Source organism: Zootermopsis nevadensis, unplaced genomic scaffold (genome assembly GCF_977971745.1).
Source record: "Zootermopsis nevadensis isolate Lab colony 2312 unplaced genomic scaffold, Znev_1.0 Znev_ptg000058l, whole genome shotgun sequence".
NCBI lineage: Eukaryota > Metazoa > Arthropoda > Insecta > Blattodea > Termopsidae > Zootermopsis > Zootermopsis nevadensis.
In genome coordinates, this window is record NW_028259189.1 from 593,704 (window position 1) to 665,792 (window position 72,089).

General features: G+C 39.7%; 2 protein-coding genes, 1 long non-coding RNA gene and 1 pseudogene across 7 annotated transcripts; 2 read left to right on the forward strand and 2 right to left on the reverse strand.

Moving 5' to 3' along the window:
* Positions 1-583: 583 nt before the first annotated feature.
* On the reverse strand, positions 584-15,939 carry LOC110833806 (uncharacterized). Of its 3 annotated transcripts, none has more exons than XR_002544354.2 (5): positions 15,683-15,939; positions 10,871-10,984; positions 6,773-6,849; positions 4,582-4,715; positions 584-3,510 (listed from the first exon to the last, which is right to left on the reverse strand). It is a non-coding gene; the product is annotated as an uncharacterized LOC110833806 (long non-coding RNA). The 3 variants fall into 3 exon arrangements; XR_015532448.1 differs by having other exon boundaries at positions 584-3,507; positions 4,582-4,727; XR_015532447.1 differs by having other exon boundaries at positions 4,582-4,727.
* Positions 15,940-16,065: 126 nt separating this feature from the next.
* LOC147871350 (E3 ubiquitin-protein ligase UHRF1 pseudogene) lies at positions 16,066-23,415 on the forward strand (annotated as a pseudogene).
* Positions 23,416-26,526: 3,111 nt separating this feature from the next.
* Positions 26,527-43,590, reverse strand: LOC110840745 (kelch-like protein 10). Of its 3 annotated transcripts, XM_087339907.1 has the most exons (10): positions 43,384-43,590; positions 41,063-41,259; positions 38,599-38,847; positions 36,970-37,246; positions 34,191-34,427; positions 33,169-33,338; positions 32,689-32,858; positions 31,701-31,859; positions 29,916-30,123; positions 26,527-28,502 (listed from the first exon to the last, which is right to left on the reverse strand). In XM_087339907.1, the coding sequence occupies exons 2-10, from the start codon at positions 41,254-41,256 to the stop codon at positions 28,361-28,363; spliced, it is 1,806 nt and encodes a 601-aa protein (XP_087196033.1). In that variant the 5' UTR covers positions 41,257-41,259; positions 43,384-43,590; the 3' UTR covers positions 26,527-28,360. The 3 variants fall into 3 exon arrangements, with proteins under 3 accessions (XP_087196033.1, XP_087196034.1, XP_087196035.1); XM_087339908.1 differs by lacking the exon at positions 31,701-31,859; XM_087339909.1 differs by lacking the exons at positions 29,916-30,123; positions 31,701-31,859 and having other exon boundaries at positions 28,357-28,502.
* Positions 43,591-65,020: 21,430 nt separating this feature from the next.
* LOC147871351 (protein takeout-like) lies at positions 65,021-67,831 on the forward strand (the record flags this gene model as incomplete). The annotated part of the gene is made up of 3 exons (XM_087339906.1): positions 65,021-65,177; positions 66,457-66,609; positions 66,681-67,831. Coding segments are annotated over 3 exons (468 nt in total), but the record flags the coding sequence as incomplete, so codon positions are not given.
* Between the last annotated feature and the right edge of the window lie 4,258 nt (positions 67,832-72,089).

Below are 72,089 nucleotides of genomic sequence, written 5' to 3' on the forward strand. Positions count from 1 at the left end.
TACTCCATCGAAACAAATTCCAAGATAGAACATTCAATCAGGCTATGACTGTTTTGTTCCATTTCCTTTGTAATTTATTATTAATTATCATATCACTTGACACTATATAACCTGAGTAATTGAGTGTTGTTTAATAAACCCTAAAAATCAAATGACTACGTAATAGAAAGTGACCTTAAAAGAGAGTTTTTTGATTAGTGAAATTGGAACAGGGCAACAAATGGTGAAATCTTACATTCTCAAAGCAGTTAATATGAAATTGACTGTCATCAGAGATGTAGCACCTTGTAGTCTGCGATAAACTGACTGAGATTTTAGAGGTACTTACTGACTTGATAATCCAGGTGACAAGTAAACAAATACCCTAACACCACAAATAAAAAAGCAACCATAGACTGACCTTGACTGCTAAATGATGAACATGTGAGGGTGAGATCATTGTTTTGATCCCTACATGTTCCCAGGTCTTTTCAAGAATGTGTTAATCTCATTGTTTATCTGCATAGTTTCTTTTAAGGTTTGGATGGCTATGTTGGATAATTATTTGGTTGAAGTTTCTAGAGGCCAGTTTAACTCTAATAGATTTTCTGGAAAAGAACTGTATTCCATCTCATCAGTTTTACAATAACTTATATACTGTAATGGCTACATATTCCAAAATTTTAAAAAGAAGTAAAATCTATAGTGTTATGTTACTGAACAAAGCAATCAAATAGCAAAATATAATTTTTGTTCCAACTATATGTCTTCACAGTCAAGAAATGAACGATCCTGGAACATACTCTTATGCACTGCACACATGCATGAGGTGACATTTATTCAGAATCTCAGAGCAGAAAAATATTGTGATGATGACGACTACTACTTTGGCTCTATGTCAAGTAGTCTACACATAGATAAATTGGACAAAACAGTTGCTAAGACTCTAACTCTTCAAGTACGAGACACAAACTCAGTTCTGTCCCTAAATACTGTCTGTTCCCCAAACTCTTCACGACACAGCCCTCGGCTCGCAGCACCACACTGGACTGCTCAATGGCTCCTCAGCCATTCCAGACCACAAACTCAGCGCTCTTCACACACAGCCTCCGGCTCTCAAATTAATTTATTCACATTATCCTGACGGGTTGTCTACCGGCTGGAACTGGACCTCAAGGTTGTCGGCCAGGGCTTCTGCCTTCTCAGAGATTGAGAGAGCCAGTCCTCCCGGCACTAGCAAGGGGGGCGACGGAGTGGGGACTCGCATCACCCGCTTGGTCATCTTCCAAAGCGACTGGTCCTCGCAGTCCAAGGATTCCAGCGTGTCGGTCCACTGTTCGTTCATCTGCTCGTTGAGCCGATAGGTCACCGACCTCTGGAGTCGGTTGACCTGGGCCTTGAGAGCGGGGTCCCTCGTGACCTGCCACCGTCTCCTCAGCCGGTTCTTCAGGCGAATTTCATCCTGAGTACTAGTGGGCAGAAGCGGTCGCCTGTCAATGGGGGGTCAAAGCTTGGGAGTGGACACCGCTGTGGCACTGGTCAGCTCCTCGACGCACTTGTCGATTGCCTCCTCGTCGTTTACCACGGGATTCCCCGGGAGTCTGCTTTAGAGGCAAGCCTGGAATGCATCCCAGTCCATTCTCGCGAAGTCCGAGCGGTCAGGTAGGTTTTGAAAGGATGATCGGCATGTGGTGTCAATGAGGACGGGCAGGTGATCTGAGCTGAGCGTGGGGCAGACAGTCGGATGCACCGTTAGGACGAAGTCCTTGATGAGGACAATGTCAAGGACATCGGGGGTTCCATTGTGTGTATAGGGAGCCGTGGTTGGGGAGTTCGGCCCGTAGATCAAACAGAAGTTTCTGTTGGCATAATCCCGCAGGAATGAACCCCTCGCGGAGATCAACCTAGAATTCCAGTCTGTGTGCTTTGCGTTGAGGTAACTGGCTAATAGGAACGGGACACCCCCGCTCAGGCACTCGGTCAGGTCCGACTCAATCCAGGGCCGCGTGGGCGAGAGGTATGCCGCCATGAGCTTCACTTTCCTGGTTGCCAGCACCAGGTGAATTGCAGTTGTCTCCAGTTGCTGCAGACCTGAGACCGGCACAGGTTAATAATCAATGCCCCTGCGGACAATGATTGCCGTGCCTCCCTCCTGCGTCGGGCGGTCCGTCCGGTGGCAAACATAGTTCGCGAACCTCAAGGCCCGACCCGACGTGAGGTGAGTCTCGTTCAGGAGGCAAACGTCGACTCCGTGGTCACCGAGGAACTGTTCCAGCTCCAGCTTCCTGGCGCGAACACCGTCGGCGTTCCAGTAAGCCAGTCGCAAGGCCTTACCACTGTGTCTCCTAGGCCGTGCAGTCATACTCGGCTACGAAGAGGATAACGGTTTTGAGGACGGCTCGCGGATGGGCCTCCCCAGATGGAAGGGAAGGGGCGGCGGAGAGAAGACGGCGTGTCAACTCGACGCAGGCCTGTGTAGGGAGGTTCTCCAGGAGATCTGAGATGCCCTGGAGCAGAGACTGACCCTTGGGTGGGGTGGGGCCAGTCTTCTTGGGAGCAGGTGCGGTCTTCTTGGGAGTGGGTGTGGCCCTCTTGGGAGCGGGTGCGGTGGGATTCGCCACCGGCACTACAGGATGAGCGGGCTTGGTATTGCCGTCCTTAGGGACAGTCTGCCGCTCAGTCCGTGCAATAGCGCCGGACGGCGTTGGGGCGGGGTTCTTCGTGCCTCAGCCTTGACGACGCGGCCACCACGGACCACGTGGTTCCAGCCAGGGCCCAGGTTCTCCTGTTCCGGAGAAGGCTTAGCTGGCACCAATGAGGGCGCTGGCAGGCGCGTGGAGACACCGTCCTTTCGGCCGCGTTCCCCTCTCGCACGCTTTGCAGCGGCCGCCTTCGCTTCCTTCCACTTACTGCAACCTCTGTAGTTTGCAGTGTGGTTGCCCCCGCAGTGATTAAACCCTAAATAAACACTGATTAACAGTTATTGTAATAGTAATTTAAAAATACTAGTCAGATTAAAGAGGAGCAGTATTAAACTGAATGATAAATAAACAGTGTGTGACAGTATGGATCTGACTTGACTGTCTGAGGATGTGGTTCAGGTTCTAGAAGGTGGGGATTTACGTGACTATTTGAGTGATTATCAGCATCTGAAGAAGTACTCCACTCTGTGGGATTAGCTAATTACGTTTTACATGGCAATGCATATCAAATATTGAGTCTTGCAATCACAGTGTCATTCAGCACTGTGAAAGCAGCAGAATTTCAGTTCTATCACACACAGATAAAAAAAAACTGTTTTACCACGTTCATAGCTGTGAAACGATATTGCTCATTGTCGGTGCCATTCCAGGCTGCAAGAAGTTTTTGTCAGCCACAAGCAACACTTCTGCATACTTGGTGTCTTCTTCAACAGATTTCTTGTCATTAAAATCTGCTTGCATAGCATCTGAGGGTCAACTTCCAAATCAGATTCTCTTCTTTGGCTGTACTCAGATTTTTAAGGATCTGACCACACACTTTCCCAGTCTGCTGAAGAAGAAGAAAAAAATCAGGATGTTTATTTGTAATTTTTATTAAACCAATGACTATTCTTAAAATTTCACTCTCATTGTCACCATAATCATCATAAATCAACCCTTTAAATGCAATGTTCGTCTAAATAGTATTTAAGAATTCAGTCCATACCAGGAAGAAAAACAGCCTTGTAAGGCAGTACTCTGTTTATGTATATCCACCCCTTTCTTTAATTAGTCAACTGTAAAAATTTTTACCACTCACCATCTTTAATCTAAAACATTTAACAGTTCAAAATTGATGGCTATACAACTTTGAAGTATAAGTTATCTTAACAATTCAATATGCATTTCTAAATTGCGGAATGAACCTTCAAACAGCATTCAAGGTTAACTTGCAAATTCTTTTTTCAAGAATCGCAATTTTGATGGCTTCACTTCACAACACACTCAATTTTCTTATTTAAAATTTCAATATGAAGTAAATTTGAAGGGATCATTTTTGTTTTTTGTACAGAAACCTACTATCAGAGAAAGAGACCTCTATGTGTCAAAGTCCAGAGAACCACATAAAGTAAGCCTACTTACTTCCCCATTAAATGCTGAAATATCATACTCCGCATTTAAGAAATATTATGCAAATTTAAAGCAACTTTCTGTAGTATAAGGTAAAACTCAAAGCATTACCGATTCATCGATCTCATTGGAGCAAATTCGCGTTAACGAAACATACGTGATTGCAGAGATGACTGTATTTATAATTTTTATTCAAAATCAGTGATGTAAGAATTACGATTTAGTATAAGAAGCAGTACGAGAAACATTGTAAAACGTTATAAATAATAGTAAAATATTTTTTTTTCACTTTTTGACTTTCTGGTTTCAAAATAGGCGTTATTCTGAATCGACGCAAATCGAGGACTACCTGTATTTTGCAATTATGTTTAATAACTTATGAAGGCTTTGTGTCTAGAACAAAACCACATAAATCCATATTAATTTTAAATTTAAGTTAATGAAATTCTGCCATTCATTTCATCATTGCATAAAACCATATACTTATATCTAAGTTATAAACAACCCTTACTTTCGTGCCACAGAAAGTCCTGATTTGATGATGAGGTCTGTACAAAGGGAATTTACTTTTACTGTTACAACCTTTGCATTTCTGTCTGGAAGTTTTTCATCAAAGTCCTCTTCATCCTCTAAATCAGAATATTCCTGTAATTAAAACTACACATGAAATTAAACTCTTCAGCATCTATACATATCAAAGATTCTCAACACATTAATGGCCACAGTCCATTTCAAAGTAATTCAAATGATAAAAGTCTTTACATTGATATGATAAACAGTCAATAAAATGGAGTGTCTTGCCTCCTACCAGCTAGACAAAATAGTTAACAACATAAAAGAGGTAAAACCCCTAAAGAAAGAGATCAGCATTGAGATCCATTGGTAGGTTTTAATTCTAGACTGTGAAAAGCAAGAAGTTCTAATGTTTCTAATATTGGATACATTTTAGTAACAAAAAGTGTGAGCTTGCAATGGTTTTGATTTATAACGTCTACCAGGTAAATAACAGCCTTTCATAAATAATATTGTTTTCAATACAAAGTCTTCCTCAGAACTGACAGAACTGTGATTACTTAATTATTACAGTGTTACTGGCGATATTTCTGATTCTGCATTGGAGGAATAATTCAATTAAATTTCCTTGATGAATTTCTTGGACAATGTTTCGAAAGTACCGAGTCAAATCGTGTAGAAAACAAATTTTGATAAGAATGAATACATTCATACGGTTTGTTATATTTGATTTATTTGCCTCCATTGGCTGAGTTCATTTATTCCCTGTCTATTTATTTCTCATTTCTAGGTTGGGTTTGTACACTTTACACAAACTGTACCACGCCAAAGCTTTCAGAGCACATTTCAAAAATGTGTCTGCATTTAATAACTTTGAATGTAGAATACAAATATAGTTTTTCCTAAGTGTTCTACAGAAGAGAGAATTGATATTTTAACCTGTACCAACGTATACACATACGAAATCCATGGCGAACAACATGATTAACGTCAGTTCATCATCAGTTTGACCAACATACTTGTTAAGAAAATGACTGGTTCAAACTAAACATGCATTCCAGTGTTACTTTCATGTTTCAACATGATAATCTGAAGCCAGTTCATAATAAATGCATTTTCAAGTGTTCTTTATGCTTTCGCAGAAGCTAGAAACACTTTATGGGCCGTCCACACCAGAGTCTCTACAAAGAATGGGTAATTTGAAAAGTTGGACTGGGTTCCACAGCATGCGGATTTTCCTTCGATTCAGAAAACAACTTTTAATAAATATTTTCGTAATTTGCATCACTGTGCCTTAAGTAAACATGCAATACAATTCACTGTGTGAAATATGGCATGTACATATAAAATTGCTAATGATTTCGATTTTTAGAAGAGCGTCACATTTCCATAGCAAACACGCAGCTTCCTCAAATAAATGCTCACTTAAATATACAAGTACAAGAAACTGAGTTCACAAATCATAACTGTAGCAAATAGTGACGTCATGACTAACAAGGCGAGGGAAATGGCGAAAAGAGAATCCACTACAGAGTCTGAAGGCAGGCTTAAATCCTGCTGTAATATAGGTGTTTTAATGAACATTCTATGGAAAATGCCCATTACACATACCATAACATCCAAAATGTGCTAAAATGCTGTGTGTTCCCATGGCCTGACACCCAGGAAAAGAAGCATTAAGAATTCTGCCTTTAATAACATCATACAATTTAAAACTTACACTTAATTTTAAAATAAAATATAAATGTAATCAGGCTTGAATTAATGTCCTTGTGTATATTTTGCATGCAAAAGTACATGTAAATTGTAATTTATGTGCACTTATGGAGAAGTTGACAAGCAAAGCACTGCTTGTTCATGTAACAAATAACAAAAACTAACCCAGCAGGGCATGTGCTTCCACTCAGCACGCTTTGATGCCAATCGGGTTCAAATAAATAGGTTCCTCTAAGTAAAATTTTCTGAAATAAAATCCCTTAGAATATTTGGGTGTGCATTCCTGTTAATACCTCAAGTATGCATCAATGTCATTGAGCCTGCTTAGAACAACTTTCATCTCTGTATTGATGTTTCAAGATGATAAGCAGGACACATATGTGAAATTTTAGTAACAGTTTAATTGAAGAAAAAATCTACCCAAAACATTCTGGAATTTTTTTGTTAAAATACAAAATAGCTTTCATGCTTACCTCTGCATAAGAATCTGGTATTTTGTTTCACCTTACCACGGACCGACGGAATCACAAAAATAATCCATGCAATACTCCTGAAATGACAGAAAAAAATATATGACACAGTTTCATGAATTGCTAGAAATGCTGAGACATTACAGTTCGCACAGGTACCAGGAAAGGAATTGGACCATTACAAAACACATTAATAATTCTAATAAAAAATTATTATATAACATAATTACATGATACATTATATAATGAAGACTTCATACATCTTAAAATATGAAAAAGTTATATAAAGATATGAACATAAAGTGGCAACGAAAGAGAAAAGTCCTTAAATGTGAACAAAATTGTTTTGTACTTAATTATTTCAAAATTTCTCTTATTCAAGAGCTCACACTGTCCAGTCAGCATTTAAGCATCAACCTGTCTCAAGCAGGGAGGCTAAATTTTTTCTCTGCAGTTTCAACAAGAATGGTGAGACTGCTAAACAGCCACTCCTTGTGCACACTCTTACATGTGTGGCACAAATAAAAATCTTCTTGTACTCTAAGGTACCTGTTTTCACAATACACTGACATAACATTCCTCTTTAAAAAAAAAGTCTGTAATCCTTGAGTCTGGGATGAGAGTTTGGTGGATATCTTAAATATCAAATGGTAACCATATTTATAAAATATGATAAATAAGTTTTTCCTTCCTCTGCCAACAAATTTAAAAGTTTTTTAATTTTGAAATTTAAGCTTTCTTTAAATTTTCCCATATTCTGATTCACTAAAATAATTACACCAATGGTCCTAACTAAGAAAGATAGCTTATTCTTGTACCAATTAAAAGCATCAACCGTAAGAAATTGTGAAGTACAATTTTAGGGTAGTCGCCAATCGCATAACGTCCATACCAAATTCCATCCAAATGCATCAGATGTTCTCAACTTCAATCATAAGGGCAGACAGTCATGACCAGCCCTACATGTGCTTATTTCAGGCTTCAGTAGTTTGCTAGCAGTGGGTCAGTTTGGGAATAGGCAGTGGCAGCCCACAGCAGCATTAGAAATTTTGAAATTGACTTACAACACGTATTCATAGTTTGCTTTAACCAGTGTTCAAAGTTTGCTGGTCAAAGGTCAAAAGAGACACATTACAGCACAACTTACGATGATCAATTCCTCTTTAAATTCAGCAGTGCATAGCCCCGACCAAGAGTTCTGGAAGACTCCTCTTCCTCCACATCCTGCAGAGGAGGAACTGACACAGGTAACCTGTTTTGGGTGCGAAAACTTGCCAGTATAGATGCTCTGCCAGAACAACGACTCGCCGTTACTGCAGATGGGGGACCTGCAACCATTACAGCTGCAACTCCCGACTGTTACAAAGAGAATCAAGCTCATAAAATGATAAATTACAGTCTTCAGTCCTGACATCTACAAATTCATAAAAGGGCACAGATGGAAGCCCACATTTACAACACACAACTAGAGATACCCAAAGCTAAATACTGTACAACCAAAAACATTCACAATGTAAAAAAGACAAAAATTTTACCAGCCACACATAATAATTATTCAGGGCAATTACAAGAGACACGGACATAATAGGGCCAAAGAGTTAACATAGTTATCACTTAAATTCTATAACAAACCCACCAACCAAAAACAACAATTCACCGTATAGTCACAAATTAATGAGTACATTTACAGCATATACAGACGTAAAAGCAAACTCACCAACCAACAACTGACCACAGTCACTTCTATTTCCAAGTAAGCACAGCTGCCTCATGAAGCCAACAGGCATTCAGCTAGTCAATAAATTCCCTGGCCTTTATGAAACCCCAAAAGTTCATTACCATACGCACAACAACCTGCCATTGATACCTAGCTTGAGCGAAATTCCTTTCTCTTCATGACTGATTTTAATATTATTCTCCCAGCTATGCTCAAGTCTTCCTGACGGATCTCTCCTTCAGGTTTTCCGACTACAATTATGAATGCATTTATCATCTGTATCCTGTGTGCGCTAAATACCTTGTCCAATTCATCCTCCTTAACTTGATCATTCTAAAATATCTGGTGAAGTGTACTAACTACGCTCTTATTATGCAGTTTTCTGAAGCCTCCTACTACCTTAAAACATTTTCCTCTGCACACTGCTGTCAAACATTAACAATCTGTGCTCTTCTAGTAATATGGTGCATGATAAACCTTTCTTTACGCTATGAACTGGCCCAAAAATTTAGAAGCCAGGCACTTTTTTGCCCTCCAGGTTTCATATTTTAAAAACTTACAAAAAGTTTTCAATATGCTACTAATGAATGGAATAAACTGCCTTTTCAGAGGCACAAAGAGCACCTCAAAGTCAGTCTGACTAGTCATAGCTATGCATGAGAAACTCAAACACAAATAAACTGATTTTGATTAAATCTGATACTGAGACTTTTACAAAAATGTATCAATCATTTTTAAACTACAGTAACATTATATTAACATTATACATCGTGTCCCATTCAAAACAGTCTTAACTACTACGCATGAACTCCTACATGCACAAAATGATAAAACCAATGGCAATTATAAATTCATGCAGCCATATCACGTTGGTGCAGCCGATGCACTACTTGAAATTGGTAAAAAGTAAAGCAAAGTTTGTCCCGCTATGCGCCATGTAGGCGCTTGGGGTGAGAGGAGGTATAGCTCCTCTCTTCCTTGACCTCGGCACTAGATGGGGGTGAGTGGTCAGCATCACGCCCCGGCCGGCTTTACCCCCAGGAAAGGACCCCGGTACCCACTGTAGAGGAGGCTGGGTGGGACCCAGAGCCGGTCTGGACGCAGAGGCTACAGGAAAAATCCTCTGCCCCCGTTGGGGATCGAACCCCGGTCGACCAGTCCGTAGCTAGTCACTATACCGACTGAGCTATCCCGGCTCATACTTGAAATTGGTACAGCCATAATTTCAGCTGTTCTGTCATTCAATGAACATTTGTAACATGCAAACACTACCCGAGTCCTTAAACTCTTTTTACTAGCTGGCATATTGTTGTTTTATTCAGTACTTCCCTACAGCAAACAATACTGATGCAGAGTAATACTCAACAGTAAACATACAATCTGCTCTGAATAAGCCATGTTTGAACGTGCACACTTATTGCAAACTGGTGTAAGCAGTGACCTAGCAACCAAAATGATCTTGACTTGGACATAGACATTTTGGGAGAGTCTATTACATGAGGGTGAACCTGCTTCTGATTAACTAATAAACAGTATTCCACAACCAATGTGCCACGAGTTTTTAAAACAATTTGTATATTCACTTTATAGACAAAAAGGGGCAATGTGTTAAATGAAATTATTAAATCTTAAACAATTATTATTTCTTTCATCAACTCTTTTCTCTCATCAGAAAGCAGCCCACTCCCCTGCTCTACCAATCTGCACCATCAAATTCCACTGCCACCTCACATAACACTTCCAAAAATACCCTGTCACCACACATTCACCCAGGAGATGGCAGCTGCAGTGTTTGCCAAACTATAACTGGATAACTATCAACATTTGACGCAGCCTATTATACCCAAGAGCCAATGTCACATACTGAACTCCAGCTGTGAAAACTTAAAAATAAAAAGTAATGTTGTTCCACTGTATGCCATGTAGGTGCTTGCGGGGAGAAGAGGTACAGCTCCTACTCATTCTTGACTTCAGCACTAGATGGTGTGAGTGGTCAGTATCATGGCTTGGCCGTGCTTTACCCCCGGGAAAGGACACTGATACCCACTGGATAGGAGGCTGGGTCGGCCCCAGAACCAGTCTGGACACAGAGGCTAAAGGAAAAATTCCTCTGCCCGTCGGGGATGAAAACCCCGGTCGTCCAATCCGTAGCCAGTCACTATAATGACTGAGCTATGCCAGACTCATGATGTGAAAATTTAAGGACAAGAAATTCAAATAGTATCTCAAAGTGAAGCTTTGGGCTACTGGCTGCAGCCTAAGGCAATAACTAGAATATCTAATCCCAGAACACCGGTAAAAATAAGCACAAAGTATTTCTCAAGCAATAAAATCTACTGAACTGGACCTCAGAGAGTAAACACATTGCTGATGTACTTTCCCACCTGACTCTTATCAGCTGCAACTCCTGGTCACTGCTGAGCATGGAAAGCCTCCAATATTGCCCCATGACCTCCACGTCCTGCCATAATTTGAACTGAGTGGAGAAAGATTTGATTCTGAAACAATACCAGAGCTACAGATATGGAGGAGTGTAAAAAGCAGATGGGAACTCCCACTTTAACATCAGTCTCACTCTCATGTGTTATACCCAGTTATCATATACAAGGATCTTGCAAGCTACTCAAGGCAGGAAAGCCTCTTCAACCAGTATGGGAAAATGCTATTATACAGGAGGAGGCAGAGGAAACGCATGTTTTTAAAATAACAATAACTCAGTTGATTTTCAAGTTAAAAAAACTTTAATTACACAAAAGAAAGGTTTTAAAATGCAGTTTTTGTTGAACTTTTTGAATTACTTTTGAAAAATAACGTCCGTCAAGTGACGCCCTTCCTTCTGTACGCACTCTTGCAGCCTCCTCAAAATTCTGCAATGCTCTTCCCAACATTTCTTCCCCCACAGTAGCGATTTCCTGGCAAATGGAATCTTTCAGTTCCTGGATGTTGCGTGCTTTGTTTCTGTAGACCTTTGATTTGAGGTAACCCCACAAAAAATAGTCACATACAGACAGGTCAGGGGAGCGAGGCGGCCACGGATTCACCACGTTTTATATAATTTTCAACAACAAACACCCGGTGCTCGCTGGTCCACGGTGCCATGGCTAATGAAACTGCATCATCTAAGATGTCTACTAGCAAGGGGCGGAAATCCCCCACCCTCCTCCTTGCCGAGTACTAGCCATTCGAAAAACATGCGTTTCCTCTGCTGCACCCTTTACTATTACTAAGAACTAGGTTAAGTTTTGGTTAGCTGTTTTGTGTGCTGGTAGTCTTAAAATAACCACTGCAATTGTGTAGACTCCAAACTTTCAGTCACAGAATCAAAATAAACAGTCATGGTACATTTGTTAATACATTTAACAATGCTGGAAAAGGCTACATAGCCTAAAATAAGGAATTGCTGGAAAATAAAGACATGAAAGAAAGAGATCGGAACTAGCAAACATTCAACACAAGCAGGCAGAGCAAAGACAAAAGCATGACACAGATAAATCCAAGCATGTTTTCTGCTTAATTATTATTATTTATTTCACTGCAAATGGGTTTTTACCCGGTGGCAGTGGTCCTACAATAAGACACAAAACATAAGACAACAAAAAACAATAAGAAACAACAGAACAATGAGACAGAACAAAACAATAAGACACAAAAAACATAAGACAACAAAAACAATAAGAAACAACAGAACAATGAGACACAACAAAACAGTAAGACACAACAAAACAATGAGACACAACAAAACAACACACCACACTCAAAATAAAACAACTCATAATATTACAAAACCATATAACCTAAAGTACATAACTTAAAAATTAATACCAACTAGACATAAGACAGTAACAGTAATGAATCACACAGTTCATCAGGACCTTCTCTTCACTTCACTACACTTATGAAGCCTTCCCATCCTCACCCCAATTTACCCCCCTTCACTGCACCCACTCATGTATTCCCTTTACTTCACCTCATTTATCACTTTCCTAACCTTCTTCCTAAACGTACTTGGTTTACAGGAGAGAGTCCCTAAAACCTCAGCAGGTAGCTGGTTCCAGAGTTGGATGGTCCTATTTACAAAGGAATATTTCCCGATATCTGTTCTTTGCTTTCTGCTCCTAATTTTCCGAACATGATCGACCCTGCTCAGATAGTATGGCCTTTGCAATATGTCACCTAAGCCTTCCATGCCCGTTCTCCCGTGTACGCTTTGAAGAGAGCACATATACGTGCTATCTTTCTACGCTGTGCCAGGGTTTCCCAGTTTGAGTCGCTCCTATGATATGCAAATTTACATGCTTTCTTTTGCACCCTTTCTAACGCATTTATCTGCCCCTCCCTGTATGGATCCCAGCACGCCGCCCCATATTCCAGAATCGGACGCACTAGTGATGTGTAGGCTAGACTTTTAGTGTTACTATTCCCCTTTTTGAGAACACGCATTGTAAAATGAAGTGCCTTCCAGGCTTTCTTCACCGTATAATTTACTTGATCAGCCCAGCTTAAATCGCTGCTTAAGAGTATTCACAAGTATTTACAACTGTTCATTTCCGGAATTATTTGGTCCCGTAACAAATAGTTTAGTGGTTCCTTCACCCGACTTCTTGTGAAACTAACTGCTTTACTTTTACTTGGGTTAATTTTCATAACATTTTCAGCCGCCCATTCCCCCAGACTGTTTAGATCCATCTGCATCTTTTCTATATCTTTACTATTTATAATTTTCCTATATATTATACAGTCATCTGCAAAAAGTCTAATAGTGGATTCAATGTTCCTCCAAATATCATTTACGTACGCGAGGAATAGAAGTGGACCCAATACACTCCCTTGCGGTACACCTGACGTTACTCTGACTTCCTCTGATAATTGCCCTCCTACTCTAACTCTCTGCATTCGGCCTAAAAGGAATTCCCTTACCCATACGACTATCCTCAAGTCCACGCCCGATGCCGCGATTTTCATAAGCATAATGTATTAAAATGCAAAGCAACTACTAATGGAGGAAGCAGATTGCATTCATCAGACCTAAGATATAAGGGGAAGTTGGTGTTGGACTCTTTTCCAGTATGTACTTTGTTGTCACTTCCAGTTCAGCCACACACCGAAGAATAAAATTTAAATACTGTGTTGTCAGAAAAGATTTATGGTTTCTACCTTCCATGACGTGACAGCTTTGCAATCTGGAACTAAGCCCTGACACAGCTCAACGTTGCCAGCTTATCACACAGAAGTATCGTAAGCTGACAACACTGAACAGTGAAGGCTGTAGAAATATGCCTCGTGTCACAGTGTTTGAAGTTATCACTATCACAGCAAAGAACAGTATGACCAATTGGTAATATATAAACCAACTGAGAAAAACAGTGTTTGTGGGTACAAGGAGAATAGAATATATTTTATTTACATTCCACAGATCCTTCAGAACGTAGGACAAGGATATGGAACATGTCATAAACATCAATAGTTAGCATAAATGCAATGTCAATATAAATACATAGATGTTGCAGCTATTTACACAAATACTTAATATATTTAAACGTTTGATGCTAGATGGAAGAATACTGAATATGTGTGATTTGAGGTTTTCACAGCAGTGAGTATGAATATTTCTGTCTTCTGGGTTGTTGCGCTGTGTAGTCTGGTCGATGTTTACCAACGTTTCAGAGGTGATACCACCTTCATCATCAGGGCGATGAATGTGCCAATTGGGTGAAGGGGGCAAGGTTCATAGCAAACGGACAGTGAATGGAGTAGCCTGCCCCTAGCCAATGGGAGCAGGTGTCAAGTCAGGCGTGGGTGCGGACTGAATACTGAATAATTTGATCTGTGCACAGTAAGCACCTTTCCATTACCCAAGGATCATACATCAGTCAGATACGTGACTTGTCACAAACTCAAATCACAAGTTCAAGCATCATATACACACTCCTCACCCACCTGTTCATATGATGCCTGTGATGTTATCACAGAAGGGCAACAAATACATCAGTGTGACCGCTATTTCTGGCAATGTTGTCCAAGTCCTTCTCAATTTGGTAATTTAGGTCCCTTTCAGGACAACTGATAGGTCTACAAACTAAAACTGTATAACCTTAATCAGCAAAATCTTTATTTAATGCTCTAATATCACCTATAACAGAACCAAGTGTAGCATTGTATTTGAATTCAATGGTAACAGCATATTCATCCCCAAGGGTGGAGTGAAGCTGTTCACACAATCCTCTACCCTGTCCAAAGGAAAAAAGTTCTCAAATTTCTTATTACAAAGTCCAGGTTTTGGACTTCTGAACTTACCCTAATACTGGAAATGGAAATTACCTACTTACAGAAAAAGAACTCTAACCCCTCCAAAACAATGACTCATCCAATTAAACACTGCTGTCAAAGATTATCCCTTAATTAAAACGGGCACCGAAGTTCATAACAGTTACTACAAATGAGCTGCTAAGACGTTAGAAAAAGCCAGGAAAGTATGTAGCTTCTCTGGCTGTATTCTAGAACTGTTCCATTGTTGCTATACATTTTTGCTACAAAGGAAATACATCGCACAACTCTGTCACTATGAAAACGGGTTTGAAACACGATTCTTCCACCACAAAACACATTTTGTACTACGTCACTACATTTCCACGTTATGTATTCAGCCTACTTGTTGATTTTAAAATTTATATGATATACAGTTAGACCCTTATACCTACATCTGAACTACTGCCAGCACTTCCTCGTATTACTATGTAAATGAGATATGGAGTACATCATGTGCTGCAGGCGACAAATAAATAAGACGCACTTACACTTGTCTCACACGTATTCACCAAACCCTGGCAGGCATATAAATAACAGGGCCATACACCGATGCATCGCAAGACTTGGGTTGCAGCAAGGCTTGGCAGCACATCCTGTCAGTTCTGCACCTTCTTCAGATGAAGGAATTATATTTTCTGAATCGTTTTTAAATTCTCCGTCCATTGTATAAAACAAACAAAACGAAACACAGTAAACCGAAGACCAACAACAGTTCTGTTCAGTATTCGTACTATCTTGCTCTATAAAATGCAACCACCTACCACAATAAAAACAACGAATGTGCTCCACATGACAAATCACAGACCATAAATCACCTGTAACAGATAATCTCTATGACAATCTACAGCAGAAAACCTGATCCACAGACGTGCTGGAAAAGGGAAACTTACCTTAACTGTGCTACCATCTTCTAGTGGAGCGGAACTATTTCGGCTTTGGTAGCTTTGTTGAATCGGTAATAAGAATTACTACTACTGCGCCCCACTTTTTGGGATATTTACCTTGTATTTTTGGGTAGACTGAGCACATGAAATACGGTATGCTATTGAAAAACAAACAATATGTGCTCTCCAAACACAAACAGAGGTGTACTTTGGATTTATTACGACTGTCACGTTTTGCAGCATGTAGAAAGAATGCGAATATAACTCACATGCCAAGATTAGCGTAGAGTGTGCGCCGTAGGCCTTTAATAGCGATCGTCACGTAGGAACCAAAATTTCTCCGTTATGCACTAATGTAGGTTGGTATGTTGGTGCTGCTGATTCCATTATCATCGTTGTGGGTATGCTTTCTGTGATTTACTGAGGGCATGTGTAGTTTTACGCGCCAAGTCCTAGTAATTTTTGATTGTGCAATTTGTGTATGATTTATGTGAAAGTTGTCAAAAATGTATGTAAAAGTTCGTACTATAGATGGTAAAACAAATGTAACTATAACTGTATCAAAACTGACTAGTGTTCCAGAGTTCAAAGCTGTCGTTGAACGGAAATTGGGTATTAGGAGAGACAAGCAGAGACTCTTCTACCGTGGTAAACAGCTTGAAGATGGCTATAAGATATTTGATTATGATATCAGACTGAATGATGTAATTCAGCTGATGGTTAAGCCCGATGATGAAATTCTGGCATTACCATCAACGACTACCGTCGAAACTGCAGCTCTCATAACAGCAGATAAGCGTTCTGGAGGTGGATTTCAGAAAACTGAGAAACTGAATTGTTCCAGCAAATTTTACAAAGTGGGGGATTTTGTTGATGTAAGAAAAGTGGGCTCTGGTGCTTGGTTTGAGGGGAAGATTGTTGGTATTGTGAAACGTGATGACAATGTAAAATTAGGTTCACCATTTGATGACATGTGTAGTGGGAATTTGGAGAATGTTAAGGTTTGTGGAAAGATAACTGCAAGTGTGGAAGAAGTTGCTGGATGTTCTGTTGATACAGAATCATCCAGTATTGTGAAACAAAGCAGTTGTGAAGCTGGCAAGGCACAAGTAGTTGGTAATAAAACTAGTGGAAAAGGGAAAGAGGAACTTTCTGGCAGTCATAAAGAGAGGACAGAAGATTACATACTGGGGAGACAAAATTCTGATGAGGAACGTGAGGTTTCACTAAATAAAATTTTAAATGACATGGAAAGTAAATCTACTGATGTCAGAGCTTTGCTGAAAGACATCAACAATATAAGTATGACAGAAAATGTGGAAGATGATGGGGTTTTGTATCAAGTTGTATTGGAAGAAAATGAACATGATCCTCCTGTAGAAGTGAACTTTGAACATGTACGGCCAAGAGCTAGGCAAAAATGTGACGTAAGTGATCTGAAAATAAATGATATTGTTATGGCAAACTATAATATTGAGAATCCAAGATTTCGAGGATACTGGTATGATGTTCGCATCATCACAGTTAATATAAGAAGAAGAGAGAAAGAAATTATTGGCTGTTTATATATAGGAAGAGATGCTGTACCATTAGATAACTGCAAGATCATATTTTGTGATGACATACTGAAGATTGAGAAGCCAATTCTAGTGGCAGCTAGGAGCAAAGAAGATGACAAATTGATGCAAACACAAATACCTTTACGCCAGAGCGCTCTAAATTGTCTGAGCTGCCATGACAATCCACATGTAAAGTGCAGGGAGTGCAGTTGTTATGTTTGTGGTGGAAAAGATGATCCTGCTACGCAAATTCTGTGTGATGAATGTAACATGGCTTACCACATCAGATGCCTTAATCCACCTTTGGAAGCTGTTCCAGACAGTGATGATTGGTACTGTCCAGACTGTAAGAATGATGAAAATGAGATTGTGAAAGTAGGTGAAAAGTTGAAGGAGAGTAAGAAGAAAGCAAAGTTACGATGTATGAATCCCAAAAGTTCGCGTGACTGGGGAAAAGGAATGGCATGTATGGGGCGCACTAAAGAATGTACATTGGTACGACCAAATCATTATGGCCCAATTCCTGGTATAGAAGTTGGAACATCCTGGTTATACAGAGTGCAGGTTTCTGAATCTGGTGTGCATCGACCTCATGTCGCCGGTATTCACGGACGTGAGTCTGACGGCGCATATAGTATTGTACTTAGCGGGGGTTACGAGGACGACGCGGACGACGGCGACGAGTTTCTCTACACAGGTTCAGGTGGACGTGACTTATCCGGAAACAAACGCACAGCAGATCAGAGCTGTGATCAGACACTCACACGCCTAAACAAAGCATTGGCACTCAATTGCAACACCAAACTTTGTGATAAAGGAGCTAAAGCTAACGACTGGAAAGGTGGGAAGCCTGTGAGAGTTGTCAGAAACTACAAATTGAGAAAGTATTCTGAATATGCTCCTGAAATTGGGAATAGATATGATGGTATATATAAGGTGGTGGAGTATTACCCAGAGAAGGGAAAGTCTGGTTTCATCGTGTGGCGATATCGTCTTCGACGTGATGATGATAGTCCAGCCCCCTGGACGCCAGAAGGTAAGAAGCTTATTAAGCTTCATGGTTTGGAAAAGGCAGAAGTACCTGAAGGCTACCTCGAGGCTAAGGAAGAGAAACTGAAAGCTGAAGCGCAACAATCCAAGGAAAAAAGAAGGGAGTCCAAAAAGAGGTCGTGTGAAGCCCTGGAAGATTCTAGCAGCACCATTAAGAGAACCAAGGTTGTGGAATTTAAGTTAGATAACATTTTAAAGAAGCTGATTGAGCGTGATATCAACACAAAGTTATGGAATTTTTGTAGTCAGTACCTCAAAGGTGGGAAACAGAAATACATTGCTAAAGTGGCTGAAACATTTATGTGCATATGTTGCCAGGAGTTGGTCCATAAGCCTGTCACCACTGTTTGCAAACATAACTTCTGCAAACGCTGTTTGCAAAGATCATTTTCAGCTGAGGTTTACACTTGTCCATGTTGCCGGCATGATCTTGGAGAAAAGTACAAGATCACTGTGAATGAAACTCTGTCTTCTATACTGTGCAAACTTTTCCCAGGTTATGATCATGGGCGATGATAGATTGTAGGAAGATGGTGATGAAATTCAAAACCAGTGTTCTTCATGTTTGTTGAATGTTGCATGCAACGTCAGAATACCACCAAAGTAGCCTTATTGTCTTTGTCTTATACAGGTTATTCTGATGTTGGAATTTTTTAGTGAACTCTTCATTGAAAAGGTGCATGAAGTTGGACAGACACTTTGATGCAGCTGCTTCACTTATTATTACACACTGTTCATCAACTGTTTTTATGTTTCCTCATAGGTGTTTGTTTTCCAATAACTGCAGTGGAACTGTAATTTTATATCAATGTTATTAGCTTGTTTCAGTCCCTTATGGTTATGTTGAGTTTTATTGTATAACGCACATACAGAATGATGCTGAAAACGTTTTTCTCCCAACACATACAAAATTGCCTTTGTACTGGTGTTTGATGGCAAGTCATGTCACAGCATGCTGGACCCCATAAAAGAGTATGTGATTGAACACACTGGTGCTTGGAGCCTCTGATACTTGTGGATTATGGTCATCTAGGTTGTGGCACTTTATTCTTGTTGGTAACCCCTACAAGTTTATGGCATCAACCCAGAAAACCACAAATCAAATCTTACTTGCCCCTACTGAAAGTAGAGCTTCAGGTGAGTTTGATAGAATCAAGACTAGATGATATATATCTCTGAGTGTTCCTCTTGCCTAATGTAGCTTTGAATTCTGTTAGCCTGCAAATTTGGTCCTAGGATGTTTATTATCTTCCATAATTTGGATGCTGCGGTAGATGGAGCACTGTTTTGATAAGCATTCAATATTCATATAAACATATCACTAAATATTGTGTTTACTTGACTGCAAAAGGAAGAAGGGATGCTTTGAATCCTGTACAAATGCTCTCATCTACTCATGTATGACACATGGAAAATTGTGGCCAAAAACTAAAAGAAATTGTATTTATGTATGATTTCTTTTATGTTGCAAAATGTAGAAGTGCCCAAGACATCTCACAAGTGGTCTCTTTCTGTCAGGTTTTCCAATCAAAATCCCGTGTGTACGCGTTCTTCCATGCCTTTACATGCCTCACCCATTTCATAATCCTTGATTTGATCACCATAATAATATTTGAGGAGCGGTGCAAATTATGAAGCTTCTCATTAGGGGACTTTTATCCTGTTACTGCTTCTGCCTTAAGTTTTTTGTGCCAATTTCCATAAAGTAAGAGACTACACAAAATTAACAGTTAAAATTGCAGTTAGTATATTTCATTTTTCATATATTTGAATACACATGAAGACAAAGATTCCATATGTAACCCACCCTTAATTTCTTTTGTGAATTTGATTCTGATCTGTCCATGTAATTTGTAATGTGTCACATTTTCCCAGGATTTATTTGCTACCTATATTATGATTCTGTTCTGGATTTTGGTGACAAGACATGACTTCTCTACTTTTAATTTTATATCAGCCTCCTTACCAAAATGTAATGGAGTACTGTTTTGTATCACTACTGAAAATAGAATTAAATACTATCATGTAAGTTTGTTTCAGTCTGACTCTTGTGAAATATTTGTACGTTCACAGAATTTCATGTTTTTATAAATTGTAAAAATTTGAAAAACTTGCCTCCAGAGAATGGAAAGAGGTCTTACTATGAACAATTAAAAAATGACAAGGTGGATATTAAAATGTTATATTCTAAAGTCTGGGAAATTAATTTTACTGCAAAAGCAATTTGTCAGGCTTGTAGCTCATCGTCTTCATAATATACAGAAGATAATGTAGAAACCTAGTGTCATCAGCACTTCCTTCAGTGATAATTTATTACATGTGTGCAAACAGTTGTAAAATTAATTAAATCTTCTCAGGCAACAGCCGCGTCAACTGGTTACCATAGTAAACCACGGTAACCAGTTAACGCAGCTGTTGCCTGAGAAAATTTTATTGATTGTACTCGCCACGAAAGTCTCAAATCCTGTATCAGTTCTAAAATTGTAATGATACTCAGGAATGAATTTTGTTATGTCTGATTGATCGACTCCCTGGCTAGTCTACTTGCTGAAGGCACTACAGTAGGTGGATTCATTGATAGGTTGAATTTTGTATGGATATTAAAACCTCTTCCATATGCACTCCAGTCTTATTAAAGCTTAAAGGATTGTTAAAAGAATTTGTTTAACCTTAAAATTTTAATATTATAATTTGTCAGCAATACTGTCTTATAAAATAAGTGGTTATACTTGATATGTTAATACCACCAGTTAGTAAAGTAAAGCGTCCCGCTACACGCCTATGTAGGCGCTTGGGGGGAGTGGCGGTATAGCTCCTACTCTTTCTTGACCTCGGCACCAGATGGGGGCGAGTGGTCAGCATCACGCCCCGGCCGCGATTTACACCTGGGAAAGGACCCCGGTACCCATTTGACAGGAGGCTGGGTGGGCCTCAGAGCCAGTTTGGACGCAGAGGCTAGAGGTAAAATCCTCTGCCCCGGTTGGGGATCAAATCCCGGTCATGCAGTCCACAGTTAGTCACTATACTGACTGAGGTATCCCGGCTCATAGTATCAGTTAGTATTATATCTAATGGATGATAGGGCATTTCACATTAATTTTTTTGCCCCTTTTGTGCAGATATCTGAGTTATAGCTTTGCTTTTTTTTTTGTTAAAAATGTCAGTGTTACCTGAATTATCAGCAGAGAGCTGTGAACTGCTTTCAGGATATTTACCACCAATTGTCTGTTTTTATTTCCTCATCAAAACTGTGCACAGCCTGAACATTATTTAAATGGCATAACCCTACTTGGGTAAAAGTATAAATAATTTTTTTAAAGTATTTTGTTTTCACATACCTTCAGTTTGTGTTCTTCCCTCAAAGTGATGTACTTGATATTCGGTGGTGTAACCGAACTCTTTCTAAACCACAAAAAGTCTAAATTAATGACTGTGTGAATATAAGCAACATTAAATGTGCTAAAATTAACTAATGCTTATATGGTTATAAATGCCAGTAAGGATCACTAAGAATCTTTTAAGCTGTTTGACTTAACTCTGGATATTGCATTCAATGTTTGGTAATAGTTTTGCAGTCTGAATATGTCAATGTTTGTTTGGTTTAATTGATTCAGGTGCATAGACCTTGTTTCTTTTTACCTCATACAATTTACCTTGTGTCATTTGTAATTGTAAGAAGAAATCATACGTCACACACCAGGCAGTAAAGTACTGTAGTTTTGTAGAAGCTTTCTTAGAAAGATGCAATGATATTGAAGCCATTAGAGAAAAGAACATTCCTTGTTTACTCCTGTCCTAATACCAAGGCAGTCATTTTTGTTAATTGTAATATTTATTACTATATTGATCATTTCAGGTCATCACTTAAACTTAATGCAATGCTTGGAAATTATGTCCCAGTCTAATTTTTGACTGGGTCCACTAATTAATATTTTATTGAATTTCTTGCTCTCAAATAGATGAACAATAAAAGGGATTTTCAATGAACATTTAAAAGGTAAATTACTACCTTCTCCAAAGCTAAATCAGGCAGTTTTGAAATTCAAATAAAATGAATTGGTCTTGGTGAGGTGTTGATGTCAAAATAAACATCAGAGGATAGAATTGTATGTGAAAAAATTCTTGTGTGCTCTCTAAACAAGTGATGCATTGTATGTAAATGTACAAGTAAACCTGTAAGCAGTAAAAGTAGAAGACTTCTAATACAGAATATAGATACATAGTGAGAGTCCTACAGCAGATAAATATAATGATGTTTTTGTTAGTGTTGATTTGTACCAAGTTCTTTTATTGTAGTGTTTGTGTTCAGCCCAACTGTTCTATTGTTTCAAGTATTGTATTGAGAAACAGTACAGAAATATGCAGTTTAAATTGTATGTTAATATTGGTTAAGATTGTGCAAGGAGTTCATACAGACAGAACTATGCTTTAATATTGTGTTTACAATTGAAAGACCAAGTTTATACTTATAATAAACATAATTTTATAAAACTGAATGCAACATTCGTAGAAACTGAATATGATACAGTACATTAAATTTACTATAATTTTATTGTGGATGTGGACAAGTGTTGTCTTTGACATAATGGCGGCAGCAGCAGTAGTATCATTAAATGTTTAGTTTCAACTGAAAAAACTAATTTGCTTGTGGAAGTGTGGATGAGGCCAAAGTACTTCCATGGTTATTATTTTACTTAGTTAAAAAAATTGTAGTTATGTTATATATATCTAGTTACATGGTTTGTATTTCTACCACTCAGAACTTGCTTCACCAGTTTACTGGCTGATCTTAGTGGGTGTGTGATATTATGGCTCTTGAACATACCAATACACTTTCTCTGCATTAGTCTGTTATTAGAGAGGTCATATGAAGGACTTCGTTCTGTTGATCGTTCGTATTATGTCAAAATTGCGTCTTTTACAAGTTGATTGTTATTGAAGCATTGCAATCTTGATTAAAAAGGTCATTGTTATTTACATTTTCAGAAAAATCCCTTACTTCAAGCCTTGTAATGACAGGCAGAAAATGACCTGTCATAGTGAATTTAAGTGAGAAGTGCCGTACTCCTAATATTTTTATGCCTGTACATGGCAGAGCAACAGGTTACAATAAAAAGTTGTTTTTTAAAATCCTGAATTCGTCTTGTATTTAAAACATTTGATAATTTTGAATGAAGGTTTCATTCCAGTGTATTTTATTTTTTCAAGAGCCAGCATTTAAGCATAACTTGGCTAAATGTACATTTCACTCTCAGGCTGATAAAAAAGCAAGACTCTCAGACTTTACTGCTGTAATTGTGAAAAGAAGATTTTTTGTAAGTATTGTCATGAGGTGCAAGTTGAACTAATTGTCTGTTAGATAATCAGGCTTCTGAATGTGAGTTAGTTTCAATCATGATACATGGAGGCTCCTCTTGAATTAAGTGAGGTGTAGGAATTCTGATTGTAAAATCTGCAGAATAATTTTCTTTAACGTTGTTACTGTGTGAACATTCTGTTTCAATCTGTCCCTATTCTTGAATTACTATAGCTGCAATGTCACCGTCTCTACCTCCTGTTTCATCAATAGATCCTTCAAAATCTGTGTCACTCACAATGGAATCTCGCAGTGAGTTCTCAAAGTTTTCATATATGGAGACTGAGGAAGAATCATCTGGTGATGCATGTTGACCTGTATTAGGGTCAGAATTAATTCTTTAAATGTCACACTTCAAGAATGGGGTAATTAATCATATAACTACACACAAGCCCCTTTGAGGCTAAGTTAAAATAAAGTATTTTGTAAGAGTGGTAGTTACTAAATGATAGTGTGGCATTATGTAATATTTAAGAAATTTTATTTCAGTTCATATCAGCAGTAAAACATATATGAAGAATAACTGCAACGGTACATGAGTGAGTCAAGCCCTCATACTCAACCACGACACTTGTTGGAAACAAAACACACTCACTGTCCACAGACCAGAAAAGCCCTGCGGGGGGGAGTCGTTTCTGGGGTGGTGCAGGGGGAATGTTTACTATAAGGTGGACTAGAGGGCTGCTGTTTGTGGGAAGTGTGACACGTCAGAGTTTAAGGCTACTACACACAGACTGAAAACATCAAGCAGTTAAAGAGTAGCATGTAGTGAGTGCACCTCTAATGTGTTCTGTGGGTGTTGTGATAATATTAAAGCTGAACCCATTAGAACAGATGAAAGCCTGTTGTTTGTTCAGTGGTTGTGGATGGGTCATCACTCACCACGATATCTTGCGCATGCGCGTATATCGAATTCCTAGCAGGGCTTATCTCCTGGTCTGTGGACTGTATGTACTTCACACATTCCTAACATGTATCACCTAAAGTTTCCTGGACAAGGTTAGTATATTATCCTTTGATAACAAATAGTGATTATAATAGCAGCAAATGTAATATACATGGGAAGAACAATAAATATTGCTGCCATTATGTAGGATTATCTTTGACAAAACACAAAAAAATTTTCTGCGTCACTTAGATCTAGTTGTGACATTTCCAAGTACAGCATTCTGAAGGTGATCTGTTTATAGCAAACCCATTACAACTTACACTCCTGTTTGACCTACAAGTAACGTGAAGGCTAGAATGATTATTTTGAACTATCAGTAAAATATGCAACTGAAAATAACAAAAATGACAAATGCTTAACACATCTTAAAATTATATAACATTCCTGATATCAATGAAACAGTTATAAAATATTTTGGAAGTAATGAACTGAATGAAATTGTTAAACTAAAAAGATGTCACTGTCACCGTTTTGCTTGTTTGAAGAATGAATTTTATACAAATAACACAACACGAGATGTGAGAAGATTTTATTGCATTTAGTCGCAGAGAAACTTCACGTCATATGTCATGAGATGCTCATCATTTTATTACACAAGAATGTGACTGCCCTTTGCCTCAAATGCACAATTACTATTCCCATCCTGGATAATATTCCTGTATAAAGCAAATGTGCACGAGTAGGTATTCATTTGCATTCTGACAGCAGAATAAGTCTTGCACGCATCACAGGAATATGGAAGGTCCCCATTGTGGATGTGTTGATGATTCTTCAGTGTAGTTCAAAGTGTGAATGATTTATTACACATCAGAGGAATGTGGCCTTTCTCCACTGTGCGTGCACTGATGTTTCTTCAGATTCCTCTGTTGAATGAATGATTTGTTACAGACATCACAGGAATATGGACACTCACTATGTATATGGTGATGTATCTTCAAACTACTTCTATGGCTGAAAGACTTATTACACACATCACAGGAATATGGAAGGTCCCCACTGTGTATGTGTTGATGATTCTTCAGTGTAGTTCAAAGTGTGAATGATTTATTACAGACATCACAGGAATATGACCTTTCTCCACTGTGCGTACGCTGATGTCTCTTCAGATTACTCTGTTCAATGAATGATTTGTTACACACATCACAGGAATATGGACGGTCCCCATTGTAAATTTATAAGTTCAAGGTCCAATAAGAGAAAATATTTATATTCCTCAATTCGAAGTGTCCCTGTGTGTGCACGCGCGCAAGTTAACACTCTTGTTCTTTTTGCAACAAAGGTTTAATCCCGTAATGATTTATTTTAAAATTTTATTGATTATATAATATATATTATAAATTAATTCGCTACACTACGTATCCTCCATACGCATTCCAAGATGGATAGGTGCATCGGAGACGCACAATAAATCAGCAATTCACGTCTTTTGCGACCTCTCAAAGAGAGTGTATATCGCCGTGTTACACATTCGATCAACCTCTGATAACAAATGCTCCGTTCATCTGGTGTGCAGCGAAAATAGGTTAGCACCTATAAAGAAAGAAACTCTCAAGGCCTGATTTGCTCGCGGCACTAATAGGCTCGCGTCTCCTTCACTAATTCTGCCAAGAAACTGGATCCGATATTATCAAAGCCATTGTATGGAGTGACTACGGTGGATAAGAAGTGATCCGAACCGTTGGAAAACTTTCATCTGCAATCGAGTTACAGAAATTTTGAGCTACACCACGCCTAGTCAAATGGGACATTGCCCAGGAATGAATAATCCTGCAGATTACCTTTCTCGAGGTCTTCAGCCAGACGGCTTGTGTTCATCAGACTCATGGCGGCATGGACCTGACTGGCTAGTTACTATTCCAGCCACATCACTACCCGAAGCAAGGAAGACAGCCCCCCAAGTTCTTATGGTCACTACACCAGAACCTCTTCTCCGAGTTTCACGTTTCATTTCATACCGGAAATTACTTCATATCACAGCTTGGGTTCTTTCGACATTTGAAAAAGTTGGTACTTCCCCAGGGACATGGCATAATTACCCGGTATATTAGGACATCTCAGTCAAATTTAATTTTGCAATTTTTTAAATATCACCCGTAGGTCAGAAATCAGTAAGAAAATTCTCAGTGTGCTGCCTTCATAATGAAGTTTTGTAAATGATGTTCATGAAGTAAGAACATTTAATCTTCCCGTGATACCGTAAAGACGGTTTCGGAACTCGAAACATGTCGCCACAAGTGGATTTATTTAATACAAGACGCAAGGTGAAACTGCTGTGTCTTGATGGATGGTAATATTTTAGATAAAATTAAACGTCTGTAAAATAATTAATTTCAATAAGACTTCTTGAGCAGAAAACGAAGAGAAATAATTTTTCCTTCTTTGCTGCAAAATGATTTCTTTTTTTTAATTTTCTTTTATAGATCCTACATCAATTCCCAGTTTTCTACATTATTTTCGTAAGGTACTTAATTAAAATTATGTGTTAGTCGTGGTTGTAATCAACTGCAAACTACAGGCAAATCTCGGTCTACGAACGTTAGCTATAACGAACGTCACAAATCATTCAAAATTCCTTAAAGCCGCCAATAGATAGAGTTCCTCATAAAACGAAATGCCAAACGTATAGTGAACATAATTGTAAAATGTAAATAAAGAAACTTTTAAAAATGTATTTATTACAATAATTATCAGAAAATTATTATATGATAATTAGTACATGCTTTTAATGCTTTAAAATGGCTGCTAACGTACGAGGTGCGATCGGAAAGTTTCAAGACTGAGTCAATAGCGGACGAACCGGATGTAGTACGAGCTTCTGCCGCTAGGGGGTGCGGCCTACATTCATAGTGAATCAGTGTGCCAGCCGGCATCATCGAATTAGCATTTGTTTCTTAGTTACGGGCGGTTTGGTAGTGCATTACACCGACCCTCCTGCGATTTCGGAATGGCGTGTGCATCAAATGTTGCCAAAGACTCGCCAAAACGGCTACGGAAACCTATGAAATGCTAAAGCAAGCATTTGAGGAGTCCGCAATGGGTCGTGCACAAACTTTTGTGTGGCATTCATGTTTTAAAAATGGCCGAACCTCTGTCGATGATGACGAGCGTTCTGGACGACCATCTTCGAGCACAACGCCCGAAAATGTTACGAAAATTCGGCAGGCCATTCACGAAGATCGACGTCGTACCATCAACGACTTGTGCGACATTGTTGGGATAGGCTATGGGACCTGTCAGCTGATTCTAAAGGAAGAACTCCACATGCGACGCATCATGACAACGCGCCAGCGCACACCGCCCTCAAAGTTCGGCAGTTTTTGGCCTCAAACACCATGGCCGTCATCCCGCACCCTCCTTATTCGCCGGATTTAGTTCCGTGTGACTTCTTCCTCTTCCCAAAGATGACAATTCAGCTAAAGGGAAGGAGATTTGAGACGATAGAAGAGATTCAGGCAGAATCGCAGATGGTGCTTGACAGGCTGACAAAGAAAGATTTCCAGGGATGCTTCCAGGCTTGGCAGCGGCGCTGGGATCGTTGTGTTCACTCCCAGGGGAACTACTTCGAGGGTGATGGATGAATTTAATACCTGAGATAAGTGTACGGGTTTTTATACGCGCAGTCTATAAACTTTCCGATCGCACCTCGTATACGATATGTATCGTAAAAGCTCAGGAATGCAAGATACATATAACGAACAACGTCTTGGAACGGAACTCGATCGTAAATAGAAAGTTGCCTGCTTTTTTACCCAAACCAACATTTTTTTACGTTACTCCGCCATCTTCTCATTGCATTTCTCCTCCATTAATTTGTCTCTGTGTTTGTAGGCGTAATCTCTTGCGTTCGGTAGGTTCTTGATGACACAAGTCGAAAACTCGATTCTATGAACATTCATGTCTGCCGCCTGGTACCTGCAATTTGAAATATTAAAAGTGAAATCAAACCCTTTTTCATCATCCATCGGTATTATCCACACTCAAGACAATTTTTATCACATTTCGCGGACACAGTTACAGAAAATATGTAGCTCCACATGCGATGATGAATCTCATGAAGGAATGCGTCTTCTACCATAAATAATTTATTTAATATAAATTTAATAGAAATGTAATTTGAATGTCGGTGCATTTATGTCAAGAAATTAACAATTTTCTTAAAACTAACTTTTTCAGTCGTTATAAATATTATGTCTGATGGGCTGGCTCTGTCTTTGAGTTGAATGGAAAACTGCTTGAAGCTAAGGGAACAGCTTCCACCGAAATGTCGTTGCTTATAATTTGTTTCCAAACAACCTTAACAAAAATTCCCCCAATCGGAATTTAATGCACGATTGCCACACCATATTTCAGAACAGTTCCCACGTGATCTTTCTTTCACTCATGCGCACAGAACACCGGACAACGTGCTATTATAACGTAATACATTTTATTACATCAAAGTGGAGGGAGAGGTTATGACAATTTTAAAACGCTGTCAAATGACTTGTGTTCCGCACTAGCTAACTTTCGTACACTTCATTAAGCCATTACCTTCGGTCAGAATAATAAATTTAATCACACACTTTCTTTGGCGAGATAAGCGTGTATTGTTAGAGATATGCGCCCATGACAATATTTCCCTCTTTTAGCAATACACTTTCAAAAAAAATTTGTCCCATCAAAAATATTTCTAGAGAGGTTCTGCTGGACGTAAAACAGACTCAGACAAAAATCAAACGAATTTCTGAGGGATTTCTGGCTCTTGCACAAACAAGTGTGAAGAAATTTGTCTTCTGGGAAGTTTTTGGAGCTGCTTACCAACTCCGTCAACAGATGGCAGGAGACTGCGTGGTCAAACACGGCAAGAGACAGTCATTTTGAAATAAACTTCGATCAAAAATGGGAACATGAGACTAGCCTAAGACTTTGATGAAAGCGGAAGATTATGGCGATGCTGATGTGCCGAAAGCCAGACACTTCCTGCCCAAGAGAGTGCCTCTGATCAAAGAAACTTAGTCAAAGAGCTTCTTATTAATGCAGTCACAGCTTACGTCTGATTAGCATTTCCAAGTCATTCGCCCTCTGCTTTAAAGATTCACCTTGACCGCAACATCGCCCTACCTGCGTTCATTCTACCCCCTTCCTCTCACCCAATTTGCGCGTTGTATTCAAGTCCCTGATTAGCAGTAAGAACCTCTGAAACGTTGCTCAGTTTCTACGTCACTACACGGCGCAGCATCAGCAAGATCGCGGTTACCTTGACCGGAAATGATTCACTTCCTAATGCTTTTCGAAAGTAACACATTGTGATTGTACAGTCCTGAACAATAAAAAAAAGAAACAAACCATCGATTTTCCATGTCATCGAAATATGCGACTTGGGATCCGAAGTGGCCCTTGTCAAAATATCTACTGATAACGAAGATCGTGTTGTCGAACACTTCTGCTTTTAAATAATCTGAATAGAAGTTCATGTCAGGGATTTCGGTCCACGTGTCTTCTGCAGGGACGTACTTTTCGGTACTGAGCTCGTCTGATGTCCTGTTGAGTCCTCCTGCACACACAAATTCCGTAATAGGCCACAGCATATAAAAAAGCTGCCAAAGGGAACTTATTCTAACCCCATTGAGCTGGGCCCCTCTTGATATTTGTAACTCTGTCACCTGGCCACGAAATGTGTGGCCTTTATGAAGCCACAAGTTTCATTACCTTATTCACAAAAGTCGATAGTTGACCTATTTTCACATACTCTAGATCCTTAAAAACATTTTAATATTATCCTTCCTTTTAAAACTATGTATCACAAGTGGTATTTTACCTTCAACATTAATAATTATAACTTTCTAGATCTTTGTATTTATCGTAAGTTCAATGCTTCACACTCCGCCCGTCTTACCCAACGGAAGTTAAGCTCTTAAAATTTGTAATTCCATAAACGGAACGAACGAATGAAATGCAACGAAGAAAAATTCATTTCCTTTTGCAGTGTTAATATTAATAGCAGGAACGAAATTAAATATTATTTTTGTAATTGTAGCATCAGGCAATTTCGCCTGACATCTGTTTTCTGCTTCATGAAACTACGTGCGAAAGTAGCCTTAAATATCAACAACACAAGAGCCACTGTTCAAAACGGCGTTACACAAACAAGTAACGAATATCAAAGACTGCGAAGGGACTGCTTTAAACCATCGGATTTTTGGGGATAACAGCGCGACGAAACTGAAATTTCCTTGCTACAAGAACAAAATATTTACCTGTAAAACTGGGGCATAAATTACTTGAAATACCACAAGAGATTATGCGTTGTTAGTTAGTTAGTTAAGTGTTCTTTGTGGAGAATTTAATCGAAATCACGAATCGGGTGTAAAATTACTGACATATTAACTCTATATACGAGGCGCGTCCCAAAAGTAAGTTTCCCACTCGTCCCACAGCTAGCAAACCTTATATTGCGCGAAGCGACTGTGCGTACATGATAGAGCAATGACGTAGCATGGCGCATGCACTAACGGCACTTCCCGCGTTCTCACAGTAGCATCGTTGCAGCTGTTGAAGATGGAGGTTCTTATTCCAGCTCCCGCCGACTGTGAAGTGTGGTCAGTGATAACGCTAGGCCGCACACGGCTCGACGGACAGCAAGTCTCCTGCAGGAGTTCAGCTGGGAGGTGTTTAATCATCCACCCTACAGCCCGGACCTCGCTCCCAGTGATTTCCATCTTTTCCTACACCTCAAGAAATTCCTGTCCAGTCAGCGTCAGCGTTTTGAGACTGACAGAGAGGCGGAGATGGTTGTCACACAGTAGTTCCAATCCCAGGCGGCAGACTTCTACGACACAGGTATTCAAAAGTTGGTCCCACGGTATGACCAATGTCTCAATTCCGGTGGCGAATATGTTGAAAAATAGCTGGACACTTGCTGTATCTGTTGCAATAAATATTTCCATGAAATTGTGTTTTGTTTCTGTAAACGGCCCCAGGGAAACTTACTTTTGGGACGCGCCTCGTAGACAGGAGAAAAATGCTGTTCATAAAATCTCAATCACTCAAAGAAAACCGGAAGACATTTCACAATAGAGATTTCTGGAAGAAGGATAGAGGAACATCACTCGGAATGTCCAGAGTTTTCACCTAGGGCGTACAGACAGCCGTGGAACGCGACGCAAGAAAAACTTTGACGTCCAGATAGCATTGGTGTAACGAACGTCCATCGGTTGGTGTCCGGGTCATAAACTTCCACCGAGTTTAGAGAATTCTTTTCGTCACATCCACCAGCGACGTATATTTTGTCTGTAAAAATTAGCTATAATTAAAGTGGTCCATGCAGAGCACAGACATGGGACAATCCGTACTTAAATTTGTAAATCTATTAAGTCCCCCTTCGTGTCACAGAAACTGCACAGACACGGCCGTCTCTGTTCATCTGTTTCTTTGTTTCGAATGCAGACAGTCAGCCTGTCAAAGGAAACGAGTTTAACTGATAAAATTTAATATAAACAGCATAAACTGCTGAAATTAATGCATAATGTAAATGATGGTAAGTTACATCTTCTGTGAAACGGGTTTTATCAAATTTGGTACCAAAGATGTACGGTACGAGCTGCTAAAAGGTGCTCTACATTTATAATACAATTTGCTATTTACATGAGATTATTAACCGTCTCAAAAACATATTAAATCTATATTATATGAGAGCCAGTTTGATAGTTTGATGGTTGTTTGCACTCACTCCGAGTGCACACTACAAAGGCAGAAGACCATGTCGAGGGACAGCTTACAAGAACAGAAGGAACCATCACGCACTCAGAACTTCCAGCCGTTGCAGTCCGTGAAATAACGTAGTAAGCAGCACGGATAAAAGAATTGGTTATTAAAGGATTTTGGGTTAATGGAGTGGGGGAAACTAAGATCAAGTTGAAGAGGAATGCCTTGATGATGAAGACGTAAACTTCTTCTGAAACGTCGGTAAAAGCCAAACGACAGCCAAATTCGTACTAGCAACGTGATAACCTCGAATCCTGAGATTCCTTCAACCGTTCTTGCGTTGTCACACGCGGACAGACAGACGCCTCGCCTTCTGCACTAAGTCACACATTTCTTTTTCACAGCATTTACGTACCATTCAGTACAGCCGCACTTGCATTGCGTCGCCCTGTGTTCATGGGAGCGATCAAAGACCACTGGTTCGCCTTGCACTCGTATCTTTCAGCCGTTCTGCGATAATCATAATAATTGTAACCGCCCGTGGCGTACACTGCGCCTCGCAGAACTGCCACACTTAAACTGAATCTGAAACGAAAAAAGTACACGATCTGCTACACTCATTTAATGCTGATTCAGATCCATTTCCTCTCGAAGAACGCAATTGTTAGCTTGTCATTATTGAATCATAATTCAGGTTAACAAGCAAATCGCATTCTTAAAACCAACATTGTCGCAAAAGTCCTACCTATTTACACTTTGCACGATACTCCTGTGTGTGAGTGGTACAATTTTAAAGCCCCTGCCCAGATTTATAACTTGACTAACAGAGCGACTATCAGCTTTTGAAGAAGGACTCTGCTCCAAGGAGTTCCTTAGTTACCGATCTACATCTTACCTGCATTCATGCATAGGCGCCACCTTGCGGCATGTCTTCGTAAGAGCGTTGAAGCAGCGACATGAGCTTAATGATTTCCTGTCATCACAACCACCGATGACGTAAATGTCGAAACCGATCACTGCCGTGCCATGGTTCATTCGAGGACCGATCGAGTCGAACCCCTCCACCTGCAGGAACGACAGGTAATGGTTTTACGTTTCTTTGGGTCATTCGGTCTACTGATGTGAAGTCCTTACATTAGAGGCCAAGCGACGAACCACCAGAGCAGAGGTGCAACCGAAATTGCTACACCGAGGAGGGAGGCACTCGACAAAGACCGTGAGAAATTAACTTGGAGCAATCGTGGAATTATAAGAGAGACGGAGGAAACAGGAATACCCGAAGAGAAGCTCAAACATTACCAGTGCCCTCGTCAAATACGACAGACAAATGTAGAATTAATTTCTGGTCAACAGCTGACATTTCAGGTTCGTACGATGGCAAAGACAGATTTTGGTGTTTTGGGGTATTCGACGCAAATCTGGAGGCAGTACGTCCCCCACTCCACCCCAAACAGCATGTCAGCCTTCTAATTCACGAGGCGTTACTACGCAGATGGCCAATATCCCCACTGAGCAGTGCTTCTTTTATTACGTTGAAATCCACTGACGATCAACGATGACTAAAATCAGCAGACAGTTTGCCATGACAGTTGATGTAGGACGCTTATTGTAAATGGTATTTAAGGCAAACTTCACATCCTTGGTCGATTCCTATTAGAACTTACATTTTACACGAGACTCAGCATTTGAGTAATTTATTTATTTATTCTTTTTAATTCATGTCTTTGGAGCTCCTCTTAAAAAAGTATTTAGTGCAATTTAAATAAGCGAACACGAAATAAAGAGGCGAGGAGGTGCTTGTGATTAAGCTTAAATAAACACTTACCCAGTAAAAGTAAGCAAAAAAGAGGAAAAGTAGTTTTTCTCGGAGGCGTCATTTAACAAGGTACGGTAAGAGTAGAAATGCGTGCAACTCACCACACTCCACCGGTCTGCTCGTGCGTCGTACGCTTCGATCACATCTGTCGGCCTTCTATCACGACACCCACCAATAGCAAACAGAAAATCCTGAGGGATTCGCGGGCGGGCAATCCTTGGTGTCACGAATTCCTCGTCTTCCTTCGTCAACCTTTCCACGTCGTCCAGGAATTTGAGCGTCTCCGAGATCAAGGGTCTGCACGCCTCGTTTTCAGTCACGTAAGGGTGATTTGACACCTGTTGAACAGTACAATGTCGACCTTGTGAACTCTTAGGAAGGGATGGCATGTTCCAATGCTGATGAGATAAGAAATTCACACATAATTTGGTTGGGAACTCACCGAAATCTACTATGGTATATAAAGAAAACTATGTTTTTGGTTTATGTAACGACGCTCTTAATAAATACACAGGTTGTTGAGAGAAGCGAAGTCAAGTTTAAATCAATCTTAGAGAAAACTATTGAAATGTGTTTCAACCGAAAGTTAAATACTTCAGTAAGGGTTGCATTTTGAGTTACATTCAAAAATTGTAATTCATTTTTCGTCTCTCCCGTGCGAGATGCGCGCTGCGATCACCACATTCTTTTTGATTCGATAACTTTAATTAGTCGTCAAAATTCCGTAACATCAAAAGGAATTTATGTCAGTTAGTTGCTTCGAGTTTCAAGGGAGGCAACCTGCTGAATGTAGATGTTTGGGTGGAAGGCCCGTCAACACAACAGCGTGTGGTTATGGGCTCGATGTCTGTTAAGAGCCATTGCATGTTTCGACCTTAATTGGTCATTATCAAGTAATTCTCTTTAAGTTTTCGAAACTAGTAGATACGAATGATAAGATGTAAAGACATTTGAAGAAGATAACATTTTCATGAATCCGTGCGATTGTTTGACAAATATTAGTAAGGGGTGAGTGGCTGAAAACACAGGGCATTTGACCCAGAATGGACACATTTTTCCTCTGGGGTTAAAGAGAATGCCGAAATGGAAGTAATAATCTCATAAGTTGTAAGGTTGGTTTGTGAGAGTACGTTTAACATATTAGAATGTTAAAGCTGTCTGTGAATTTGAAGCCCCTTGGGTATTTTCCTCTTGGATATATTAGAAAGCTATCTTGCTGCACTTTTCGGATATCTGTTGTCCCTATGTGGTCAATCAGTTGACGATTATCACTCTGAAGTGATCTCGGGTTGATTATATATATCGTCAGAGATATGCTTCTTATGGCAGTAGGATATTTGGGTAAGTAGAACGCTTCGCTAGAAGACGTGATTTATCTGTAAGAGGATTTTAATATTCAAGCTATGTGGGCGTTTCAATGTAGTTAACGGTGGAATGCTGTAGTTGAACTGAAACATGTAATCGATCTTAATAAACGCTGAGACTGTAATAAAAAATTGTAGCGCCGACGGACTGTCAAACTTACAGACGATGAATAAAAGGCGATTATTAACTCCACTCCCATATCTGCATGAAAGGACTAATCGAATATTTGTTTTGCACATACACACATACGAAGTGCGATAGAAAAGTTTATAGACTGCGCGTATAAAAACCCGTACACTTATCTCAGGTATTAAATTCATCCATCACCCTCGAAGTAGTTCCCCTGGGAGTGAACACAACGATCCCAGCGCCGCTGCCAAGCCTGGAAGCATCCCTGGAAATCTTTCTTTGTCAGCCTGGCAAACACCATCTGCGATTCTGCCTGAATCTCTTCTATCGTCTCAAATCTCCTTCCCTTTAGCTGAATTTTCATCTTTGGGAAGAGGAAGAAGTCACACGGCGAATAAGGAGGGTGCGGGATAACGGCCACGGTGTTTGAGGCCAAAAACTGCTGAACTTTGAGGGCGGTGTGCGCTGGCGCGTTGTCATAATGCGTCGCATGTGGAGTTCTTCCTTTAGAATCAGCTGACAAGTCCCATAGCCTATTCCAACAATGTCGCACAAGTCGTTGATGGTACGATGTCGATCTTCGTGAATTGCCTGCCGAATCTTCGTAACATTTTCGGGCGTTGTGCTCGAAGATGGTCGTCCAGAACGCTCGTCATCATCGACAGAGGTTCGGCCATTTTTAAAAAATGAATGCCACACAAAAGTTTGTGCACGACCCATTGCAGACTCCCCAAATGCTTGCTTTAGCATTTCATAGGTTTCCGTAGCCGTTTTGGCGAGTCTTTGGCAAAATTTGATTCACACGCCATTCCGAAATCGGAGGAGGGTCGGTATAATGCACTACAAAAACGCCCGTAACTAAGAAACAAATGCTAATTCGATGATGCCGGCTGGCACACTGATTCACTATGAATGTAGGCCGCACCCCCTAATGGCAGAAGCTCGTACTACATCCGGTTCGCCCTCTATTGACACAGTATTGAAACTTTCCGATCGCACCTCGTATATGCGAGCGTATTACCAGCGGCATTCGACAGGTAGTTACTGTAACTATGGTAACTAAGGGAATCTGGTGATTTCTTACGCAGCAAATTTTGCGCGGAATAAGGCATTCAAACATTGTAAAATTTTCACGATATTATTGTAACATTTTAACCAGAATTGGAATATATCAACAGATTCTGTTAAAGCTCATCAGCATTATATCTAATGAACATCTGTTCGGACGATCTCGAGCTGAAACACACGACAGACGAACGGGATTCCACGTGACGAAGAAAAAGGCTCCCAATTTGCATTAATCAGTTACGAACACGTGTGAATATGGAATTGAAAATGCGGGCATCACTTTCCATAGACATCCACGATTTCAGGGGCAATACTGACCTCCTTGAAAACTTTTGTGTCCAGACGTTCCAGTCTGACGCCCTTCAAAAGGTCCGCGATGTGGCCTTTCCTGTTGTCCGGGTCCTGGTTGATCCACCGGAGAATGCACTCCCACACAACTCTCTCGTCCTTCACGTTCAGTTCCTCGGCCTCGATTACCGCTTGCAGCTCATCTACAGGCAGTTCCAGCAGTTCTTCGCTCTGCTGAGACACTTCCACGAAGTTAAGCAGAACGAGGCTACGAGCGTAAGTGTCAAGGTCGACGCAGAAGTGTAACCTGCGACAGCGAGGGTAAGAGCCAACTCAGAATCGATCTCCTTCGGACTCTGACACATTGAAACACTGCAGCAATAACTGAATTCTCAAGTATTTGCACACCACAGTATTTCGCCTGAAGTTTATACCTTAACCATTTGGAGCCCAAATGAACGAGACTGAGAGCAGACACGTGGAGAGGCAACGATGAGAGACGCTCCGTTTAACCGGGGCAAAATAGAAAGTTTTCGGCTCTGAATGTTCCCAGGCAATGCCATCGTCCTCGTGAAAAGGTTACAATTTTAAACAAGGGCATGGCGTACGCAAGCGAAGAAGGCAGTAAGATGAGGAGTGTAGAATTTTTAATTCTGTTATTAACCTTGGCGAAACGACATTTTGTTAACTGTGTGTGTTAATCCAGTGAAACCTCGTGTAACCGGACTATGTGGGGGAACCACGGGTCGGATGAGCGAGGGAAAAGGGAACGTGGCCATGGCTATGAACAAATACCTAGAGATTCAATATAAATTTTCCTCGGCAGCAGAAGATGCGGGCGTTTCGCTCGCACAAGCCGATGGTAAAAGTCACTCGTGAGCGCAGTTCGAAGGAGTCCCTGTATTAAAATAGTGAATTTATCTGTCATTCTGTCCATCGCATGAATTGGAGGTTCTGGTGTGATTCTGCCGATGTCAGTTGATTTGCTTGCTGTGTTGTCCTGAACAAGAAGGAGTAAGGGTTGAGCACCTACGGGAACCAGCGGGTTGTTTTTCGTCTTTGCCCGATAATAACCAGTTCTCTAAATGCCCTGAAGTGTTCATAATACTCAGCAGAATTTGGATGTGAGATTAGATCAATGAACTGTACCTCGTGGACATCGCTTTAACACATCTGGCCGGTGGAAACCAATCGCAACCGATCTGGTTGGAATTCGGTCGCTTAATGCGGGAATCAGATAATCGAGGCTCGGTCGACAGAAGTTTTGCTGTATGCAGAAATATGTGGGGCTGAATGTTGATTTTGGTATTTGGAGAATTATGTAAGAAGCAAGGAATTCCGCAGAGAAAGAAAGAAAGAAGAAAAGGAATTCGAGAGGAAGACAAATTTAATTGTGACCATGAAATAGGTCATGATTTACGTTCTACATGGTGAAATTAGTCATCTGCTCGTCGTAATAACGATCGAAATATATGTAGTTAAAACAGAACATTTAAATTACAGGCACATTAATTGCAAACTGCCAAACTTTATAATTTGCCGTCCTCAGTCAGAGGCTTTAATCTCCGGCCCGGCACTCGGCTGCTGTCTTGAGTAAAGCTGATTCGCTCCAGCGACGAAGGCTGGCGTCACAGCAAATGACAAATGAACATCAATTACCTTGCGAACTGCATGATGCTGATACAGTTGTCGACGTCCATCGCGTCCTTGAGGAAGTCGCAGCAGAGTTTAGGCACGTCCGGATTACACAAGTATTCAGCCACCACAAGCAGCTGACGAGCGTTGTCGGAGCGGATGTCCACCTCGCGAAAATAAACATAATCCAGTATCTGGGTCATCACATCTGAGCTGACCCCGTGGAGAAGAATCTCAGTCTCCTCACTGTGGTGCTGTGTTGTGAAGAGGTTCCTGAAACGTCACGAAGCATTCGTTAATTTAAACTGATTTCGAGAAAAGGCGAGCAGAAAATTACAAGACTAGCGCATAAAGTTTAAGTTTTATAACTCACGTAGCTAAATAAAAGTATCCTTCTGTCAATGTGGTGGATGAATTATTGTTATCTGAAAATTCGAAAACTCCCAGAACGTGTTCTAATGGGGCCAAATTAACTGCGAGGGGTTCAAGAGCTTGCGTAGGCTTAACTGAATATAACTTACAAATCGGATGCTGACAGAAAACCGTTTAGGTCAGTACCAGAAAATAACCTGTGAAGAAAACGGGTAAAATGGCAAGCAGTGAACATTTGTACTATAGAATATTCACCTCGTTTCTTACATACCCTCGAATCTTCCAAGAGATATCTGAGGTTATAACAACTACTACAGAAATTTTAAAGTCAACCAGCAAATTAACACAAATATTTCAACATAAATCGCAGGTTGTTCATTCCACTGATTGAACAGTTCGTAATAACTTACTACCTAAATAACTAGATGGCTTACTGAACCCGAATGTTCATCACCGAATTAACCAAAGCCCTCCATCGGACCCTGTCCTGGGCCAACAAAATCCAGTCTCCTTCAACTCCTATCTCCCATAGATCCCGCCTGAGATTATCCTCCCATCTACGTCTAGGTCTCCCCAGCGGTCATTTTCCCTCAGGCTATACAACCAACACCCAGTGCACATCTCTTGTCCCATCAATGCGCGCTACATGCCCCGCCCATCTCATACTTCTCGACTAAATCACCCTTACAATACTGGGGGAGGAATACAGATTTTTAAGCTCATCAATATGCAGTTTTCTCCATGCCCCATCGTCTTCCCTCTTAAGCCCCAATATACTCCTCAACACCCGATTCTCAAACACCTGCAATCTGTGTTACTCCCTCTGAGTGAGAGACCATGTTTCGCACCCATAAACAAACAGGGAAGATTATTGTTTTGCGTACTTTAATTTTCAGGTTCTTAGAAATCAGACGGGAAGACAAAATATTTTGAACTGAGAAGTAGCAAGCATTTCCAGAATTTAATCTCCTCCTAACTTCCTCATGAGTGTCATTTTGATTTGTTATTGTTCCCAGATATTTGATCTTTGTAACAGTTTCAAAGGATTTATTAGCCACCCTAAGATAATTTTGCCAGCCTGTCTGCTGATGACGAGATACTAACATGTACTTAGATTTTTCTAAATTTACTTCTAGCCTCACCTGTCTAACTAGCCTCCAGTAAAACTTCTGCGTTCCTCTTTATTGTATTTATATCGTCCCCCAATAAATTAACATCTTCAGCATATGCCAATAGCTGATGTGTCCCATTCAATTGCAAACCCTCCTGTCTATCTTGGACTTTCCTGATGGCATATTCTAGCGCAAAGTTAAAGAGCAAGGGAGACAAAGCATCTCCTTGTTTTAGACCGTTCTTGATGAAGAATGTCTCAGATACATATTTACCTACTCGAATTTTGCTACATTTAAGCATATTTTTATTAGACTAACTAGCTTCGTTGGTAGAACAGTTCGTAATATGAAATCCATTTGTTCTGCCAAAACATTTTCACTTCTCATTTCAAGAACGCACCAAATCATTATTTAAAACTCAAGCAAATTAACGTATGCACAAATTCTCGAACGATTCTCGCCTAACAATGAAACATTTTTTACGAGGTACTTTGATACAGTTTATTATATTTCAGACAGAGCATGTCACAGCAGCATTCAATGTTCCGGACAATGGCGTGACGAAGGTGCATTACCAACTTGCTTCTGGACTGAGTCGGTCGTCTTTATGTGTTAAAAACAAAACGTATTGGAAATGGATTCTATTTCTCCCTCCAGGTCGATTGACTGTCAGATTGGTACAATCGCACTTAAAAATTAGTACAAAAAACCACGTACGTCTTCTGGGATGTTGTCTCGTAGAAATTATCGAACGTTTCAGAGGTGCTTACTGCCTCCATCATCAAGGAAAGAAGGCAGTAAGTACGTCTGAAATGCCACTCGTTTCTACGGCGCAACGTCCAGAAGATATTCTTCTTCTTCTTCCTCATCGCCGTGAAATTTCATGACAATGAACAAATAACAAAAGACAAATAGCAAAGGGGATAAAACATTTCACATACGAATTGAGGTCTATTAAGTCCTTATTTCACGTGTTAATCAAACACGTCATTAAATAAACAAACCTGAAATATTCGCTACGCATCGACAGAATCACTCTGTGGACTGGGAAGACGCCGTCGTCGTCCAACCTCAACACCGCGTCACACAAGAGTTTATTCTCTCTCAGCTCTTTCACCTGTTTCAGGAGGACCAATGCTTCCGTGTACGTGCAACTGTCGCCATCTTGAGAACGGCAGAGACTTTGGTTTGACTCCATCTCCTGAAAAACAGTCGATCGCTGTTACAGGTTTTTCTTCATACTGACGCGTGTGCACATCAACTGAGAGTGAATGAGATTGAACACAATACTGGGAAGAATATCTGGCCCTGCTAGAGAGCTACTGACAAGGGAATGGTGAAAAATGCGTAACATGGAGCTTTATAGATCTCTTCACTTATTAATAAGTTGTAGGCTGTCAGATCGAGGGTGATGAGATGGACGGGACATGTAGAACGCATGGCAGAGACAAGAAATGCAACTCTTTAATCGGAAGACCTGAAAAGAAAAGGTCACTTGAGAGTCCTCTGCATTACTGGGATAATATTAAAATGGACCTTAGAGAGGTGGGGAATGAAGATGTGGCTTGTGGATATGGCTTAGAGGCGGGATCTTGGAAACACGAACATGAAACTTCATGTTTCATAAAAGGCGAGATATTTGATCACCTGGGCTACTGTTAGATTCTCAAGTACGACTTCGGCTCCATGGAATCAGTTTGTTTCTTCGTTACTGGATCGCCAGTTGAGATCCAACACAAAGTGACAAAGCTGTAAATGTGACATAATTACATAAACGGCTTGCGGAACATGAAGTTTCAACACCGAACTAACGAAGCCCTCCATCAGACCCTGCCCTGGGCCTACAAAATCCAGTCTCCTTCAACTCCTATCCCGCCTGAGATTATTCTCCCATCTACGTCTAGGTCTCCCCAGCTGTCTCTTCCCCTCAGGCTTCCCATCCATGCACTCCACATGCCCGGCTCATCTCACTCTTCTTGGCTTAATCACCCTGAAGATGTGACTGATTTAGGCAATATTAAGTCATGCCGCGTGTTTGTCATTACTCGCATAAAGTTAAATCTTCTTTTATGTAAACTACTTAGACATTTCGAATAAAATATCAAGTAATCCATAAAGTCTTAGATGCTTCTACTCTCGTGAACAGATTTTGAACAATTACGACAAAAATATGCCATTGAAATTGCGTGACCTTTGATGCAGAACCAGACAGTTAAGAAATAAATGTTGGAAAAAGAAAGTTACGACTTTTCATAGAAATAAAATTTTCGAGTTCTTCTCTCTCTATAGAACTAAAAGTGCTTAAGAGCTTACGTTATTAAGGACTTTCCTGCCTAAATTGCACGTTTATATAAACCAAGAGCACAAAATATATTTTAAATTTATCAAACGAACGCGAGAATTATAGTTGGTAACAGTCACAAAAGCTCTAAGTTGTTCTACCGCATTCGTAGATCAGGCCTACATCAAGCTACTCAAACACTGCAATGTGCAGGATATTCTATGAAAAGACGTTTGGAGCTCGGTTCGTCAAAGAATAGCCCACCTCCTTTACTGAACCAGAAGGTTCATCATCGTGTTCAGAAAGACCGCCACCAGGGTCTATCCTGAGCCAGTTCGCTACATCGAGTCCCATCTTCCTAAGATCCATCTTAATGTTATCCTCCCACTGACGCCGAAGTCTTCCCAGAGGTCTCCTCCCTTCAGGCCTTATAAACACTCAACTCACCCTAACAACATCGGGTGTGGAGCTCGTCAAGCATTTTTCTCTTTTATCTGTCCCACTCCCGTTTTGGGTCCAAACATCTTCCTCAACACTCTATTCTCAGAGACCCTCAGTCTATGTTCCTCCCTCAAAGAGAAAGACCACGTTTTGCACCCATGAATTCTTTGCACTGAATAATAGCAATCATTCCCCGGATTTAATCTGCTGTTGCAGGGAGATAATGAGAGGGAGATTCGTCGATATTTATTCTTCTAAATCCGAAATAAAAATTCTTCACGGTTCTCCAAAACGCTTTAAAATGTCGATGTATCAGGAATTGTAAAGTTTTAGAATTATTGTTCAGAATACAAATCCCACTTCTTAAGATCCACATATTTTTATTAAGATTCTGAGCTACGAAACACATTTTATTCCTTTAAAAATTAATTGCCTCCTGGAATATTCTTTAACTATCAATGATGCCGTGAACAAACAGAAGTCAATCTAATGCCACTTGAAATTGTGTTAAAAAAGACAAGTTAAATTCTCTTACACGAGTTCACAAATGCAGATGAAAACATTAAATGTGATGAAAAATAATAATAAATAGGAATCCCTTACCTCAAACTTTGTTCAATTGTAAGAGACCACGACGTCCACCGACAATGATCGATCTAATCTAAAATATAATGGAGAGAGTGGAGGGCAGTTTCACAGATTTCTCAATAATTCTTATATAAGAAAAGAACTTGTAATATTCTAAAAGGTTTTTAACAGCACAAAATTATCTACTCTACGACGCACTTCTTCCACCAGCGATTCACAGCTCAGCTCTTTCCGCAATGACGAAAGCGGATTGTTGACGGCGATAATGAAACACAACAATGCCGAGTAAACAGCTGACGTAACAATTAGTTTCTTAGGTAAAGGAATGGAGTGCAATACGGTTCATTCAGGCTATTATACTGCATGCATAAGAAAAGAGAAAAGAGCCTTACGGCATGCTCAGCCAAGATTGTTGCAGGCGTGGGTTAGAAATTCCAATTCTTTTTCTTGCATTGTTATGCGCACAGGTGTTCACGTAAAGGCTGACCATTGTCGGTCCATATTTACACATTGTTGGTCTCTTCTGCTTATAAAAATTTGTGATTAGTCGTTGTCGTCAATAAATTACGTCATCAACAATGTCAACTATAAACAAAATCGGCATTGTTGTGGAACACAACAATGCCGAGGAAACAAATAACGCTTCACAACAAAGAAATCAAAAACTATCAAGCCAGTCGCATTATCACTGCTCCAGAAGCAGCACATCGCCTCCGAACAGCGACATAAAACTATTTAAGAAATGAAGGAAAGTGAAAGAAGACGTTGCCAACACCAAAAAGGTAATCTGATACTAATAATAATATTCAACCAAAAAGAAACTAAACTAACCCCCCGAAGGGGGTTACTTTAGTGCCTTACTCAAGATTTTAAAACGCAACCAACCCTCCCCAAAACGTGGGTTGTTCAAGTGTTTGACCCCCATTCGGGGGACTTAGTTTAGAGTCTTACTCAAGATTTTAAAACGTCTGACTGACCTAGAAAAGTTGTCCTCTGTATTACTACGTAAAAACTAAAACATCAGACATGTTTAAGAAATAAAGAGAAGCGAAGGAAGTCTTACATCGATAAACGTAGAAAAACGTATTCAATAAGAACAGAAGGGGAAAAAAGCAGACGAAGATTTGTAAGGGTGGGGTTGGACGTAGAAAGTTGAGTGACCAAGAACAGTTGGCCTCTGAACAGCGACGTAAAGAACTACAACATCTGACATATTTAAGAAATAAAGAAAAGCGAAGGAAGTCTTACATCGATAAACGTAGAAAAACGTATTCAATAAGAACAGAAGGGGAAAAAAGCAGACGAAGATTTGTAAGGGTGGGGTTGGACGTAGAAAGTTGAGTGACCAAGATCAATTGGCCTCGGAACAGCGACGTAAAGTACTAATCCATCAGACCTATTTAACAAATAAAGAAAAACGAAGGGAGAGTTACATTGATAAACATAGAAAAACGTATACAACAAGAACAGAAGAGAGAAAAAAGAAAAAGTAAAAACAGACGAAGATTAGCAATGGTGATGCTGGACGTAGAAAGTTGACTGATCAAGAACAGTTGGCCTCTGAACAGCGACGTAAACAACTAAAACATCAGAACTATTCAACAAAAAACAGAAGAGGAAAAAAGAAGACTTGCAAGGGTGGTGTTGGACGTAGATAGTTGACCAACCAAGAACTGTTGACCTCTGATCAGCGACGTAAAGAAGTAAAATATCAGATTACAAGAAGCGCTCCGAAAGGATTAGCCATCGTTATCGTCAAAAAATGACGTCATCAACAATATCACCTTATACGAGGCGCGTCCCAAAAGTAAGTTCCCCACTCGTCCCACAGCTAGCAAACCTTATATTGCGCGAAGCGACTGTGCCTACGTAATAGAGCAATGACGTAGCATGGCGCATGCACTAACGGTACTTCCCGCGTTCTCCCAGTAGCATCGTTGCAGCTGTTGAAGATGGAGGTTCTTATTCCAGCTCCCGCCGATTGTGAAGTGCGGTCAGTGATAACGCTAGGCCGCAAACGGCTCGACGGACAGCAAGTCTCCTGCAGGAGTTCAGGTGGGAGGTGTTTAATCATTCACCCTACAGCCCGGACCTCGCTCCCAGTGATTTCCATCTTTTCCTACACCTCAAGAAATTCCTGTCCAGTCAGCGTCAGCTTTTGAGAATGACAGAGAGGCGGAGATGGTTGTCACACAGTGGTTCCAATCCCAGGCGGCAGACTTCTACGACACAGGTATTCAAAAGTTGGTCCCACGGTATGACAAATGTCTCAATTCCGGTGGCGAATATGTTGAAAAGTAGCTGGACACTTGCTGTATCTGTTGCAATAAATATTTCCATGAAATTGTGTTTTATTTCTGTAAACGGCACCAGGGAAACTTACTTTGTAGACCAGCCTCGTATTTGTTTATACACGGGGATTAGTTTAGTGTCTTACTCAAGATTTTAAAATGCAACCAACCCCCTTCGGGGGGATGGTCAAGTGTTTAAACCCCCCATTCGGGGGGGGGGGGGGTTAATTGAGTTTCTTACTCAGGGGTTTAAACACTTGGATGAGACACTAAACTAACTCCCCTTTGGGACTAACCAAGGTTGGTTGCGTTTTACAAACTTGACTATTCCCCCCTAGGAGCTCCGAAAGGAGCGCCCTGCTCTAGTAATTAATATTAAATGTGTTCCTTATCAGAAGGAAATAAATTTAAAAATAATGGAAAGGTACATAAGGAGGAATTGCAATTTAATTGCCCTTATTGAAAAATAACGTCGGGTTTTATTTTACTTGATTAATTTTAAAAATAATTTTTCAAGGGCCCGTCAACTCTGCGCCAGGTGAAATGTTTCAGGTGGCCACTTGCATTTTGCGTGACACATGTTTCGCAGTTCTGGCGTTGACAATGGAAGTGTAATCGCCTCTTAAGTTGGCAGATCCCTCTTTTCAAGGAGACTGAGATGGAAATCATAATTGTTATCTCTTTCTGGGTCTAATCCATGTCACAATGGAGACTTATATCGCTCATCAACTGAACACGTGATTTCGTTCTGACTTGTTAGGTTCCTGTTTGATTCACCTACATTTCCATAAGACACACATTTTTAATATACAAGAAAATGTTTCAAAATTTTGAAATTAAACTGAATAATTGTGAGCAGTGTAACTTTTTATTTTACTGATAAATAATGCAGTAACTTAAAATGGATCTGGATCTCTGGAGTCCAGCGCGCAGACGTGGAGACATGGCGGGCCGTCGGATCTCCGCGTTGGCACTGGAGATGTTCTGCATGTGTAACAGCCTCGCGTGTGCAACAAAGTTTTCTGAAGGGAAATGTTTTAGCATTTATCCGGAACAAGAAATATTAAATGGCGTTTCTTGGAATTCCGTAGGCCAAACTTCCTGTCGGCGACCTCAAGTTCAAGGTAATGAGAAGTAATGAGAGTAACAACGCAAGTTTTACATTGCGGTCTGCATTTTGTGAAAAGTGCATAAGTCATTCGGTGCGTCGTAGTCGCAAAATATCGCGGTGTCCAGAGGAAAGGTGCCACCAAAATACGAAAAAACCATAGAACCTAAAATATCACATCATTCATAAAGTAACTAACATTGCGTGGGAGACGAATTGAATGATAAATATAAATGATACTTTTTACAAAACTTTAATAAATTTGTTAAAGCCGGTCAAAACGGGAAATGTACCCGCGGTAAATTACGTAAATTGAATCCAACGTCTCTTGCTCAAAGAGTGCGAGGATGGGGAATCCATTTGTACGGGTTCAGATGACCACGGGCGATTTACTTCAAGCAGGATAGAATTCAAAAACAGACATTTATTAAGTTTTTATTTCTGATACCCTTTTAAGGGTCATTGCATGAATTCGAACGAGGTTATTAATTGGTGTCGCATGAACTGTGAAAGACGAATACACACGCCGTAATCTTAATAACCGTATCTTCAGCCTCTACGGTACAAAAACTCCAGCAGATCATCATGAAATTATGGTCTTTAACTTCGAATGTTGTATTTACGGCTTGTTTAACGACGATATTTGTAATCTGAAGTGCATAATTCCTATTCAGTTTTAATTTGAAATTTGCTCGCTGCAGGCGCCTCAAGCATCAGGAACTCGTGATGCGACTTCGGAAGGGTACACGTGCACTCAGAGGAGCGACTTGACGAGATTAATGCGTCTGCGCTGCTTACAGAAAACGGAAAATGCATTTAATAGGCGCAGTAACCATCTTTCAGGAATTTTCCTCTTCTCTAGTTTTTCCGGTGCGCGTTCTCTGACGATTTTCAATTCAGAAGCAAGTGCGAATCCTTGAAGCCACTCGGCAGGACTCCTTTGACAAGGGACAGATGTCCACTTGCACGAGACAGGATTGAAAAACGCGAGTGGGATGCGAACCCACAATCCCAGTGCTCAAGACGCCCAAAACCGGCTGTGGTCGTCATCTTGTATAAACTTTGTTTTAATTTATTCTGACTAAACTACGCAGAATGATTGAAGAAATTTGGATCGATTATTTGAAATATGAAACTAAATAGCGCACAACACAAATTTTTCCCTTAAAGTTTATTAGACAGAAATTACTGCGTTAAATTATATCTTAATTGCGTCATGTTTGTGTTTTATTGATACAATATTTTATTTTCCGTCTATACACAAACTTAAAATAATGTTGTTTAAAATTACTTAAAATTATAACATTCTCAGTAGATACTGTATCTTGTTACATTTTGTATTGACGACATGTTTCGATGTGTATTACATCATCATCATGATGTAACTGGAACAATGTTATCCTTTCAAAATTACATACAAAATTAAAAATACAAACAGTATTTTGTGGACACAGCTCACAAAGCAAAATTCAATTCAATATTTCACCCGAATATTCAAAATCGTCCAAACATTGTCAGAAATGGAGTTTCATAATGTTGACGGGAAATGTTTCCAATTCTTAATAACATATACATTAAGGTTAGAAATACATTTATTTAAGGTAGCACATTTGTCCATTTAATATTATTTAAGTTACATACAATTTGCTGTATTGTCATTCTACTCGTTTTCAGCTCTGAAAAATTCTAAATTCTGTAACATCGGCGTGCAGCTACCACAGAGTTTGTCGGGTCAATACCCGACGAACTCGCAGAAATAAAGATGTGTGTGAATATTTACGATGCAATAATATCTACAGACTTACTAGAGTGTTGATGGTTTTTTGAAGACGTCTTATCATATAAGTGATTTTGTATTTTGAACTTGCTTTTGTTGTGTAGCTACTTTCTGATTGTAAAACTTGGTTGTTTGCAAAACTCCGGGCTGAACAAAACCAAACGTTTTTTTAAAACTACTATTTGAGATTTTCGAGCATTATGTTTCTCGAAGCGTGTTATCATACCAATATTAGTTAGACACGTTAAAATACAAACAGCATTTAGTGGCACACGGCTCAGATCGCAGAAATCAAAGTATTAATCCACACATACATTACAGGTCGTACAAAGACTGTTAGAAATGATGATCCATAAAGTTGAAGAGAAATGATTCCAATTATTATAAACATGTACATTAGGAATAAATATTCATTTCTTTAAATTAGCACTTTGGTCGGATTAATAGTATTTAAGTTACATGCATAAGTAATGTACTGTCATAAAACGAGTTTTTAGCTCTGAATAGCAGACAATTCTGTTCCAAATACCATCGGCGTTAAGCGAACACAGAGTTCGTCGGGAATCATCGCAACATCAAAACTGTGTGTGAATATATACAATGCAAAGTTATTTACAGAGAGACTTGAGGTTTGATGGTTGTTTTTAGACGTCTAATCTTACATATGTTTTATATTAAAAAAAATTCTATTTAGAGATTTTCGAGCATGATGTTTGTCGAACCTCGTTATCATTCCTAAATTAGTTAGACACGATAAAATACAAGCAGCATTTAGTGGCACACGGCTCAGAACGCAGAAATCAAAGTATTAATCCACACATACATTGACGGTCGTACAAAGTCTGTTAGAAATGATGATACATAAAGTTGAAGGGAAATGTTTCCAATTATTATAAAAATGTACATTAGGGTGAGATATTCATTTCTTTAAGTAGCACTTTTGTCCGGGTAATAGTATTTAAGTTACAGACATAAGTATTGTATTGTCATATACGAGTTTTCAGCTGTGAATAGCAGACAATATTGTATCTAATAAAATCGGCGTGCTTCGACCACAGAGTTAATCGGGAATCATCGCAACATTAAAGCTGTGTGTGAATATATACAATGCAAAGTTTTTTACAGAGAGACTAGAGTTTTGATGATAGTTTGAAGAAGTCTAATGTTATATAAATTTTATATTAAAAAAACTACTCTATTGGGATTTTACGAGCATGATGTACCTTGACCCATTTATCATACCAATATATGTATAGACACGTTAAAATACAAACAGCATTTAGTGGTACAGATCGCAGAAATCAAAGTATTAATCCACACAAACATTACAGGTCGTACAAAGTCTGTTAGATATGATGATCCATAAATTTGAAAGGAAATGTTTACAATTATTATAAACATGAACATTAGGGTTAGATATTCATAAATTTAAAGTAGCAATTTTGTCCGATTAATAGTATTTAAGTTACAGGCAAAAGTATTGTATCGTCATAATACGAGTTTTCAGCTCTGAATAGCTGTCAATTCTGTATCAAATAATATCGGCGTGCAGCGACCACAGAGTTCGTCGAGATTCATAGCAACATCAAAGATGTTTGTGAAAATATACATTTCAAAGTTATTTACAGAATGACTTGAGTTTTGATGGTTGTTGGAAGACGTCTTATCTTATATATGTTTTGTATTAAAAAAACCTACTTTTGTGGGAATTTACGAGCATGATGTACCTAGACCCTTTTATCATTCCAATATTAGTTAGACACCTTAAAATACAAACATTTTTTAGTGGCACACGGCTCAGATCGCAGAAATCAAAGTATTAAACCACACATACATTACTGGTCGTACAAAGACTATTAAGTCTGATGATCCATCAAGTTGAAGGGAAATGTTTCCAATTATAATAAACATGTACATTAGGGTTAGGTATTCATTTCTTTAAAGTAGTACTTTTGTTCCGAGTAATAGTATTTAAGTTATAGGCTTAAGTAATGTATTGTTATAATACGCGTTTTCAGCTCTCAATTGCAGACATTTCTGTATTTACATACATCGGCATGAATCGACCACAGAGTTCTTCGGCAACAAAGGTGTGTGTGTATATATACAATGAAAAGGAATTTACATACAGATTTGAGTTTTGATGGTTTTTTGAAGTCGTCTTATCTTATATATGTTTTATATTAAAAAAAATACTCTTTGGGATTTCGAGCATGATATACCTCGAACCTTTTATAATAACTTTGAAGTTGCGATGATACCCGACGAACTCAGTGGTCGATGCATGGCGAAGTTCGTAAATACAGAATTGTCAGCTTATCTGAGCTGAAAACGCGTATTTGACCATACGTTACTTTTGCTTGTAATTTAAATACAATTAATCGGACAAAAGTGCTACTTTAAAGAAATGAATATGTAACCCTAATGTATATGTTTATAATAATTGTAAACATTACAATTCAACTTTATGGATGATCATTTTTAATAGTCTTTGTACGACCTGTAATGCAGGTGTGGATTAATACTTTGATTTCTGCGAACTGAGCCGTGTGCCACTAAACGCTGTTTGTATTTTAACGTGTCTAACTAATATTGGTATGATAAAAGGTTCGAGAAACATCATGTTCGTAAATCTCAAATAGTAGTTTTTTTTAATATAAATCAAATATAAGATATGACGTCTTTAAACTACCATCAAAACTCAAGTCTGTCTATAAATAACTTTGTATTGTATATATTCACACACAGCTTTTTTGCTGCGATGATTCCCGACGAACTCCGTGGTCGATGCATGGCGATGATCGTAGAAACAGAATTGTAAGCTTATCTGAGCTGAAAACGCGTAATTGACAATACGTTACTTTTGCCTGTAACTTAAATACTATTAATCGGACAAAAGTGCTACTTTAAAGAAATGAATATCTAACCCTAATGTATATGTTTATAATATTTGGAAACATTACCCTTCAACTTTATGGATGTTAATTTCAAATAGGCTTTGTACGATTTTTAATGTATGTGTGAATTAATACTTTGATTTCTATGAACTGATCAGTGTGCCACTAAATGCAGTTTGTATTTTTACGTGTTTAACTAATATTGGTATTATAAAGGGTTCGAGGTTCATCATGCTCGAAAATCTCAAAAGAGTTTTTTTTTAACATAAAGAATGTATATGATACGACGTATACAAATAACCATCAAAACTCATGTCTCTCTGTAATTAACTTTGCATCGCACACAGTTTAGTTGCAGCGATAATTTCCGACGAACTCCGTGGTCGATGCATGGCGATGTTCGTGGATACAGAAGTGTTTGCTATTCAGAGATGATAACTCGTTTTATGACAATTCAGTACTATTTCTTGTAACTTAAATACTATTAATCGGCCAAAAGTGCTACATTAAAGGAATGAATATATAATGCTAATGTACATATATAGGTTCGATAAAAGGTTCGAGGTTCATCATGCCCGAAAATCTCAAAGGAATAGTTTTTTTAATATAAAACATATATAAGAATAGACGTCTTCAAACAACCATCTAAACTCGAGTCTCACTGTAAATAACTTTGCTTTGCATATATTCACACACCGCTTTAATGCAGCCATGAATCCCGACGAACTCTGTGGTCGATGCATGCCGTTGTAATTTTAATACAGAATTGTCTGCTATTCAGAGTTGAAAACTCGAATTATGACAATACAATACTTATACGTTTAACTTAAATACTATTAATTGGACAAAAGTGCTACTTTAAAGATTTGAATATCTAACCCTAATGTAAATGTTTATAATAAATGGAAACATTTCCCTTTAACTTGATGGCTGATCATTTCTATCAGTCTTTGTACGACCTGTAATGTATGTGTGGATTAATACTTTGATTTCTGCGATCTGAGCCGTGAGCCACCAAATGCTGTTTGTATTTAAACGTGTCTAACTAATATTGGTATGATAAAAGGTTCGAGGTACATCATGTTCGAAAGTCTCAAAAGAGTAATTTTTTTAATGGAAACATATAAAAGTTAAGACGTCTTCAAACAACCATCAAAACTCAAGTCTGTTTGTAAATAACTTTGCATTGTATATATTCACACACAGCTTTGATGTTGCGATGAGTACCGACGAACTCCGTGGTCGATGCATGCCGATGTTCATTAATACTGAATTGTCAGCTATTCAGAGGTGAAAACGAGTATTATGAGAATACATTACTTATGCCTGTAACATATATACTAATAATCGGACATAAGTGCTACTTTATAAGAAATGAATATCTATCCCTAATGTATATGTTTATAATTTGGAAACATTACCCTTCAACTTTATGGATGATCATTTCTAATAGTCTTTGTACAACCTGTAATGTAGGTGTGGATTAATAGTTTGATTACTTCGAACTGAGCCGTGTGCCACTAAACGCTATTTGTATTCTAACGTGTGTAACTAATATTGGTATGATAAAACGTTCGAGAAACATCATGCTCCTAAATCTCAAATAGTAGTTTTTTTAATATAAAACATATATAAGATAAGACGTCTTCAAACTACCATCAAAACTCAAGTTTGTCTATAAATAACTTTGCATTGTATATATTCACACACAGCTTTGTTGCTGCGATGAATACCGACGAACTCCGTGGTCGATGCATGCCGATGTTTGTTGATATAGAATTGTCAGCTATTCAGAGGTGAAAACGTGTATTATGAGAATACATTACTTATGCCTGTAACTTAAATACTATTAATTGGACAAAAGTGCTACTTTAAAGAAATTAATATCTAACCCTAATGTATATGTTTATAATAATTGGAAACATTAACCTTCAACTTTATGGATGATCACTTCTAATAGTCTTTGTACGACCTGTAATGTATGTGTGGATTAATACTTTGATTTCTGCGAACTAAGCCGTGTGCCACTAAATGCTATATCTATTTTAACGTGACTAACTAATATTGGTATTATAAAAGGGTCGAGGTTCATCATACTCGAAAATCTCAAAAGAGTAGTTTTTTAATATAAAACATGTATATGATACAATGATTTCAAACAACCATCAAAACTCATGTCTCTCTGTAAATAATTTTGCATCACACACAGCTTAGTTGCAGCGATGATTTCCGAAGAACTCCATGGTCGATGCAAGGCAATGTTCGTGGATACAGAAATGTGTGCTATTCAGAGCTGAAAACTCGTATTATGACAATTCAATACTTAAGTCTGTAACTTAAATACTATTAATCGGAAAAAGTGCTACTTTAAAGAAATGAACATCTAACCCTAATGTACATGTTTATAATAACTGGAAACATTTCCCTACTACTTTATGGATCATCTTTTCTGACTGTCTTTGTACGACGAGTAAATGTGTGGTTGGATTAATACTTTGATTTCTGCGTTCTGAGCCGTGTGCCACTAAATACTGTTTGTATTTTAACGAGTCTAACTAATATTGGTATGATGAAAGGTTCGAGATATATCATGCTCGTAAATCTCAAATAGTTTTTTTTAATATAAAACATATATTAGATAATACGTCTTCAAACAATCATCAAAACTCAAGTCTGTCTATAAATAACTTTGCATTGTATATAATCACACACAGCTTTGTTGCTGCGATGATTCCCGACGAACTCCGTGGTCGTTGCATGGCGATTTTCGTAGATACAGAATTGTCAGCTTATCTGAGCTGAAAACGCGTATTTGACATTTCGTTACTTTTGCCTGTAACTGAAATACTATTAATCGGACAAATGTGCTACTTTAAAGAAATGAATATCAAACCCTAATGTACATGTTTATAATAATTGGAAACATTTCCCTTCAACTTTATGGATCATCATTTCTATCAGTCTTTGTACGACATGTAATGTATGGTTGGATTAATACTTTTATTTCTGCGTTCTGAGCCGTGTGCCACTAAATGCTGTTTGTATTTTAACTTGTCTAACGTATATTGGTATGATAAAAGGTTCGAGGTTCATCATGCTCGAAAATCTCAAAAGAGTAGTTTTTTTAATATAAATCATATATAAGATAAGACGTTTTCATCAACCATCAAAACTCTAGTATCTCTGTAAATGACTTTGCACTGTATATTTTCACTCACAGCTTTGATGTTGCGAAGATCCCGACTAATAATGTGGTCGATGCACGCCGATGTTATTTGATACAGAATTATCTGCTATTCAGTGCTGAAAACTCGTATTATGACAATACTAAACTTATGCGTGTAACTTAAATACTATTAATCGGTCAAAAGTGCTACTTTAAAGAATTGAATATCTAAACCTAATGTAATTGTTTATAATAATTAGAAACATTTCCCTTCAACTTTATAGATCATCATTTCTGACATTCTTTGTACGACATGTAAATGTGTGGTCGGAATTAACATTTTGATTTCTGCGTTCTGAGCCGTGTGCCACTAATTGCTGTTTGTATTTTAACGTGTCTAACTAATATTAGTATGATAAAAGATTCGAGGTACATCATGCTCGAAAAACTCAAATTAATAGTTTTTTTAATATAAAACATATAAAAAATTAGACGTCTTCAAACAACCATATACTATTACTCGGAACAAAAGTACTACTTTAAAGAAATGAATACCTAACCCTAATGTACATGTTTATTATAATTGGAAACATTTCCCTTCAACTTGATGGATCATCAGACTTAATAGTCTTTGTACGACCAGTAATGTATGTGTGGTTTAATACTTTGATTTCTGCGATCTGAGCCGTGTGCCACTAAAAAATGTTTGTATTTTAAGGTGTCTAACTAATATTGGAATGATAAAAGGGTCTAGGTACATCATGCTCGTAAATTCCCACAAAAGTAGTTTTTTTTAATACAAAACATATATAAGATAAGACGTCTTCCAACAACCATCAAAACTCAAGTCATTCTGTAAATAACTTTGAAATGTATATTTTCACAAACATCTTTGATGTTGCTATGAATCTCGACGAACTCTGTGGTCGCTGCACGCCGATATTATTTGATACAGAATTGACAGCTATTCAGAGCTGAAAACTCGTATTATGACGATACAATACTTTTGCCTGTAACTTAAATACTATTAATCGGACAAAATTGCTACTTTAAATTTATGAATATCTAACCCTAATGTTCATGTTTATAATAATTGTAAACATTTCCTTTCAAATTTATGGATCATCATATCTAACAGACTTTGTACGACCTGTAATGTTTGTGTGGATTAATACTTTGATTTCTGCGATCTGTACCACTAAATGCTGTTTGTATTTTAACGTGTCTATACATATATTGGTATGATAAATGGGTCAAGGTACATCATGCTCGTAAAATCCCAATAGAGTAGTTTTTTTAATATAAAATTTATATAACATTAGACTTCTTCAAACTATCATCAAAACTCTAGTCTCTCTGTAAAAAACTTTGCATTGTATATATTCACACACAGCTTTAATGTTGCGATGATTCCCGATTAACTCTGTGGTCGAAGCACGCCGATTTTATTAGATACAATATTGTCTGCTATTCACAGCTGAAAACTCGTATATGACAATACAATACTTATGTCTGTAACTTAAATACTATTACCCGGACAAAAGTGCTACTTAAAGAAATGAATATCTCACCCTAATGTACATTTTTATAATAATTGGAAACATTTCCCTTCAACTTTATGTATCATCATTTCTAACAGACTTTGTACGACCGTCAATGTATGTGTGGATTAATACTTTGATTTCTGCGTTCTGAGCCGTGTGCCACTAAATGCTGCTTGTATTTTATCGTGTCTAACTAATTTAGGAATGATAACGAGGTTCGACAAACATCATGCTCGAAAATCTCTAAATAGAATTTTTTTTAATATAAAACATATGTAAGATTAGACGTCTAAAAACAACCATCAAACCTCAAGTCTCTCTGTAAATAACTTTGCATTGTATATATTCACACACAGTTTTGATGTTGCGATGATTCCCGACGAACTCTGTGTTCGCTTAACGCCGATGGTATTTGGAACAGAATTGTCTGCTATTCAGAGCTAAAAACTCGTTTTATGACAGTACATTACTTATGCATGTAACTTAAATACTATTAATCCGACCAAAGTGCTAATTTAAAGAAATGAATATTTATTCCTAATGTACATGTTTATAATAATTGGAATCATTTCTCTTCAACTTTATGGATCATCATTTCTAACAGTCTTTGTACGACCTGTAATGTATGTGTGGATTAATACTTTGATTTCTGCGATCTGAGCCGTGTGCCACTAAATGCTGTTTGTATTTTAACGTGTCTAACTAATATTGGTATGATAACACGCTTCGAGAAACATAATGCTCGAAAATCTCAAATAGTAGTTTTAAAAAAACGTTTGGTTTTGTTCAGCCCGGAGTTTTGCAAACAACCAAGTTTTACAATCAGAAAGTAGCTACACAACAAAAGCAAGTTCAAAATACAAAATCACTTATATGATAAGACGTCTTCAAAAAACCATCAACACTCTAGTAAGTCTGTAGATATTATTGCATCGTAAATATTCACACACATCTTTATTTCTGCGAGTTCGTCGGGTATTGACCCGACAAACTCTGTGGTAGCTGCACGCCGATGTTACAGAATTTAGAATTTTTCAGAGCTGAAAACGAGTAGAATGACAATACAGCAAATTGTATGTAACTTAAATAATATTAAATGGACAAATGTGCTACCTTAAATAAATGTATTTCTAACCTTAATGTATATGTTATTAAGAATTGGAAACATTTCCCGTCAACATTATGAAACTCCATTTCTGACAATGTTTGGACGATTTTGAATATTCGGGTGAAATATTGAATTGAATTTTGCTTTGTGAGCTGTGTCCACAAAATACTGTTTGTATTTTTAATTTTGTATGTAATTTTGAAAGGATAACATTGTTCCAGTTACATCATGATGATGATGTAATACACATCGAAACATGTCGTCAATACAAAATGTAACAAGATACAGTATCTACTGAGAATGTTATAATTTTAAGTAATTTTAAACAACATTATTTTAAGTTTGTGTATAGACGGAAAATAAAATATTGTATCAATAAAACACAAACATGACGCAATTAAGATATAATTTAACGCAGTAATTTCTGTCTAATAAACTTTAAGGGAAAAATTTGTGTTGTGCGCTATTTAGTTTCATATTTCAAATAATCGATCCAAATTTCTTCAATCATTCTGCGTAGTTTAGTCAGAATAAATTAAAACAAAGTTTATACAAGATGACGACCACAGCCGGTTTTGGGCGTTTTGAGCACTGGGATTGTGGGTTCGCATCCCACTCGCGTTTTTCAATCCTGTCTCGTGCAAGTGGACATCTGTCCCTTGTCAAAGGAGTCCTGCCGAGTGGCTTCAAGGATTCGCACTTGCTTCTGAATTGAAAATCGTCAGAGAACGCGCACCGGAAAAACTAGAGAAGAGGAAAATTCCTGAAAGATGGTTACTGCGCCTATTAAATGCATTTTCCGTTTTCTGTAAGCAGCGCAGACGCATTAATCTCGTCAAGTCGCTCCTCTGAGTGCACGTGTACCCTTCCGAAGTCGCATCACGAGTTCCTGATGCTTGAGGCGCCTGCAGGGAGCAAATTTCAAATTAAAACTGAATAGGAATTATGCACTTCAGATTACAAATATCGTCGTTAAACAAGCCGTAAATACAACATTCGAAGTTAAAGACCATAATTTCATGATCTGCTGGATTTTTCGTACCGTAGAGGCTGAAGATACGGTTATTAAGATTACGGCGTGTGTATTCGTCTTTCACAGTTCACGCGACACCAATTAATAACCTCGTTCGAATTCATGCAATGACCCTTAAAAGGGTATCAGAAATAAAAACTTAATAAATGTCTGTTTTTGAATTCTATCCTGCTTGAAGTAAATCGCCCGTGGTCATCTGAACCCGTACAAATGGATTCCCCATCCTCGCACTCTTTGAGCAAGAGACGTTGGATTCAATTTACGTAATTTACCGCGGGTACATTTCCCGTTTTGACCGGCTTTAACAAATTTATTAAAGTTTTGTAAAAAGTATCATTTATATTTATCATTCAATTCGTCTCCCACGCAATGTTAGTTACTTTATGTATGATGTGATATTTTAGGTTCTATGGTTTTTTCGTATTTTGGTGGCACCTTTCCTCTGGACACCGCGATATTTTGCGACTACGACGCACCGAATGACTTATGCACTTTTCACAAAATGCAGACCGCAATGTAAAACTTGCGTTGTTACTCTCATTACTTCTCATTACCTTGAACTTGAGGTCGCCGACAGGAAGTTTGGCCTACGGAATTCCAAGAAACGCCACTTAATATTTCTTGTTCCGGATAAATGCTAAAACATTTCCCTTCAGAAAACTTTGTTGCACACGCGAGGCTGTTACACATGCAGAACATCTCCAGTGCCAACGCGGAGATCCGACGGCCCGCCATGTCTCCACGTCTGCGCGCTGGACTCCAGAGATCCAGATCCATTTTAAGTTACTGCATTATTTATCAGTGCACTGCTCACAATTATTCAGTTTAATTTCAAAATTTTGAAACATTTTCTTGTATATTAAATATGTGTGTCTTATGGAAATGTAGGTGAATCAAACAGGAACCTAACAAGTCAGAACGAAATCACGTGTTCAGTTGATGAGCGATATAAGTCTCCATTGTGACATGGATTAGACCCAGAAAGAGATAACAATTATGATTTCCATCTCAGTCTCCTTGAAAAGAGGGATCTGCCAACTTAAGAGGCGATTACACTTCCATTGTCAACGCCAGAACTGCGAAACATGGGTCCCGCAAAATGCAAGTGGCCACCTGAAACATTTCACCTGGCGCAGAGTTGACGGGCCCTTGAAAAATTATTTTTAAAATTAATCAAGTAAAATAAAACCCGACGTTATTTTTCAATAAGGGCAATTAAATTGCAATTCCTCCTTATGTACCTTTCCATTATTTTTAAATTTATTTCCTTCTGATAAGGAACACATTTAATATTAATTACTAGAGCAGGGCGCTCCTTTCGGAGCTCCTAGGGGGGAATCCCAAAGGGGAGTTAGTTTAGTGTCTCATCCAAGTGTTTAAACCCCTGAGTAAGAAACTCAATTAACCCCCCCCCCCCCCGAATGGGGGGTTTAAACACTTGACCATCCCCCCGAAGGGGGTTGGTTGCGTTTTAAAATCTTGAGTAAGACACTAAACTAATCCCCGTGTATAAACAAATACGAGGCTGGTCTACAAAGTAAGTTTCCCTGGAGCCGTTTACAGAAACAAAACACAATTTCATGGAAATATTTATTGCAACAGATACAGCAAGTGTCCAGCTACTTTTCAACATATTCGCCACCGGAATTGAGACATTTGTCATACCGTGGGACCAACTTGTGAATACCTGTGTCGTAGAAGTCTACCGCCTGGGATTGGAACCACTGTGTGACAACCATCTCCGCCTCTCTGTCATTCTCAAAAGCTGACGCTGACTGGACAGGAATTTCTTGAGGTGTAGGAAAAGATGGAAATCACTGGGAGCGAGGTCCGGGCTGTAGGGTGAATGATTAAACACCTCCCACCTGAACTCCTGCAGGAGACTTGCTGTCCGTCGAGCCGTTTGCGGCCTAGCGTTATCACTGACCGCACTTCACAATCGGCGGGAGCTGGAATAAGAACCTCCATCTTCAACAGCTGCAACGATGCTACTGTGAGAACGCGGGAAGTACCGTTAGTGCATGCGCCATGCTACGTCATTGCTCTATCACGTAGGCACAGTCGCTTCGCGCAATATAAGGTTTGCTAGCTGTGGGACGAGTGGGGAACTTACTTTTGGGACGCGCCTCGTATAAGGTGATATTGTTGATGACGTCATTTTTTGACGATAACGATGGCTAATCCTTTCGGAGCGCTTCTTGTAATCTGAAAAGAAACACAGGATTGTCGTTAGTGGTGTTCAGTTCATGCAGCCTGTTGCGAATATTTGCAATAGCACAAACAATAAAACTGCAACAGTCTCACACAACAATATTAAAAAAGTATTTATAACTTTTATGTTACAAGATAAAACTGTTCATGTTGTCATGTAGGACTGTAACAGGATTTTTTACTTGAACTTTCTTGCATAGTAGGCAGGTGTGTCGTCCGTGAACGAACGAGTTGTTCCGCATGAAGTTTAACAATAGACTCGTTGTTTCTCTCCAAACCCGACCTCAACACCCACTAGGCGTATTGGTCTGACGAGTTGGTTGGCCACGTGTCATTCCGATTGTCTCTGATCCAGACAAACCGTATCTTTTCTCCAATAATATTCAGTTACAGACTAATCGCCATATCATCTGCATTGCTTTACCTTGCTGTCAAGAGGATTTGGTGATATGGGACATTTTCGCTTTAGATATTAACTATTACACCCGTGTGTGAAAGACCGGAACATATTTCGTTCAAAATGGCACCGTTTCAGCTTTTCTTTAAACACAAAGTTTTCATTTCAGTTCTCAAGTAAGTCAATAACATAAACTTACTCCTTCAATCGTCCTGATGATAGAGGGAGCAAGGACCACTAAAACTTTGGTAGACATCTATCAGACTACACAGCGCTACAAACCTAAAAACAGCTGTCTTCGAAACAATTCTTCAGATCCTACTCATTTATTGTTACTTTTTAAATCCACAAATTAATATACGTAACAAAACCATTTCTCCTAATTTTCAAAAAAGGCATATTGATAATTTGAGCTAGTTCTTCATTCAAATTATTTTACAAACTAGAGCTACGCCCTCCTTTCGGAGCGCTTTCTCTCATCTGATATTTTACTTCTTTACGTCGCTGTTCAGAGGCCAACTGTTTTCGTCAGTCAACTTTCCACCCTTGCAAATTTTCGTCTCTTTTCTTTCCCTTCTGTTTTTGTTGAATAAGTTTTTCTACGTTTACCAATGTAAGTCCTACTTCGCTTTTCTTCATTTGTTAAATTGTTCTGATGTTTTAGTTCTTTATGTCGCTGCTCAGAGGCCAACTGTCCTTGGTCAGCTAATTTTCTGCGTATAACCCAATCCTTACATAGCTTCGTTTTTTCTCTTCTGTTCTTGGTGAATAAGGTTTTCTGCGTTTATCAATGCTAGTCTCCCTTCGCTTTTCTTTACTTGTTAAGTAGGTCTGCTGTTTTAGTTCTTTACGTCGCTGTTCAGAGGCCAACTATTCTTGGTTACTCAACTATCTACGTCCAACCCCACCCTTGCAAATATTCGTCAGTTTTTTTTTGCTCTTCTGTTTTTGTTAAATAGATCTGATGTTTTAGTTCTTTACGTCGCTGTTCAGTGGAAAATTGTTCTTTGTCAGTCAACTATCTAGGTCCAACCACACCCTTGCAAATCTTCGTTTGTTTCTTCTCCTGTTCTGTTCTTGTTGAAGAGTTCTGATGTTTTAGTTCTTTACGTCGCTGTTCAGTGGAAAACTGTTCTTGGTCAGTCAACTATCTACGTCCAACCACACCCTTGCAAATCTTCGTTTGTTTGTTTTTTGCTCTTCTGTTCTTGTTAAATAAGTTTTTCTGCTTTTATTACACTTATCTCAGGTATTAAATTCATCCATCACCCTCGAAGTAGTTCCCATGGGAGTGAACACAACGATCCCAGCACCGCTGCCAAGCCTGGAAGCATCCCTGGAAATCTTTCTTTGTCAAACTGTCAAGCAATATCTGCGATTCTGCCTGAATCTCTTCTATTGTCTCAAATCTCCTTCCCTTTAGCTGAATTTTCATCTTTGGGAAGAGGAACAAGTCACACGGAGCTAAATCCGGCGAATAAGGAGGATGCGGAATGACGGCCATGATGTTTGAGGCCAAAAACTGCCGAACTTTGAGGGCGGTGTGCCCTGGCGCGTTGTCATGATGCGTCGCATGTGGAGTTCTTCCTTTAGAATCAGCTGACAGGTCCCATAGCCTATTCCAACAATGTCGCACAAGTCGTTGATGGTACGACGTCGATCTTCGTGAATGGCCTGCCGAATCTTCGTATCATTTTCGGGCGTTGTGCTCGAAGATGGTCGTCCAGAACGCTCGTCATCATCGACAGAAGTTCGGCCATTTTTAAAACGTGAATGCCATACAAACGTTTGTGCACGACCCATTGCGGACTCCCCATATGCTTGCTTTAGCATTTCATAGGTTTCCGTAGCCGTTTTGGCAAAATTGGATTTGTTCATGAAAATCCGCCATTCCGAAATCGCAGGAAGGTCGGTGTAATGCACTACCAAAACGCCCGTAACTAAGAAACAAATTCTAATTCGATGATGCCGGCTGGCACACTGATTCACTATGAATGTAGGCCGCACCCCCTAGCGGCAGAAGCTCGTAGTACATCCTGTTCGCCCTCTATTGACACAGTCTTGAAACTTTCAGATCGCACCTCGTATATGCGTCCAACCCTACCCTTACAAATCTTCGTTTATTTGTTTTTTGCTCTTCTGTTCTTGTTGAATAAGTATTCTGCGTTTATCAATGTAAGTCTCCCTTCGCTTTTCTTTATTTGTTAGATAGGCCTGATGTTTAATTTTTTACGTCGCTTTTCAGAGGCCAACTGTTCTTGGTCAGTCAACTTTCTACGTCCAACCCCACCCTTGCAAATCTTCGTCTTAAAATCGATCATAATAGTTTTCGTAATCGTAATATATCGTGTATATATGAGTAGTATTATTAGTATCACTTTGCCTTGTTGCAGTTGTTGGATTTGGTACTTCAAATAGTTGATAATTTTTGTTTTCACTTTTCTGATGATTTTGGCCAACTGTCAGTCAATTTTTGATAATGCGACGTGCTGCTTGTAAAGCAGTGATAATGCGACTGGCTTGGTAGTGAAGCGTTATTTGTTTACTCGGCATTGTTGTGGAACACAACAATGCCGAGTAAACAAATATCTGTTGACATTGTTGATGATGTCATTTCTTGTCTACGACGACGACTAATCACAATTTTTTATAGTAAGATAATAAGATATTTCAACAAAAGCTTCAGCAAGTATCTTGAAGGAAAAAATTTCCATATTTATTGAAAACTTTAAAGATCTTTGGACACCTATTCCAAGGGTAATCTGATCCGAAAGAAACCGAATCGTGGAAACGGTAAATACTGTCCATCTACACTGCGGCCGATACTTCTTAACACAAATCTAAGCAGTTACCATTCTATGTAACCTCCACCTGGAGACTGCGCGACTTGAAAGGCAATTAATTCTCTTCCATTCTCAATGAAATAAATTAAATTAAAAGTCATATTAATGATTGCACCTACTACGGTGTGCGAGATTTTCAGTCAGAGAATGTGGCTGACTATAGGCTAGACCAGGGGTCGGCAAACATTTTTTCTAAAGGGCCAAATAGTAAATATTTTAGGCTCTGCGGGCCAAGAGGCAAACTCCAGGATATTTATATAGGTAAGGCTACTTATGTAACAAGAAAAAATCAAGCTTTAACAAATTTATTGAACAAAATTTAACGTAATAAAGTTAAGTAGACAACAATTGTTTGAAATACAGCTCTACTATTGAGAAGAATGGAATTGCCTGTTATGAGATAACATTTCACCAAACTGAGGTTTAAATCCAGTACTCCCTATCATCAAAATTGACTGTAAATGCTGACCTGTATTGAGATTTTACATATTTCATCTTTGAAAATGTATTTTCACACAGGTAGGTGCTGCCAAATACAGATATAAATACCCGAGCATATGATCTTGATTGACCGTATTCATCGCTTGGAAGACACATGTAGAATTCTATTAGATTCTTCTCTTGAAATTTTCTTTTTAGCATGTCATCACACTGCAGAGTAATCACTTCTAATTGAAGGTTGGATGGAAGCTTCTCAATTGTACAGTTAAATGGATTTTGAAATATGGAAATGTCTTCTGCACTTGCATCAAGATACGAAACACGCTGCTGGAACTGTAGTTTGAGTTCAGAAAATATATCCGCTGCACATTTGTGCGGGAATGGAGATTTCACTTCTTTTAATTTTTGACAGCATGGGAAATGCACAAAGCAGTTTGAAATTTCAAAGAATTTAAATATGTAAAATACGTTCTTACCTTGCGGGCCGTACAAAAAGAGGCGGCGGGTCGGATTTGGCCACGGCCGTAGTTTTCCGACCTCTGGGCTAGACAACCATGGCTCGTATCTTTGCTGGACTCCAGACCGCCTCCGAGACCCAATCAGTTTCCCACCTAATGGGTACCAAAACTCTTTCTCCGAGTAAGACGTTGGAGCATGAAGCTGATACCCCATTTCCATTTAGTGTCTACATTAAGGACACATTGAGCTTTATCTTTATTGCCCAACACGTCATCAAGATGTAATGCTTAAATACAAGAAAATTTTTCCATTTGCATTTTATCGTACAAGTTCAGGAATTAAACCCTGTGACTTCTTGTTTAACGTCGATCTGAAATTTAACTGATGTTTCTGTCCACAGTTTCGACTTCGACAAACAAAATATCACGGCAGAAGTCCTAGTCCCAGAGGCACATTTCACTGGCAATTATGAACTGGATGGCAGGCTACTGGCTCTCCCGATAACTGGCAAGGGACCCCTCGGCGCCACGCTTTGTAAGTCACTACGACACTGTTTTTATGTGAGCTGGAATACATTTTCTGGAAGACGTATACGTTGCAAGCAAATTTATTTTTTTATTTTATTTGTAGTGTTCTGTCTGACGACAGGTCCATATATTATGAACAGGATCCTTCCAAACTCTTCAGGTTGTCAGGCACCTGCTCATACATATATACATTCTTGGCAGAGATGATCAGAAGTGGTTTGCCATTGCCTTCTTCTGTGTGTGAATGGAGTAATTGTTGGGATGCCACGGAGAAACCGGGGAAGCCCCCGGAGGAAAACTCCGTGATGCCTATACCACGGCCTTGCCCAACACAAGTTATAAATTTCAGCACCACCGGGAATTGAACCCGGAACCCAAGGCTTACAAGGCTAGTGTTCTGACCGCTAGACCACCGTGGCGGTGCAAATTTATTACGGAAAACAATTTCACCCATAAAGAGGATCAGGCAGCATCATAAACAAGCCAAAATTAAATATTAATTTAATATCAAAAGCTTTACTTAATTGAAACACATATATATAATTTTGTTTCTTGTTTTGCGTGGATATGAAAATTGATCTCTTGCCCCTCGTTAATCAACAAAGATTGAGGGTGTTCAAGAAAATACCCTGATGAGAATATCTCGATAAAGGAAAGACAGGTCCATAGCTCAGGCGATAATCGCCTGTTTCTAATATCAGACAATAGGGTTTTCTCCCAGGGCAATCCATACGGGAATTGTGGTGGAAGAAGTGGTAATTTGACAGATTTTTATTCGAGTACTTCCGTTTCCGCCTCTCAAAATCATTCCTCCACATTCACTCACGCATCATCTTTCGAACAGACACTTGATCCTTTAGTGGTCCAGTCCCACACAGATACTTTTACCTAATTGGCTGTCTTCTGGATTGTAACGCATCATAAAGTTCGACCAGACTATACTGTGCTACAATCCTGAAGCTCGCGGTGGGAGGTGGTGAAAATATGACAACAGAATGTGTGGCGGTCATAGATTCCGGTTGGAGCATATTACAATTTATCTTATAGAATTGAATTCCAAAGGTGAAACTGCATTAAACGTGCTCATAGCAAAACAATTTTGTGATGGTACTGGATAATTTTAGATTTCGTAACAAATTATTTGTTTTTAAACACAAAGCTCTCGATCACAGTGGCATCGAGGCCTCATGAATAAAGGCTGATAAAGTTATAAATATGAACGTTTGGCGATACGGTGTTTGCTGAAGTCACTTCTATAGTAAATAACCCAGTCTGTTGTCTTCCAGATGACCTCTACGTCAAGTATACAACTGGTTATAACCTTTCGAAGATGGATGACGGCGAAGTGTACCTTGTTCCTACTGACTATTATATACAGTTCCAACCCAACAATTTGAAAGCTAAATTGGGAAATCTGTTTAACGGAAACAAATTACTAGGTAAGCTCATAACCACCGCAGTTCCAAACCTGGCCGCACAGACGCGCAGGCTGATAACATGTCTGTTTCAGGAGACAGCATGAACGCGTTTATCAACGAAAACTGGCAAGCCGTGCTGAAAGAAGTTGGGCAGCCTACCTACGACGCCCTAGGTCTCATCGTGCACACCATACTCAGTGCAGCCGCAAAAACGGTGCCCTACAAGGATATATTCGACGACACAGAATGAAGACATCCACGTCTGGTTAAAAAGAAGTGATATAGTGTACGGCAGCAAGACGAAACGGGCGAAGTACCCTTCGACGTAAATTAAGATAACACAAAGATATTTAACTCGATTTACAGCAGCTGCACTTTAGCCATTATATACTATCGATAGGGACTTTATAGTTAGGACGTAGGGTTATCCTACTGGGCGTGCCACTAACATAAACGCAGTAAAAATGTAAAATAAAACAAAATATAACAAATAAACATAAGATTAATAACAACTTTGTAAAAAATCGAAATTTAAAAAAATAATCATCACTCGCACGTGGATTCAAACGCAAAAGATCCGCCTCACTAACATTCCTTCAGGCAACACGAAGAGCATTTTTCGATTTACAAATTTTTACTGCGCGACTATGCTTGCATTACTGAATCTTCAAGAAGCACGTGTTACATCTCTACAAAGAAATTCAGTAATTGCTGACCCATAATTGACGTTAAAAGATCAAGTGTCGTAAGGAATATTTTTGTTTCGGGTTTTACATTTTCCACCACTAAATATCACCAGAGTTTTGTAACATTAAATTATATCACAGAACACTTTCACGGCTTCCATTACCAAATAATTAACATCAAATAAGAACCGATCGGTCATGACTATTAGCCTGTGGCTTGCTAGACGCATCAAGGGCTCTTGTCAAGCTTCGAACGTTCAGTTTAAGAAAACAACTTTATCTTCCCCGTTTGTCTTCTGCGAAGTACCACTGAGTATATGTCACAAGTTAGTAGAGTTAAGCGGCAACAGTTTTCAGCAAACCACCAAGAATTCAGAACCGACATGATATGGAAGTTGGCGTATTATAACCGGCGCAATTATTTCTCTCCAATTAATTTCTATCCACATTGATGAACTAGTTACTCTAAGGCTTCATATTATGTTTTGTATTTTACCAACATGAAAAATTATACCGCACTCTGAACAAGTTAAATTAAAGATGAATATCTGAAACAACGATTAAAAAAGAATAATTCTAAGACAGGGTGTACACCAAGGTAACTGGAGACAGCACCTTCATTTCCTATTCATCTCCACCGCAAGTGAACAAAACACGTGTAGTCATACGGCGCAGTGTATACTTAGGAAATTCTACCGCAGTTGCAACGAATTAGAGGGAAATTCGGTATCTCAACCGACAAGCTACTCGGAGTGTCACGTTCCTCTGAGTTGAGTTCCCGTCCAATTGTGCAACTGATTATGGAAAATAAATATCCAGAATAAAGATAATTTAATTCGTTCACTTAAGAGAACAGGAACCTTGCTAATAAGACATGACTTGAAGAGGCTTGGATCTTAAATAGCTGTCTTTTGAGTTGTAGTGTCGTAAAAGTTTGCCATCGTTTAAGAGGTCTTTGCTGTCTCCGTCATCAGGCGACTGCACGACGCAACAAACTATAAGACAGCCATCTTAGTACTCTTAACCGTGAGAACCTGAGATTCCACTTAGGCTTGGAACTTAACTTATTTCCTTCGTAACAATGCAGTGAATTCCATACAGTCTGTTTTACCTGGGTGAGGGGGTGAAACGTTTAACATGAGTTTCAGTTAGAGGTTGCCTTTGCGTGCACTCGGTATAAGAACTAGTGAAAGACAATTGAATAATAATTTCCTTGGATATTATCCATCGTCTAGTAAATATAAAACGTAAGACGACGTTTCGGAGATGGGACTCTATCTCCGTCTTCAGGTTCCTACACAGTTGGGCCCACTAAATAGAGGTAATCCCTATCTCCGGACAAAGTAAAAAAGTGAAAGTCCCGGAATAAAAAGACATCACCACACCATCCATCCGTGGGACGTAAAAGAATAGACAGTAGAAATCAAGATTCATTAAATACGATAAAGCCAAAAAAACAAAAAACTCACAAAAGGTGGGAATAAATACACATGTATGGAATCCCGTGTGATTGCGGTAGATGGTATATCGGCCAAACCAGCAGACCTCTGGAGGTACGCATAAAGGAACACAAATATAATTTCAGACAGGGCCTGCTGGAGAAATCCAGATTGGCCCAACATGCGTACGAAGATCATCATGTCTGTTGGGATGGAGCCAGGGTGTTATTAACAGAACCCAATAATGTCTACAAAAAATACAAGGAGGCGACACACATGGCACTACTTGCCAAACCTATCAGCCAACCTAGTTTGGATTTATCTCGTATTTGGATTCCGGTTATCTCTGAAGAAGTCCAAGTTGTGCATCGAGTTTCGAGCTGATATTCATATGTATTTTTTCCCCACCTTTTGTGAGTCTTTGTTTTATTTGGCTTTTTCGTTTTTAACTAATTTGTTTCTACTATTTCTGTTTTTTACGTCCCATGGATGGATGGTGTGGTGGTGTTATTGTATTCCGGCCGTTCACTTTTTACTTTGTCCGGACTGCGAGGACCAGTCGCTTTGGAAGATGACCAAGCGGGTGATGCGAGTCCCCACTCCGTCGCCCCCCTTGATAGTGCCGGGAGGACTGGCTCTCTCGAACCCCGAGAAGGCAGAAGCCCTGGCCGACAGCCTTGAGGTCCAGTTCCAGCCGGTAGACAACCCGTCGGACCCGGCTGCAATTAACATGTTTAACGAGGCGATGCGAGCATAGGAGTATGCCCCCGCAAATGAAACGAAATTAACCAGTCCCTCGGAGTCGCCCAGGCCATCAAGGGACTCAAGGTTGGCAAGGCTCCGGGCCCCAACGGTATACCGAACAGGGTCCTGAGACATCTCCCACGACGCGCGATAACCTTTCTCACGAAAGTGTTCAACGCGGTCCTCCGCAGGCAACACTTTTCCTCGGCATGGAAACACGCTCGCGTGGTGTCCATACTGAAACCGGGGAAGGATCCCACGCTACCTTCTTCCTATAGACCCATCAGTCTTCTCGACACGGTCGGCAAGCTCTGCGAGAAGATCCTCCTAACGAGGGTCCTATATGAGGTCAGCGAACGTGGGCTGCTGCGAGACGAACAGTTTGGGTTTCGACCCAGACACAGCACGTCGTTGCAGCTGGCTCGCCTCGTCGAAAGGGTCAACAGAAACCTTGATGAGAAGCGGCTAACCGGCGCGGTTTTCCTGGACGTGGCCAAAGCCTTCGACACAGTCTGGGTCCAAGGCCTCCTATACAAACTGACCGTCCTCAACTTCCCGTCGTACTTGGTGAAAACCATCTCTTCCTACCTCGCTGACCGGACATTCCAGACGTCCTTCCAGTCGGCCACGTCCACACGTCGTGCCATGAGGGCTGGAGTTGTGCAGGGCGGACTTCTCTCCCCTGTGATCTTCAGCCTGTATGTCAACGACTTACCCACACCGTCCCGCCACGTCGAGTTAGCACAATACGCGGACGACACGGCTCTAGTAGTCACGTCCCGTAGCCCAACGCTTCTCGTCAGGTATCTGGAGACCTACCTCAGTAGACTTGAGCTCTGGCTCAGGGCCTGGAGGATTGCTATCAACGTCTCGAAGAGCACCGCGGTTCTCTTCGTTTCGGCGAGAAGACGCATCCAACAGCCCAGAGCAGTGCAGTTTCTCGGACAGCCGATCGAATGGGTCAAAACAGCTCGGTATCTGGGGGTCATCCTTGACGCCGGGCTTACTTGGTCGGCGCACGTCAACCAAGTGGGAAAGAAGGCGGCGCAACGATTAGGTGTGCTAGGCCCGCTTATCAATAGGAGAAGTGGCCTGTCAATCAGGAACGGTGTACTACTCTATAAGCAGCTCATCCGTCCCATAATGGATTAAGCATGCCCGATCTGGAGGTCAGCTGCCCGCAACCACGTCCAGAAGCTGCAAGTTCTGCAATCCAAGTGTCTTCGCATTGTTACTAACGCGCCCTGGTACGCTAGTAACAGGCAAATACATGAGGATCTGGGGGTCCCTTTCTTTGCCGACCACATCAGAGGTTTGACTCGAGTTTAACTGGTATGGGGAACCCCTTAGTTCGGCAACTCGGAAGGCACTCGTGCCGAATGAGGGCTGCCAGAGGTCGCCCAAAGGCAACCGAGGGCGACTGATGTTCAGCAGGCCAGCCGAGGCCATCCCCAAACGGCGGCCAAGTCAGCACAACGAGTGGTTAGACTACTCGGCTACCCTGACTGAGGTTTTCCGTGCTTTCCTCAGTTGTAAGGCGAATGCCAGGGTATAACTTAATAGGGGCACGGCCCGCCACCCTTCCCCCCGATCATGGAGGCCATCAGCTGAAGTGATCTTCCCCCCATGCCGCAGAGGCCTTCAGCCGAAACGGCCCCTCCCTCTCTGGGTTCATACCCCACAGACCCAACCAACCAAATTCCTTCGAAAACTTGCCTGACGGGATAACCTCCCATCAGCAGTAACAGATCCCAGTTTGAATGATCGAGGCTCCCGCCACGACGAAACCCCGTTAGCGTTAGCAAAATTTCCGTTCTTATATTACGACCGTTTACCATTTCCAGCAATGCGTCTTGTGCGCAGGAATGGTTTCACCTAGGTAGGGACGATGCTTGCGCTTGCGCAGGCCTCTGCCCTCAGTTAGCTACTTTGGATGGTTGCCAACTGCAGTGAGAAATGGGACGAGGGCTGCATTGAGGACTGGTACAAACACTGCAGTAGGGTCTGGGACGAGGACTGGTACAAACACTGCAGTGGGGTCTGGGCGAGGACTGCAGTGAGAAATGGGACGAGGACTGCATTGAGATCTGGGACGAGGACTGCAGTGAGAACTGGGACGAGCACTGCAGTGAGGACTGGTACAAACACTGCAGTGGGGTCTGGGTGAGGACTGCAGTGAGAACTGGGACGAGGACTGCAGTGAGAAATGGGACGAGGACTGCAGTGAGTACTGGTACAAACACTGCAGTGGGGTCTGGGACGAGGACTGCAGTGAGAACTGGGACGAGCACTGCAGTGAGGTCTGGGACGAGGACTGCAGTGAGTACTGGTACAAACACTGCAGTGGGGTCTGGGACGAGGACTGCAGTGAGGACTGGGACGAGGACTAGAGTGAGTACTGGTACAAACACTGCAGTGGGGTCTGGGACGAGGACTGTTGTGAGAACTGGGACGAGCACTGCAGTGAGGTCTGGGACGAGGACTGCAGTGAGTACTGGTACAAACACTGCAGTGGGGTCTGGGACGAGGACTGCAGTGAGAACTGGGACGAGCACTGCAGTGAGGTCTGGGACGAGGACTGCTGTGAGAACTGGGACGAGGACTGCAGTGAGAAATGGGACGAGCACTGCAG

Bases quoted from the DNA above. Each gene is read 5' to 3' on its own strand.
- LOC110840745 (XM_087339907.1), bottom strand. From the start codon at position 41,256: ATGGAGTCAAACCAAAGTCTCTGCCGTTCTCAAGATGGCGACAGTTGC. The intron at 38,848-41,062 runs GTTTGTTTATTT...GTGACGTTTCAG, and splicing joins ATGCGTAGCGAATATTTCAG to GAACCTCTTCACAACACAGC. The intron at 32,859-33,168 runs GTAAGATGTAGA...TTTTCGTTTCAG, and splicing joins GCGCCTATGCATGAATGCAG to ATTCAGTTTAAGTGTGGCAG.